We start from the raw sequence: 72089 nt of genomic DNA on the forward strand, positions 1-72089 counted from the left end.
CCTTCCCATAGGCCCAATGTTCAACTACAGTTTCACTGGGGATTAAGGGTTTTGGAGGAACACAATTCAGTCCACAGCAGACAGGAAACCAAACTAAAAGGAATCAAACCAAACAACAACAACAAGACAGTTGCAGAATACCTACTAGAGTGACCAAACTGATTTTATAGAGGAAAACAAAAAGGGAAAGAGCCAGTTTATTTTAGCAGAAGAATGCTAAAGGGAAAAACAGATTAGTTGGGATTCTGAGTGGGTCTGAACTATAAATTTATAACACATTTATAAAGAGAGGTGATATGGTTTACATTGTTTTAGTCACATGGAGTATTAAAATATCTCTTAGTAAGGTCATCAAGGAAGTTAATTAAATGTGTTTTATACAGCATTTTAGAGTTTTTAAGGAGATCTATTACTTAGAGAAAACATTTCCTGAACTGGTTTTACACTAGTTCTGTGATGTGCTTTACACAAAAGGACTCCAAGGTCAAGTAACCCTAAGGGAAAGCTGAATATTTTATCCACCCTCTCACATATTCTCAGTGCTCATTAATATATTAAAAGCTTTCCAAATTCCTGTACTAAAGAAGCTGTTTTAATTCAGCATTTCCCAATGTTATTGGATTATGCAATATTCTTTATTGAAATCCCAGCTATTAAGTTAGTTTTGCACAAAGTACATTTTGGAACACATTATAATGTCTAATGAAGGGCTATCTGATGAAGAGCTCACATAGAGAAGAAAAATAGAAGAGTTTAGTGTGGTTGTAGAGTTCTAATACCTATAGACGTAACTTTCTGGATGATAATCCATTCTGAGAATGTATTTAATTTTGCATCAAAAGTAAATATTTAGAGCTTTCAATCAGAAAACATTATGCAAACAAAGCATAGAGTACCAATTTCTACATCAACAGAATATCCAAGTTCTCAATATTTTATCATGATTTGAACAAAAGTAGGATATTGTGTTCACTACAGTTTGAAATTCACCTAGAGTATGAAGAATAGACTATTGAGAAATTGGAAATTGTAACAGAATTGTGGAATGAATCGAAGAACTTTAGAATAAAAAAGAGATTCAGGTAGGGCAAAACATTCCCGTCTCCAATGATTGAGATGATTGTAACATGAAAAGCGGCAGTGTGCTTGCTCCTTTTCCAGATGCAAAAAAAAAAAATCAGGATGGATAGTACAGGATGGCAGCTTTTAGTTAAATGTATTCATTCATTCAATAGGTATTTGATAAGCATTATTATGTGTCAGCCATTCATGTTATCCTATTAGGGATTATAGTATCTCAAAGGGTATTTTACAGACAAGAAAATTAGCTATTGTATTCCATGCCAAAATTGCTATAATAAGAAATAACTGGGTAGAATTGAAATACATACCAGAGTGACATAATTGGCAAAAGTAGAAGTACTGCACTGAGGGTCGCTAAAATGGAAAGACTATTCCAAGGAGTACAACAATCAACCCAAAGATAAAAAGAACATAAACGGTTCAAGGAACCAGAATATAGCTAGCAAGGGAAGATGTGGTACAAAGTGAAATGAAGAGGCAGTCAGAGGCCAGATGATACAATGTGGAGGCAGCTATGCTAAGGAATTCAGACTTTAACTTAAGGAGTTTAGAATGTATAATACCAGCAACTAGGGCGTCATAGATGGATGTTAATAAAAGTACTAAACATATCATTTGGGTTTTGGTCTGAAGAGTGTATGAAGGGAGACAGACCTGAACCCTGGACATCCACTAGGAGTCTATTGCAACATAGCACTTGAGAGATGATGTAAGATTTATCTAGAAAAATGTTAATGGGAATTAAGAGCAGAAAATAATTAAAAGAGTAGTTAAGATTTAAAAAGTGCATATTATGTACCATGCACAGTTCCAATAATTCTATATTTAATAACCCACAACAATCTTTTGAAGTAAGCACACTTACTGCTGTTAGCTTCATTTTACAGATGACAATGCCAGGAATGGAGAGATGAAGATATTAAGTGAAAGAACCATGATTCAAAGCCAGAAAATCTCTGAGTGAGGATCTCTTAGCACCTATGCTCTATGGCTTCTTAAAACTTCACATGAGAGCTATTTGAAATGTAAAAAACAGCAAGACTATGCAACTGGAAGCAAAAGGAAAGTATTGCGGAAATGGGAGGTACTGAAGATTATGCCCATATTTCTCATTTGAGAAATAGAGACCATGTTGATATTGTTACCTGAGATAGTAGCCACAGGAGAGATGACCTGGTTTATGGTGGAAAATCATGAATTCTCTTATGGACCTGTTGACTTTTAAGAACCTATTGTGCCATTGTGGTGCCAGTGAGATAGGTAGATCTAAAATTAAGAATAACAATAGAGTATATAAATTTAAGAATAGAGTATATAATTTAGAATTTGATGTTGAATCCTGGGAACTGAAGAAATTAATCATGGACTGTGTGTGGATTGAGAAGGGAAGTGGGATTATTATCAGAAAGCTTGATAACAGCAAAAGTGACATCAAAGGAGAATCAAAAAGAATATCCAGAAAATTATTAGGAAAACAAGAATTATAGATATCATTGAAGCAAAGGGAAGAGAGACTTTTCCATCCTTGACAAGTTACAGAAAGACCTGTTTGGACAAGTGGTGAAAACTTGTTACTGGAAGTATTGATGTGAATGTCTGATGTCCAACTTCAGGGAGAGTGTACAAAGCTGTTTGTATTGGTTAGGAATTTGAACTAGATGACACCTTTATTCCTTCTAACGATAAGATCTTATGATTCTGTATACTTTTCCATTATAGGTAAAATGATATACATTCCCAGAGCCCCACATTGTGTGATGACTTTCAATACCTGAAATGAAAAACATATCCTGGAGTTCATTTTCTCTTTTTCAATATCTACCAATTTTTAATTTTGCATGTAGGTATGGTAGGCGGGATAGATACAATAAAATATATATTATTTGTCAAACTTTCCAATCTCTAAATTGAATATTGAATGATTGGAGAACTTTTATGGTACTTATTTTAAATTACCTATGAATTACTCAAGTGTTTTCAAACTTGCCAAGATTCTGGAGCCTGGCATAAATATAGTAGGTAAACAAATATTTGTTAGAAAATGAAGGAGTAAAACAAATACATGGTATAATTTTTCTATGTTTGATATTAATGTAATGATACTGTTTCTGAATATAGATCTTTTTAAAATTTTCTAGGTGCAGAATGCATTCTAATATTTATTCCATGGAAGGTTTTTACCCCAAGGACAATTAAGGACCTTGTTGGAATGAGTTTTTGAGTAGTCTAATAATTTTCACCTTTTAACATTAGATATCTATGTGTGTAACAAGTTCTAAAGCTTGCCTAAGTAATCTTTTCTGGTCATGAAAATTACATTGTCCGACATCTTATTAATATTCACAATCCGCCTCCCCCACAACACACACTGTAAAATGTTGAGAAAGAGTAAAATGAGCTGTGTGGTTTATATAATGGGACTTAAACTAGAACAAGTCCAGAAAAACTATCGTTAAGACTGACTCCATTTTGATGTTTCACTGTTGATGGCTTTGAAGTTTCACCACTCTCTCCTTTCACTTTCTGCCCCACACCTCTGGGTATCTGATAAGAAAGTGTAAGAGCTTCTTCCCTTGGAGCCAGTGGAACTAGTGGGAAGTTCAAACCCTACAAGACCCAGCCTGTGTACAGGAAACCCAGTCTCCAGCCCCAACCTATAACTACCATAAATCCTAAGCTAGTCTCCTTTCTCTGCTCTCTCAGGACCATTTTGAACCAGCCTGGGAGGGCTGCCCTATTCTCTCTAGAAAGCTCCATTATGTAATAAAACTTTTCAGACCTTCTTGCTGCATGTAAGTTGTCATCAGTCTCAACATCCAAGCCAAAGCAAAAACCCAAGCAGAATGAGCACTGTCTGTAGGTTACAAAGACTTCTGGGAACCTCCTGGAGCCTATAAATGATCGAATACTTAACACAAATTTCTACGACTTCAGCACTCAGTAATGACCATGCTCTTTTTTATAGTATATTACATAATCTTTATATTTCTCCTTTCAGAAGAATGATTCTCATCTGTCTCCTCTGTTTTGTTCCTCATTGGGAAGCTTACATATCTGAAATAACATATTTAAGTCTTCTTTTCTCCTGGTAGTTAAAACAAATTAATGGACGTATACATGGACCTGAGAAGCGTATCTTTGCAAGTTTGCAATGTATACAAAGTGGTTTGTATTCGTTGGGAGTTTGAACTAGATGATACCTTGATTCCTTCTAACTATAAAATCTTAACGATTCTGAACATTTTCCCATTAATGGTAAAATTCTATACATTCCCAGAGCCCCAAACTGTCTTATCTCAAGTACCGACTTTTAGCACTTGAGATCAAAAACACACTCTGGAGTTTATGCTCTATCAACTCTATCACCTAACCAAACAAAAGATTCTATGATCTGTGTAGAAATTTATGAAATATTGACTAACTTCTTCATGTATGAAGCCATTTTCCTTTTCAAGTGTGCATTTAAAAAAATACTTTGGTCACTCACCTAGTTCTTTATGTTCCCTAGAGTATTGTGGTAGAGACCACACTATGTGTTCACTGCATCATTTTCATCTCCTATTGAATCCTGAAAGACTACAGTTCCCAGTACTCCCGATGGTTCGATGTGACCCAATAACTGGGTTCTGACCAAGATGAAAGTGAGTGGAAGTGACCTGTTATTTGCAACCTGAGATAATTAAGAACAGGTGGGAATTCTCTTTCTTTCCTGACCATGTAGCTGGTGAAAATACTCTGGCTTTCGAAGGTACATTTAAGGAAAAGCTTCTGAAAACAGCTGGCAGAACACATCTAACAATGCTGGTAACTGGAATCTTGTGGGAAGCCACCAAAATTTCATAGGTTCTGTGACTGCTGCAAAGCTCAACTTACTATGACTAATACCAATACCACACAATACACATCAACAACAATTACTTTATCAAGTAAATACAAGGAGGTCTCTATGACACGGAAATGTCTTTAGCTAATTCCTTTAGTATCATGATGACATGATACTAAATGAGACAAATCCTAAATCTTTGCATCCACTAATGAAGTATTTTTAAATGTTTTTTTAAATTCCTTTAGACTTTCTACCCTCAAATCTCTTGACTGCTCTCACCTATCCCAAAGTCACACTTATTTTTCTCAATTTTCCAATTCTTTTTAAGCTCATTGTCTTTTCTATTTATCTTCCATGTTACCTTTTCAAAGAAAACTGCCTTTTGGAATCTAACTTCTTTTTATGAGTATATCAATAAGGGCAGGGCAGCTCGGATCAAAATGGCGGCGTGAGGTGAGCCTCTGTAAAGCTCTCCTGGAATTTACAACTAATCGGACAACAATAACTCCACAACGGACTCCCTGCACAGCAGACTGGCAAGACGAAGAGGTCCACTACTGAATTCACCTCCAGGTGGGCGAATCGCGCGAGCGGGGGAGGAAGGAAGGGAGAAGTGCGGGGATTGAGCCGCGAGGGTGCAGGACGCAGACCTAGCTCAGTGCTCTGAGCTCGCTGCATCCCGGAACTACTGCAGCTGTGAGAGGGAAGAACTCGGACTGCTAGGGCTCCTCTTACGGCCCACAGGGCTGAGGGGGCAGCATATAACACGGCTGAACCCACCGCTCACGGCAGTGACCTCGTAGCAAAGACTGAGGGAAGAAGGCTGAAAACTGTGGTTTAAGCCCTCACTGCTGAGCGGAGAACGGAAGCCTTAGGCACTGAGACTAGCCGCCCCTCCTTACCCTCCCAGAGCTCACCACGCCCCCACCGGCCTGGTGCTAGAAGCGATAAAGTAGCAGTGTCAGATCAAAAGGACAGGATCTTTGCTGTTCTGAGAACTGTGGACCACAGAAACAGATTCACAGCCCAACTAGTTCCGGCAAAGGGGAGGGAGCTGTGGAAGCAGGACTGGCTGGGGTGGTGGTTGCTGCCATTGCTCTGGGACACCTCTCACAACTCATCCCGCCCCTGGCCCCACCTATCTGGGCGGATCCCTGCAGGAGTAAACAGAACTGCTGAAACATACAGGCTCTGAATTGGGTGCAGAAAGAGTTTTGGAACTTCAAAAGCTCTCCGCACCACCACAGGGATATGGTGCCCTATGACCCAGGTGAACTGTTAACAGAGGAGAGGCCCGTCTCCCAGGGAATCCCCGCATTGTGTGAGAAGCTGGAAAAGTGCAGAGAAAATATAGCACTACTGTGTCAGAGAGAAAAAAAAGGCTGCAGTCAGAGAGAAAATAAAACATTCTTCCAACAAGTATTGGAAAACAAAAGAAAGACCTCTTCCTATCAACCTGTAGCAGAAGCCACTCCTGTAGATGTCTAGGAAGAGAAATAATAAATCAGTAATTGCCATGAATAACCAAGGCAACAAGACAGCTCAGAAAGAAAGTGAAAAGTCTCCAGAAAAGGAACTTAAAGATATGGAAATATGTGACTTAAATGATAGAGAATTCAAGATTGCAGTTCTGAAAAATCTCAAAGAGATGCAAGAAAACACAGAAAGGCAATTTAATGAACTCAGAAACGCAATCAAAGAACAACATGAGCATTTTACGAAAGAGATTGAAATTTTAAAATAGAACCAAATGGAATTTCTGGAGATTAAGAACTCAATAGAAGAAATAAAGAATGAAATAACCAGCTTAGGTAGTAGAGTTGACCACATGGAGGAAAGAATCAGTGACATCAAAGAGAGAAACCTAGAAATTACACAGATGGAAGAAGAAAGAGACTTGAGACTTAAAAGAAATGAAAGAACTCTACAAGAACTTTCTGACTCCATCAGAAAGAACAATATAAGAATAATGGGCATACCAGAAGGAGAAGAAAGAGAGAAGGGAACAGAGGATATACTCAAAGAAATTGTTAATGAGAACTTCCCAAATTTGTGGACAGAACTGGATCCTCGAATCCAAGAAGCAAATAGAACACCTAATTACCTCAATCCCAACAGGCCTTCTCCAAGGCACATTGTATTGAAGCTGTCTAAAATTAACACCAAAGAAAGAATCCTCAAGGCAGCCAGGGAAAAGAAGACAGTAACCTACAAGGAAAGCCCATGACACTATCATCAGATTTTTCAGCAGAAACTCTACAAGCCAGGAGGGAGTAGAACCAAATATTCAAACTATTGAAAGAGAGAAATCATGAGCCAAGAATAATATGTACAGCAAAGATATCCTTTAGATATGAAGGAGGAATAAAGACCTTTCCAGACATACAGAAGCTGAGGGAATTTTCTAATACACGGCCTGCACTACAAGAAATATTAAAGGAGGCTATTCGACCAACATCAACAGGGACAATTTCTGGCAACCGAAACATAAAAAGGGGGAGCGTAAAGGTCTGAACCGGAATATAGGAATGGAGAAAGTAAGCGTGCTGAAGAAAATGAAATACTCTGTAAGTATCAAACTTTCTTTTACATAATCTTAAGGGTAACCACTCAAAAATAAAATCTAGAACTGAAATATATACTGTAATAAAAGAAGAAACAGAGGGAAACATCATAGAATACCACCACACAGAAATAATAGACAACAACAAAAAGGCAAACAAAAAAAAAAAAAATGGAGTCACAGCCTTACCAGAAAACTAAAGATAGAATGACAGGAAATCCTCACGTATCAATAATCACCATAAATGTAAATGGACTGAACTCACCAATAAAAAGGCACAGAGTAGCAGATTGGATCAAAAAACTAAACCCAACCATATGCTGTCTCCAAGAGACACATCTCAGCTACAAAGACAAGCATAGACTCAAAATGAAAGGGTGAAAATTGACACTCCAAGCAAATGGTACCCTGAGAAATCAGGTGTAGCCATAATGTTATCAGATGAAACAGACTTCAGGGTGAAAAAGATAACAAGAGACAAAGATGGACATTTCATAATGGTAAAGGGGACTATACAACAAGAAGACATAACAGTCATCGATATTTATGCCCCCAATCAGGGAGCACCGAAATATACCAAGCAACTACTAACAGAACTAAAGGGAGAAATTGAACAAAACACAATTATACTAGGGGACTTAAACACATCATTGACAGCTATGGATAGATCATCCAAACAGAAAATAAATAACAAAATAGCAGCCATAAATGACACATTAGATGAAATGGACATAATTGACATATATAGAGCACTTCATCCTAAAACATCAGACTATCAGACTATACATTCTTTTCCAGTGAACATGGAACATTCTCAAGGATAGACCATATATTGGGGCATAAAAGCAGCCTCAGGAACTTTAAGAAGATTGAAATCATACCAAGCATATTCTCTGATCACAAGGCTTTGAAATTGGATATCAACTGTGAAAAGAAAGCAGGAAAAATCACAAATACATGGAGATTGAACCACATACTTTTAAAGAACGACTGGGTCAAAGAAGAAATTAGAGGAGAGATCAAAAGATATATAGAAACAAATGACAATGAAAATACATCCTACCAGAATTTTTGGGATGCCGCGAAAGCAGTTTTAAAAGGGAAATTTATATCATTACAGGCTTATCTCATGAAACAAGAAAAATCCCAAATAAATAACCTCATGTTACACCTCAAAGAACTAGAAAAAGAAAAACAAGTGAAACCCAAGGTCAGCACAAGAAAGGAAATAACAAAAATCAGAGCAGAGTTTAATGAAATAGAGAACAAAAAGACAATAGAAAAAATTAATGTGACAAAGAGCTGGTTCTTTGAAAAAATTAATAAAATCGATAAACCCTTGGCTAGACTCACTAAGATAAAAAGAGAGAAGACACTAATTAACAAAATCAGAAGTGAGAAAGGGGAAGTTATCACGGACACCACAGAAATACAAAGGATCATTCAAGAATACTATGAAGGACTATATGCCACCAAATTCAATAACCTAGAAGAAATGGACAAGTTCTTAGAAACATATAGCCTTCCAAGGCTGAACCATGAAGAACTGGAAAATCTAAACAGACCAATCACCAGTAAAGAAATTGAATCAGTCATCTAAAACCTTCCCCAAAACAAAGTCCTGGACCAGATGGCTTCACCAGTGAATTCTACCAAACCTTCAAAGAGGATCTAATAACAATCCTGCTCAAACTCTTCCAAAAAAATTGAAGAAGAGTCAATACTCCCTAACTCATTTTATGAGGCCAACATTACTCTGATACCAAAACCTGGTAAGGACAACACAAAAAAAGAAAACCACAGACCTATAACTCTGATGAATACTGATGCAAAAATCCTAAACAAAATTTTAGCAAATCGAATATAACAATGCATTAAAAAGATTATTCATCATGACCAAGTGGGGTTCATCCCTCGAGCACAAGGATGGTTCAACATCCGCAAATCCATCAATGTGATACATCACATAAACAAAATAAAGCACAAAAATCATATGATTATATCAGTTGATGCAAAAAAAGCATTTGACAAGATACAACATCCATTTATGATTAAAACACTTAATAAAATAGGTATAGAAGGAAAACACCTTAACATAATAAAGGCCATCTACGACAAGCCCTCAGCTAATCTCATAATCAATGGTGAAAAACTGAATCCCTTTGCTCTACGTTCAGGAACACGACAGGGCTGTCCCCTATCACCTCTGCTTTTCAACATAGTGTTGGAAGTCCTTGCCAGAGCCATCAGGCAAGAGAAAGAAATAAAAGGCATCCAAATTGGGAATGAAGAAGTTAAAATATCACTCTTTGCAGATGACATGATGCTATATATAGAAAACCCTAAAGACTCCACCAAAAAGCTGTTAGAAACAATCAATGAATACAGTAAAGTTGCTGGCTACAAAATCAACGTACAAAAGTCCATTGCATTCCTATATACTAACAATGAAACCCCGGAAAAAGAAATACAAAAAACAATTCCCTTTGCAATTGCAGCAAAAAGAATAAAATACCTAGGAATAAACTTAACCAAGGATGTGAAGGATTTATATGCTGAAAACTATAAGACATTTTTGAAAGAAATTGAAGATGACACAAAGAAATGAAAGACATTCTGTGCTCATGGCTTGGAAGAATCAACATAGTTAAAATGACCATATTACCCAAAGCAATATACATATTTAATGCCATCCCTATCAAAATCCCAATGGCATTTTTTAAAGAAATAGAACAAAAAATCATCAGATTTGTTTGGAACCACAAAAGACCTCAAATAGCCAAAGCAATCTTAAGAAAAAGAACAGTGCTGAAGGTATCACACTGCCTGACTTTAGCTTGTACTACAGGGCTACAATAATCAAAACAGCATGGTATTGGCAGAAAAACAGACACATAGACCAATGGAATAGAATTGAGAACCCAGAAATAAAACCACATAAATATGGACAGATAATTTTTGACAAAGAAGCTAAAAACATACAATGGAGGAAAGACAGCCTCTTCAATAAATGGTGCTGGGAGAATTGGATAGCCACGTGCAAAAGAATGAAACTGGACTGTTATCTGTCACCACGTACCAAAATTAATTCAAAATGGATCAAAGACTTAAGCATAAGACCTGACACAATAAACTGCATAGAAGAAAACCTATGTACTAAACTTATGGACCTTGGGTTCAAAGAGCATTTTATGAATTTTACTTCAACAGCAATGAAAGTAAAAGCTAAAATAAACAAATGGGATTATATGAAATTTAAAAGTTTCTGCACAGCAAAAGAAACCATAGACAAAATAAAGAGGCAACCGACTGAATGGGAGAAAATTTTTGCAAACAGTTCCTCTGATAAGGGTCTAATATCCAAAATATACAAGGAACTCATGAAACTCAACAACAAAAAAACAAACAAACCAATTGAAAAATGGGCAGAGGACCTGAAGAGACTTTTCTCCAAAGAGGACTTACAAATGGCAAATAGACATATGAAAAAATGCTCAACATCACTCATCATCAGAGAAATGCAAATAAAAACCACAATGAGATATCACCTCACCTCAGTCAGAATGGCTATCATCAACAAGACAAATAGCAACACGTGTTGGAGAGGCTGTGGAGAAAAAGGAACCCTCATACACTGTTGGTGGGAATGCAGACTGGTGCAGCCGCTATGGAAGGCAGTGTGGAGGGTCCTCAAAAAATTACAAATAGAATTACCATATGACCCAGCAATCCCTCTCATGGGTATTTACCCAAAGAATTTGAAATCATTTATCCATAAAGACATGTATGCTCCAATGTTCATTGCAGCTTTGTTTACGGTGGCCAAGACATGGAAACAACCAAAATGTCCTTCAATAGATGAATGGATAAAGAAGTTGTGGTATATATACACAATGGAATACTATTCGGCGTTAAGGAAAGATGATATAGGAACATTTGTGACAACATGGATGGATCTTGAGAGTATAATGCTAAACGAAATAAGTCAGACAGGAAAAGCAGAGAACCCTGTAATTTCACTGATATATGGTATATAAACCAAAAACAAGACAAACAAATGAGAAACAAAAACTCATAGACACAGACAATAGTTTAGTGGTTACCAGAGGGTAAGGGGGGTGGGGGAAGGAGATGAGGGTAAGGGGGATCAAATATATGGTGATGGAAGGAGAACTGACTCTGGTTGGTGAACGCACAATGGGATTTATAGATGATGTAATACAGAATTGTACACCTGAAATTATGTAATTTCATTAACAATTGTCACCCCAATAAATAAATTTAAAAAAATAAAGAAAGAAAAACAGGGCAGGGCACAGGTAGCCTTGCCGTGGCATTAAAAATTGTCCCAAGAACAATCACAGAACTACAGAACTTGTTTAATAATGTATCTTCAAATGTAAGATAAATTACTTTGCCTGGAGTATGTCTTTAATTTGTATGTGTCTATTCTCAAGATCTTATTACTTATTTCAAAGAGCAAGGTAAATTGCCACATGTATGCTAATGAACTAGCCATTTTCAATTTTTGAAATCAATACTTCTTACAATTAGTGGTGTTAGATCCCTCAGGATTTAAAATTATTTTACTGGCTAAGGCTGGCTTTATCTTACCCTTTCTGTATAAATTTGGGAATTATTGACTAGCTGCTACATGGATGAAGTAATTTTCCTTTTCAAATGTATTTTCTTTTTGAAAATATATTGTTGGGCTTTTATAACCCTTCAACTTCAATCTATTTTTTAATAGATGACAGTAAAAATACATTAAAAATTTGAAATATCAACCCAAATATTAATGTGACTTTTCAGAGTGTGAACGAGTAAATAACGAAATATAATGCTCTGTTAAGTTATATGTGGCAGCTGCTTAAATCGTCTTTAATTTGATCATAAACAGTTACTTTTTAGAAGCTAGAATTATGGACGCTTTGTAAATTGTGGTATTTGTTGAGACAGATACACTTGGGTATTGCAAATCTGGAAATGATTTTTAAAGAGATGACTTTTCCTATGCCTTTTTAGATTGAATCACAAATCAGTGATAGTCGTTCTGTGATCAAGGTTATACTTTATTTAAATTGAGATTCTGAGTACTAAAATAGATTTACATTACATTTTCTTCCTCTAAACGCCTGATACCTGTTTGTACTATTTAGTTGGTACTTAATCAGATAACAATTATAGACCTCTTTTATTGTTGTCTTAAATTTTTATTAATTCTATATTATTATTTAGCATTATTTATTTGTAACATTGATTCCCTAAAGTTTAAACTCTTATAGAACAGGACCTCTATACCATATAAAACCTTTCGCATAGCAAAATGTCCCTAAAATTATCTCATAAAATATATAGCTAGTAATTCCTGTCTATTTTATACAATTCTATAAACCTATGTAGATGCTTGCACTCAGAATGTATGGAACACCTGGAATGCTCCCATGTACATATTGATCATAATTAAGTTGTGATGTCAAGAATATTAACTAAAATCTTAGAGTTTGTTGAACAAAGGCAGGGCACGATGGCAGCATTTAAAACTACCCCTTGTTTCAATTATGCAAACAATATCTAAATATTTAAACATCAATTAATTTAATGGATTTTAAGAATTTTTATAAGTATAGAAGCAGGTCAAATTATCTAAGAGATAGCAATTATTTCAAGAGAACCTAGCCATAGAGGGGAGTAGGCTATCTTATCCTACATTGTTTGGTTCACATTGTCTAAATAAAAGGGATTCAGTAAACTGCAATGGCCCATTAGCTGTCAATTGGCTGGTGAAATGGTAAATGTCATAATGAGAGAAAGACAATTTTCCATGGTATGTATGACAAAGTTGTTCTTTTTGTGCTGTGATTGGTGATTGGCTGACTGATTAGCATTTAGAAAGGACAGCTTTATACATTTTTACATTTGAGATTAAAATAAATTTTATTGATTTTCTTCCAAGTAACAGAGAAGACTTTGAAATGTTATTTTCCTTACTAAGATCTTTCTTGTTTTCTCTTGAAATGACTAGAAAATTTTTTTTTACCAAATACTTACAGACTTTAACTGTGGCTATGATAGAATAATAATAATAATAATAATTATTATTATTATTATATAATAATATATATACATATGTATATATATGTGTGTATATACATATGTGTGTGTATATATATACACACACACGTGAGTATATAATATGGCTCCATAATATACATAATATACATATATGGTTCCATTATATATGTGTGTGTGTATATATATATACATATATATGGTTCTTGTTCCCCATTTTCTAGAACAGACCTTCAAAAACCCTTGACATTTCCAGAATGATTCCTGGCCAGTATGTGTGTGTGGAGGTGGGGCACTAGATAGCTTGATGATGGAGGCTGGTTGCCATAAAAACCAATGACTGTCTTACTTCCTAATAATCTCTGAGGAGGGGAGACGGGGTGGAGATTGAGTTCAATCACCAAGGGCCAATCATCTATCAACCATGCCAAAGTAATAAAGCTTCTATAAAAAGCTCTTAAATATGTTGTTCAGGGAGATTCTCAGTTGTAGAACGCATCAATGCTTCAGGGGGATGGAACACCTAAAAAGGGCATGGAAACTCTCTATCATCCCTATGCACCCTATCCTTTGTCCTATGTACCTCTTCCATTTGGCTGTTCCTGAGTTGTATCCTTTATAATAAAGCTATAGTGGTAACTATAGCACTTTCCTGAATTTTGTGAGTCATTCTAATGAATTCTTGAACCTGAAGGAGAGTTATGGTAATCCCCCAAATTGTAGCTGAGTCTGATAGAAGCATAAGTAACCTGGAGACCCCCATTTGTTGTTAGCATCTAAAGTAGGGGCAGTCTTGTGGGACTGAGTCCTTAACCTGTGGGGTTCATACCAGCTCCAGGAAGTTAGTGTCAGAATTAAATAAATTAAATGGTAGGACACCCAGTTGGTGTCTGAGAATTGGAAAAACAGAGGCATAGTAAGTATGCAGTGCATGACCTATCTTCCTCACATTGTCTCCCTTATTGTTTTGTAATTTCCATTTTCATCCACATTATTTTTTAAGATCCCTCCAAAAGATTAAATAACATACTGTGGAGCAATTATAGTACATTTTAAAAAAATAGTTTCTTTCTAATTATTAGAGCATTATTATTATTGAAATGTAGTCCGTGTGTAAAAAAGAAGAAAATAAGAACAAAAATCTTTATACTATCAATAGTCCAGAAATCAACTATTGCTAAATATTTTCAAGATTTGTATTATACGTATGCATACATATGCATATCTATGTATATATGTATATAAAACTTTGCACATTTTATTGCATAATCATTTGCATACTGACTGGCTTGTTTCTAATATATTATTAATATTTTTCCATGTCAAAAATAATCATCCATAACGTTCTTTTATAGTTCCAGGTCATCACAGGGAGGTTCATACCTCAGTATTCTGATCACTATTTCAAAGATCACACGTCAAGAATGCCCATTTCATAAACTCCACAGATGTTGATGAGAAACCTGGAATCAAAAGAATGTTTTTCTTTTTTTTAGAGGGAGGGGGTTGGCTTGCAATCTATTTCAGATGTAGCCAGATCTAGGTCAAAACAAATGCAGGAGTATTTTTGTTTTTGTTGATATTTGATTTTTATGTAGTTAATTTGACATGGTTTATTGTCTAAGCAATACAATCAACTTCACATTTAATTACATCTGTATTTATTAGGGTTTCATTTTTCTACGTCTAAAATTCATCTAGAACTTTCTTTGGCTTATAACTACATGGTTAAGTGCTTTGGCTCTGCAATCAGGCAGAACCAGACATTTCATGATTTTCTTAGCCTCTATAAATCTCAGTTTCCCCATTTGCAAAACAAGGATGATTATGTCTCAACTTTGCGGATTACTGTGAGGAATAAATGAGATATTGAAGGTATAGGTTTAGAACAGAGCTTAGTAAACATTCAATAAATGTTAGCTATGCTCAATATATATTTTTTCTTCAAAGTGTTAATCAATCATCTTAGGACCCAATATGAAACAATTGATTATTTCTTTACTGATTAAAAACACCACATTTATCAAGTAATGCACTATGCAACATGATAGTATGAAGTCCTGACTAAGTTCTTTTTTGCCCTGGGAGTTTACAAAATATAATAGTGATCATTCTGGAGAAAATCAGCCCACTGAAAAATAAAATGATCAGATTCTCTAAGTCTAAGTTCAAAGCATGTCTGGTTCTTGGCAAATGACTCCCAGGACACCTCAGACACAGTAGACAGCCTTAGTAAAAGTCAAAGGGAGACATGGAGAGAGAAGGGCAGAACCAGAAAGGACATTCTGCGAGCCTGGAAGTTTCATACTGGGTGCTGCTTTTTTATCCTCCATAGCGCTCCCACTCCTCTCCAGGTCAGAGTGATGAAAATCCATGCTGAATGTCTATCCACGGAATGTTGGCTATTCTTAAACATAGAAGTTAGTGCTCTTGAGTGGTCTGAATACTTCTGAAGGCATGAAGCTCCATGGAGTGTCTGCCTGAAGTAGCAACCCCCCTAAGGGCAAAATTGCTGCTTTTTCCTCCATTATTTTATGAGATTTCCAAAAAAGTTTAAGTAAGATTCTGAATTAAGGCGAACAAGAATTATCTCTTCACTTGGACCCTAAGAAAACATCAAAGTGGACCCCAAAACTTACCCTGATATCAGCTAAGAAAACACAACACAGTGGAACCTGGCCCTGCAGGCATGGTGGACTCATACTGTAGCATGTGTGGGGAGGAGTGCCATTCAAAGGAATGAATGTGTGAATATAAAGATGGCTAAGTCCTGCAAAGGGCCACAAATGGCAGCTGAGCACCTTGGAATTCAATTCCCCATTAATAACTTCCCCTCGTGAGGTCTCCATCAATATTTAAAACATATTGCCTTCAAGACAACCATCTAGATCAGAATTATTGCCACCACAAATGTGCAATTGCTCACACCATAGCAATTACAAACAAACAAGAAGCAGTTAGCAGACATTTTCAGCAGTCACAAAAACGTACCCTATTTCCCATCCTATCTAACTCTTAAGAAGCAGACACTAAGAAGCAGGTTGGTGATTGCTGATGGGGAGATGACGTACTCCTCTTCTGATATCCCCTCCCCAATTTCAGCCTGAGGTTGGGGCTGAGAAAGTTGTAGGGGAGATGGGAAACTTTGCATTATATGTGAAATTGAATTTTTTTAGTGGACTGGACTTTCTTTAATAACTATAGTATTGTCATGCAGGGACTCAGCTCCCACTCCCCGCACAAGAACGCAGGATATGGTGAAGCCAAAAAGGAACACCAATGGAGCCATAGATAGGGGAGGCAGATTGTGACTAGCAAGTGGGGTTAGCAAGCATAGATGGCAGATTATGGGTCGTGTGGATCCTACTTCTTGAGTCTCACCGGGCTGCCAGCGAGACTTGGGTACAGGAAAATCCCATGTTGGGGTACTGGCATATGTTTGCTTTTGTGTCTTAACCAGCCGCCATCGAGAATATAGTGGTATGACTCCCCCATCTATGGCTCTCTGATGCACACTCAGGCACAAGAAACTGTTCTAGGCTCTTTGGGCTTGTTTGGAATAGTCTGCTTGTTTGGGCTATTTTCTACTTGTTTATTCATTCACCACCACATTAATGACAAAATCATCTTGTATTGTGCTAGGAGAGGCTAGGTTATGTGGCAATAACCAATAACTTTCAAATATCAGTGGCTTAAAATAGCAGAGGTTTATTTCTTGTTTATGCTTATTTATGCTCATTGAGGAATGGCCGGGGACTCTACTAATCATTAGGTTCTAAGAGACCCAGTATGATGGAACAGACACCATCTCTGGCATTGCTGGTTGTCTTGCCAGAACTGAAATCCAAAACCTTCAGTAACTTCCTAGGATGGAAGGTAATCAGGGAGTCATAAATATGAAGCAGCAGGTCTCCCTGTGAGTAGAACTCTCAGAGCAAATAACGTGCCTGCCTTTCAACTTGGAGTACAGCTCAGAACAACCTTCTGTTCAACGTGTATAAATGTCTATAGAAACCCAATATAGTATTATGCTTCCAAGTCTTGTTTATCACACATTCATCAGCGTGGCATCATGACTCTCAAAAAGAAGTGTTACGACAGATTTACTGCTTTGGGCCCTGAAATTCACATTTAACCATATTTCTAGTTTTGCAGCATGTACATTTATAGACATGCTACTACACAAGGATTAGTAACTAGTGGTCTTTAGATCATCCCTGCCAATATAGATGAAATGGCCAAGACCTGACTATCTATCGAATCCTTAGTAGTCTCAGATCCATTTGGCATCAGCTTCTAATGTGACATAAAACTCTCTGACCCAGGATCAAAGGATGTGGTGGGTATTACATACAACACTTTGACTTTATCTGATACTTCCTCCAAGTGAATAAGTAATCCAAATACACACCACACACACACCAAACTCTCTCTCTCTCTCTCTCTCTCTCACACACACACACACACACACACACACACACACACACGCGCACACACACAAATACTCCAAATATTCTATTGTGGTAGCTGGTCCAAGTTCAATAATTGTCATGTGCAATTATCTTTTGAGTTTCTTGTCTGGACAATGTAGTAAATAAAAATTGCATTTCAGAGACTGCGTTGAGCTGGGGAAATGATGATGAGACCAATAACACACTCGAAGGAAAGGTATATGCTTAAAAGAAAACGTACCCTACATGAACTACTTGTAGATGTTGTGAAGGGCAAATTAGAAAGAAGGAGTGAAGGAAATTATATTCAGATCTTTGATTCCATATTTTGAAATTGAATCTTGAATTGCTTGCATTTTATTTCAAAAAAAATTTAATTTAATAGGAAACTTCATGATAGAGAAGACTTTTTTTTTTTAGCTGAGGGAATTTTCTTTTTTTTTAATTTAAATTTATTTATTGGGGTGACAATTATTAATGAAATTACATAATTTCAGGTGTACAATTCTGTATTACATCAACTATAAATCCCATTGTGTGTTCACCACCCAGAGTCAGTTCTCCTTCCATCACCATATATTTGATCCCCCTTACCCTCATCTCCCTCCCCCCACCCCCCTTACCCTCTGGTAACCACTAAACTATTGTCTGTGTCTATGAGTTTTTGTTTTAGAGAAGACTTTAATACTATGAAATAAATTATCCAAATACTGGATATAAGGTGGAAAATGTGGTTGACACAATCTGTCAATATTACATGGGAGAAAAGCCCACTGAAAATTGATTGAAGCCATGTATATAGTTCTTTTCATTATTTATTAGAGGTTAAAGGCCCAGCCTTAGTGAAGTTAGCTATTAACTTGCAAGTTAATTTGACATTTCTTCCTCAAATTGACTATAAATAACCTGCTTTTTTTGAACTGTCTATAACATTTTGTTAGCTTCCTTATTAATTAATGAGTTAAGTAAGTTATTTTCATGTATTCTTTTGATACTTACTTTAGAATCACAATTTATCTTTTTGAAAAATATGCTGTAACAATATGTAGGAATCTAAAACACATGAAATTCTCAGTGCTTGAAAGTGGGTCTGTTTTTGAAATACTCATAAAACAGAAGACTCTAAAATAGAGTTGTATTCCCATTACACTGAGAAAAAAATAAAAGTTCAGGCCAGTATGTAAGAGACATGCCTGTGAAGGTGAAAGCAGTTTGAATATGGCCTAGGGTAAAGGAAAAAGGAATGGACTGCAGCATAAATGTTCAAACATGTTTGCCTTCTAGCCAAACTATGACTATATTATTCTCTAAGGCTAAAAAAAAAATAATAATTTTTTAGATCCAAGAGATTCAATTTTAATGTAATTCAGAAGGAAGCATGGAAAATATGGACACTAGAGAAAAAGGGATGGATGTCTGAATTGCACATGACAATCAATTTTCCAAACAACTCCAGTTATTTCAATATAACATTCTTGCACAGAGACATTGGAAAAGATGCGTCACAGCTCATTTGAGCCCTCGTACACCAAGCCATCCCCCATGCCCAGGCTGAATTAATAAAACATAAAATACCATCACCCAAGATCAACCAGTCCACTCATTAGCCAAGAATTCATCTGACGTTTCTCTTAAGATCACAGATCACAAACAATCAGTGGTTTGCTTGTGAGCTGTGAGATTATACATGTAGAGGTGAAGGTTGGGCGGAATAATTCCACTATCCCAGGAGATAATTTAACATTGCAAATATTCTTTGGAGGACCAGATCCACTGAGGAGAAAAATCTTAAGTAAAATATGGATAGAGTGGCTAAATTAATTACTCCCTAAGGCCTTAGTTAAGAATTATGCTAAACGGACATCTGATGTATAGTCAGATGATAGTGGAAGAACTGTGACTCTCTTTTGCAGGAGTCCTCTTCCGCACAGATCGATGCTTGGAGAGCACGAATATGTGTGTTCAAATCTGTTAAATATCAAAGTATAGGTGCTGAATTCTTCAGAATAATTATGGCACGGTGGCTAAATGTATAAACTCTACAGCCACATTGCTTAGGTTCAAATCGAGGCTTTATCCCTTAGTAAAACTCTGTGGCCCTACCAACCAAGACTTTGAAGTATCCTTGCTTTCAAAAAGCGCTTAGAGTAGAAACTATACAGAATAAGTGCAAGTCCTTATTATTATTCTCTTCCATACCAGAAGTACAGTGACCATATTGTTTCATTTCCTGGCACTGGTGACCTGAGCAAAAGGTGGTAGGTGCTTGGGGTTACAATGGGGGAGACGACAGAATGACCTCCTATGGGTCACTTTGAATTTCATTTTCTATCTCCTTATATGTTTTTCCTAATTAAATGCCTGATCATATAGATCCATGGTTCTCAAGTGGAATGATTTTGGCCCCCACCATGGAACATTTTTGATTGCCCTACATATTCTATGTAGAGGGTTATTACTGGCTTCTAGTAGGTTGTCAAGAATGCTGCTAAACATAACAAAGCTCATAACAATGCTGCTATACCCCTCCATAACAAAGAACTATTCAGCCCAAAATGTCAGTATTGCCACTGTTGAGAAACTTTAACATATAGTGTTTTGACTTGATCAAACCTGGATGGATTAGTGAGGTCAGTCCATAAACTGACTAAAACTGAAACAAATACTGGGAAACTGCTCTGGGACAGAGATTGAATCAGCGGTAATTCATTCCACGTGGCCACGGAGGTCCGGAGATTCCTATAGCAAATAAACTGAGGGAAGCCGTGAGCTCTCAAAGATAACTGAGTTAGTTTTCAGGGGTCAGTTATCACATCTGACAATAAAGACACTTCATAGAACATCGTTTTCCAAACTTCAGATCATGACCCATTGTCTATGACCCACTAAGGAAACCAGTTATCACACTAAAAAGATGAAATAGGAAAGAGTAGACAATGATAAAAGTGATGTCATGCTATGGGGATTGTTTTTTGAGACTTTTAAGAATATACTTGTATAATTGATCACAATGAACAATATATTTCTTAATGTGGATCATTGCTACAAACGCTCAAAAAAACACTGTTCAAGATTTGCTGGTTTCCTCAGCATTCCCAGTTTATGAATAATATTTTTCTTCAAAGACCTAGTCTTTACAGCCTGCAAGTAAAAATAAAATTTGGTGCCATCTGCAACTTTGTTTAAGAATATATACTGAGAAAAAGCAGAAAGATCACAAGAACATAGGATATCTATCCAAGTAATAATGGTATATATTTCTGATGGCAACATTTGCTTATTTTTATTTTTCTGCACTCTTCAGTTCTATCGAGAATTTGTGTTACTTTTCTAATCAGAAAACATGCACACATACATACATACAAAAATCTTGCTATCATTTAAAATAACTATTTCTGATGGAAGAGTGATGGAAAAGCATGTCTTAGTGGGCTCAAGAATGAATGATGCAATAACAAAGTAAGTTGGTTAAAAGGGAAGGAGATAGCACATGGAGGGAAAACTAGAGAAATTTTTTTATTTGTGTTTTTAAAAAAACTTTATAGTTTATAGACTAAATTCAGAAAAAGTTCAAGTTCATGAGGAAGACAACTGCAAAAGAGATTTCAGAAGTGATTTTTGAAACAGGAACATTTTGGAAATTGATATTCATTTAGTTTGGTAAACTATTCATTATTGTTAAAAATTAGGCATCTCACCATTAATAGTTACATCATCTAAATACTTAGGGGCATAAATATGTACAGGATTATAAATTAAAATTAAAATAAACAAACAAAACCCCACAAAGTCTCATAACTATTCTTCTCAGTCACAGCAAACTACAATAGACAATTTTGGAGCTCAATAGCTCTAAATGAATTTCTAGGAATTCAAATATTTATGGTAAACAGAAGATCATAAGTATGTGATAATGTATGAATCACAAATTATTTATGGGTCATTATATGGGATAAATTGTTTGCAAATATTTAGAAAACTATTCACAAGGCACACTAACCCATTGAAATAACTTAGCATGTAACAGAATACATAAAATTATGACAGGTAACAAATAAATCCCTTGTAAAATATTTACAATGTATCAGTTCCACTAATATTCATTAGTCTACTCATTACTTCAAGTAATTGGTAAGTGATTTACAAGTTCATTGTCATCCAGGCAGATGAGGCTTTATGGTTTGATACAAATATCATGTAAGAGAATATGAGGGAATCCCCTTAGAAGATCTTTCTTCATTTCCCTGTTGAAGATTGAGTACAAGTGTTATACATTTGGACTATAGAAGGATCATTAATTTGTCACAAATAGCTGGTGACAATTTGGTAAATGAACCAAGAGTAAGAAGTCATACGATTTCCAGAAAAGGGGCTGAGTGGCCCAAATCACAGCAGTTTACAACATTACCAGTTTATTTCTAGCCCATGCTGAAGATTCATTGCAGCTTTCAATGCAGGGTTCTTCTTTGCGGAGACCATTTTCCATGGTTCTCTCACATTTATGAATATATCTCCTGAGCAGGTCTGTTGGACTTTGCTCTGGACTATCTTTTCAGACAAGATGTATAGAGAAAAACCTTGGAAGACAGAGACAGTATTCCCTCTGAAGAAAAGGGAGGGCTTGTTTACTGTCCAACCTATTAAAGATAACTTCTCCCTCCAGGGCAAAGGTAGTGCAGGCTTGTTTCAATCCATTGTAAAAGATTTGGGTTCCCTAACTTGACATTCCTGTTCGTGTGTTCTGCAAACTGACCTCCTCCTGTCACTCTCAGGGAAATTGGGTGAACTGACATGAAACATGGTATTTATGCTGCTTGCCTGTGCTGTAATACTTTGTTTTTCTCTGACCTAAGAGTGTCATTGTGCCTTCTCTTCTAAAACAATGGGAGGTTAAAATCATTAGCTTGCAAGTGTAATAAAATCTCAGAGCTTTCCTAATTGTTGGTGGTTACATGTTGTTTTTACTTTAAGAACCAGGTTGATGAATTATTACCCTTTCTTGCCTGCTAAGGGCATGGGAGTGGCCATGGGCAACTTGGATCTATTGTGGGATCTTGATATACAGATCAATGAATAGAACGCAGGAAGTGTGCGTGTGAACTTGGGTAAAAAGTAAACCTTTATGTTCAGTGACTTGGCATTTCCCTTACTTATGAATGGAGGCATTTAACTACAGTAAATTAGCAATACTTATGATTCTTTTTCCCTAATTGACTTTACATATTTTATATCATCATAAAGTTATAATAGCTAACTCAGAATGTCATTTGTTTATCATTACTTTGAAAACACAGGGGTTAGATTGTTGTTATTCAATGTAATCAGAAAGACACACATTAATATATTATAACTTTATTATTTTATGAATTTTAATATAATCAATTTATTTTATAATGTTGTTATATTATCTTATGCAATTATTATTCTGAGACTCCACTCGGTTCAGATTGCCAAAAAGCTTAAGAATTATTAAGCAAAGAGGAAATTTTGTAAGGAACAGACATTGTTTGGGTTTAGAGGGATATATGTGTGTGTTTCACAGTCACTTCTCTGTGTAATTAAATTATAACACCCTACCCCAGAGTAGGAATTGTTTGTAGGAATGTACCTGCCACCCACTCTGCTGACTCCCTCACAGATGAAGGAAGGCATAGGGCCAGTGGTTATATCACAAAGTGAACATGTTTTAGAAACATGTGGATGGTGGATGAGAAATAAATTTTGAAATATATGGAATCAGAGGCTAATCTGTGCAAAATTCTTCTAATCATCAAGATTCGGGTCTCATGGAGCCTAATTGAAATAAGTTTTCTTCTGTCAGAATGTACTTGAAAATGAAGTATCTGTAATTATAGATACACTTTAATTTCTTCTGTATGGGAATTAACCAAAATAAAATTGATCATATATATATAGATATATATAGATATATATATATATATATCTATATATATATACACACAAATCTATGGAGCACATATATATATATATATATATATATATATATATATATATATATATATATATATACAAATCTATGGAGCACAATTATATGGTAGGAACACAAATAGTGAGTGTGTCTGAGTGTGGAGAGGCATATGTTTATATGCAAATGATGGTAGATTACGTCTCTCATGCATCTTTACCTGATGAATGCTAGGGTTCTACCTGTGTAGCAAAAGAGCCAGAAGAAACACTTGTTGCTGTGAGAAATCCCTATGCCCATTCACCAATAAGTCAATACAGTCAATGTGTGCAGTATAAGAGTAATTTGATTACACAATTACATAGCTCAATACAACAGAGTGCCAATTTAAAAATGCATTTGGATCAGTACTGTGCAGGTATGAGTTTTAGACTAATTATAACTATCTTCAGATTCATCAACCATACCAAAATTCATCTACACTGAAAAAGAAGAATCTTAGAGGAAGCTAGATGTGTGAACTAAAAGAACGAAGACTGGCAAAAATTATGATAACAGGAAACCACTAGTGTATTTTCTAGTCACTGAAAAGAATAGCATAGTTGTATAGTAACAGATAGGGATTGTGTATAGTCATATAACCAGTACAATATATCAGGCTAAAGAAAGTGTGAAAATATGCTACAATTTGTTTGACAAAACAATACATGAACAAGTGTGTGTAAATGTGTGGATCATCTCAGATCTGACATACTGTTGTGAGGTAATAGTGTCACCTCTGAGAACAGTGAATGGGTAATGGGAATACAGGGGAAAGAAACAGATTTATTTTTTTCACATACACCATTGTGTAACTTTTGAATTTTGCAATATTCCAAAAGAGTTAGCTATTTAATTAATACGTGTGTAAGTAAATTTTATTAAAATATAATTTCCAAAAAAACATCAGAACACAAAACCCATCTGTAAAGTGATTATGAGGCAATCCATAAAAAATAAATAAATAACCATAAAGGGATTAGCAAAACCATATCAGGTAAACCATATTAGCAAATCAATATTAATGGGCAAGAGAGTAATCTAGGTGAAGAAATTAGATAAAGAGGATTATATTATTTTCATTAAAATTTCACTTCAGAGTGAAGACGTTTTGCCATAAACAGTTAAAAAATTAGATAGATACATAGCATCCAAATGCATGAAAATATTGCCCAAACCCAATTTTAATGGAAAATTTTGACTTAGTTCTGTTAGACTTAACAAATTAAAAAGAGAAAAAGTGTATATGAAAAAAACAGGGGGAAAATCTTATCTTTAATAATAATGTTGCTTTAATAATTTCATATTAAATATTGCATTTAACAGAGAATATATACTGTTTTTAAATGTCCACAAATATATATTTTTAAAGTGAGGTAACAAAGAATATCTTATGGAGGTCACATCATCTCACTTCCACTAGATGATTCCAGAAAGTCGTAATTAAATAAACTAAAATAATCAAACTACTTGAAAACCAAAAGCACTATCTTTAATGACTTTGGGTCAAAGAGAAATGAAAACTGCAATTACAGTCTTTAAAGAAAAAAGATGAAGATTACGAGGCTATATATCAAAGCTTAGGAGATGAAACTAAAGGTAATATCAGATGAAAAATAGTAGCAACAAATACTTTCATCATGAAAAAAGAAGCACTAACTAATGAATTCCACATTTCATTAAATAAGTGAGAAGAAAGAACAAGATCTATATTCCTGAAAACTATAACAGAAAATATAGGAAAAAAGTTTTTAAAATAGGAGGAAGACTAAAAACAAAAATCAACAAACTGGAAAACATAAACAATTAAGAGTTGAAGAAACACGGGCACTGGTTATTTGTAAAAGATAAAAATAATAAGTCACACTTGGCAGTCTTCTGCCAAGGCTAGTCAGAAAACACCAATATACAGGACGAATAATTAAAAATGTTATACAACCAAAGAAAATTGCAACTTGAGATTACATGAAAATTGGATTTTTTTTTTTAAGGTGGGAAAAGCTTGAAAATTTCTAAATTTCAGGGAAAGGGGACAGTAGATAGAAATGTACTGAAGAAATCCAAGAAGGGAGATCAGTAGGGCAAAGCCTCCAACAAGGCAGAAGCACAGGCTGAAAACTCAGCTATAAAAGAGAGACACAACTCTTTTACGGTAACAGTTCGAAAGAAAAAGTCAGTGGGTGTGGATACGAGTAAATTGGTAGGTGGCAAGTGATGAGGTGGGAAGTTAAGGGAATTAAGAATGTAAGAGAGCTTCTCTTTTCTCTGTGAAGTAGATATCAGGCCATTCGCTGAGAGTGAGAGTGGAATTTGCAGGATCTGAGGTTTGAGAAAAGAGGTGGAGGTTATAAATAGCTATTGGGAATAGTTTGGATCAAGGGCTCCTCAGAGAAACACCACCTAATTGCTGGACAGTGACAGGAGAAGCAGATGAAGCAATTCCTGTGTTGTCTAAGAGCCAGACTACTCACTGGACCAGTGTTTTTGCAAGTTTACCCCAGGCAAAGTCCCCTGAGAGTCAGCAGCTCTGCAGAGGCAGCAAGACCAGTTTGATGAGCTCCTCTAATACCTGCTGCCTGGGGAGGGCTGTCCAATTCCCTCCAGGATGACTGGGAAACACTCCTTGGAGTCAGATTATGTAGTACTACCTGGCAAGACTGTTAGGGTGAGGTAAGAGGATGCAACTTATAAAATAACTAGGAATTTATCTGGTAATAAATGTACAAACTTTGTATAAACACTGGTCAACAAATATCTTGCTAGACAGGAGACATGAATAAAAAAAAAAAAGCATTGAGGTTAGTAAGAGGAATTAATAATGTGCCAATTCTCTTACAAACCAGATTGTAAATTTAATATTAATTGTATGTACAATCCCAATGAAATTTTTCTATTTTTTAACATCACACAAGGAGTAAAAATCTGAGAATAGCAATAATATTTAAAAAGCATAATGAACGAAATATTATGTCTTTAGAAATTAAAAATATAGTTAAGCAACAATAGTTTAGAGAAGACTACACTGTTGAAAGAATACAAAAATAGTTCATATGAAACTTAAAAATTCCAGAAAGAGACTAAAGAGAGTATAAGTGTATATAAGTGTATATGTGTGTGCATGTATAATTTATTATAAACTTAGCCTTTTCAAATTGGATATATATATATGTATATCTGTGTCTGTGTGTACATATATATGTGCATACACACACATATATATATTTGGAGAATTATATACATATTGGAGAAATATTTTTCAACTACTTATATTGGGAAATTGCTCTAACAACAAAATAAAATTAGAGTTTTTACTACATGCCTCAAAATAAAACCAAAGTGGAAATATTTAAATGTAAAATTTTAAATAATTTAACAAATGTAAAAACACGCATAAAATGTACAAGAATAATATAGATTAAATGGATGATATTAGAGAAACACTAAAGGCAGGAGCCATTAAAAATGATATATTTAATAAATAAAATATAAAACTTTATAAAAGGAATACCTCATACAAAATTGAAAAGTGAAATGGTTCTTTAAAAGAATTTGCAACATAAAGGAACAATTAAAAGTGTGTAATGTCTTTAATATACAAAGAGTACTAAAAAGATAACAGTGGTTCTATTTATGTAATCTATTTATGTAAAATTATGTAAAATTACTGAAATGGCAAAATTATATGAATGGAGAAAAGATTAGTGGAGTATAGGGGTCAGCAATTTTGGGAAGAGAGAGGTGGGTATAATAGCACAAGAAAAATCTAGGTGGTAATTAAATAGTTCCATACTTTTATTGTAATGAATGATAAAATGATAAAAATGGCATTTAACTATAAACACACCTTGTACCAATGTCATTTTCCTGGTTTTGATATTATTATAATTATGTAAGATATAAATATTGGGAAAACAAAGTGAAGTTTACACAAGACTGCTGAAAATTTTTTTGCAACTTTTCATAAATCTATGACTATCTCAAAATGAAAACTTTAAAAGTAAATTACATAGAAAAATATGAGAAAAATCGTCAAGGTTTTGTAAAACATTTTTTTCATTACATACATTCACATACAAATACACCCTCAAGAAGTAAAAATGCCCAATAATTATGTTTTATCAAAGTGTAATTTATAAGTTAAAATGTCGGAAGCCATAGAAATCCCCAGGCCTTGCCTAGGCAGAACTTCCTGGTCACAAAACCCAAAGCCCGCGCGCGCCAAACCCAGAGCCCGCGCGCACCAAACCCAAAGCCCGCGCGCGCCAAACCCAGAGCCCGCGCGCGCCAAACCCAGAGCCTGCCCATTTCCTTGTACCTCATATGGCATCGCCCTGTCCTAGCCTATCAGCCCGCGATAAATACCTCGCCACCCTATGACATAGCATATCCCACCCCCATCTGACATAGCTATATATATAACCCGCCATCTTAATAAAATTTTGAGGCTTGATCAGATCCCTGTCTTGCCTCCATTCTTCGCGTCTCCTGTCTCCCCTTTTTTTCATCCTCAACAGGTTTCTTCCCCTCGTCCCACGTTGCATTGTCCTGCCGGTCGGGACATTTTGGCGCCCAACGTGGGGCCCGAGGTACGAAGATTCTATGAGGACACCTACTCTGGAAACCGCCGCGGCCCCCCCCTCCCTGAGCCTCCACGGGCTGGCTTCTTTCGAGCCCACGCAGTTTTCACTCGTGGGACAAGACTCGAGGGCCTCCCCGGCGCGAGTGTGGCTTGTTTCGAGCCCGTAAGGGACAAGACTCGACAGCCCCCTCGGCAGTAAAAAGGCTCGTTTGGAGTTCACGAGGTATTCACCCGTAAGAAAAGACTCCAAGTTTGCCCGACGTTGGAGTAGCCGCCCAGCGAAGGACGAGAGATTGGTGAGTAGGTGATTGACATGGGACAGGAGTTGAGTTCACATGAACTCTTCCTTAAGGGTATTAAGGAATCTCTCAAGATGCGGAGAGTTAAGGCTAGAAAAAAAGATTTACGTGAGTTTTTCAGTTTTGTCTCTGATATCTGCCCCTGGTTCCCCCAAGAAGGAACGATTGATCAAAAATATTGGAAGAGAGTTGGAGACTGTTTTAATGATTACTATCGGGTTTTTGGACCCAACAAGGTCCCTGTATCGGCATTCTCATATTGGAATCTGATTAATGATATCCTAAAAATACATTCCTCAGACCCAGATGTTAGAGAGATCTTACAGACAGGGGAAACAGTCCTAAAAGAGAGTTCCCGCCCCCCTTCTGTCTGCCAATCTGTTTCAATAGACATGCCAGAGGAACCTAAAAAACAAGCTGACAATCAGGAAGCCTCTGCCTTAGAGAATCACCCATTAAAAGACCCCCCTAAAATCTACCCTTCCCTTTTGGCCTTTAATAATCAGGACCAGCTCTCCCCAAGAGACCAGATAGATTTAGAGGAACAAGCTGCCCGCTATAATAAAAAAGAAGATCCCTGGGGCCTTGCCGCGCCAACCTTGCGCGCCCCTTCACAAAAAATACATACCCCTCCCCCTTATGTCCCCCCTCAGGAACTCCCAACATTCTATGACCCAGTCTTAAACCCAAACCCACCCCTATTCCCTCAAGACATCCTAGTTCAAAACACCCCATCCTTAACCGATCCCATTAGGCAGGCAAAAATATCTTTAACCCAAGAAATTTCTTCTCTTAGAGAGACACTCCAACAAAAACGCGAACATATGCAACTCCTAAAGGAGCTGCATGCCCTTGAAAAAGAACTTAAAACCTTAATGCCTAACCAAAACCCTGAAAAACCTCAAAAAGGCCCAATACTTAATAAAAAGACCCTAATGACCTTTCCAGTTACCCGCAGCCAAAACCGTGGCCCACCCTCTCAAGGGGATACAATGGAAGAGACTGACAATGAACCCCCCGACTCTCATAATCCCCCCTCGGCCGATGAGGCCTCTGACACAGAAGACCCAGAAGATAACACTCCCAACTCCAATGATCCCACTGGCCAAAAATATCACCGGCTAGGCATCAAACATATTAAAGATTTAAAAGGTGCAGTAAGCTCTTATGGCCCGACAGCGCCCTACACCTTGGCAATTCTTGAAGGTCTCAGTGACCGTTGGCTCACACCCAATGATTGGTTTAAATTAGCTCGTGCCACCCTTTCTGGGGGGGACCACGTCCTCTGGCACACAGAGTTTAAAGAAAACTGCCGAGAGATAGCACAGCGCAATAGTGAAAATAGAACAACAAGATCATGGACTCGGGATAAATTACTAGGAGAAAAACCCTATCATACCAATGAAATCCAGGCAACTTTTCCCCCGGGGCTGTTAGCTCAAATTCAGAACGCTGGTCTCAAGGCGTGGCGCCGCCTACCTCCAAGAGGCTCCGCTACCACCTCCCTGGCAAAGATTCGTCAGGGCCCCGAGGAGCCATATTGTGAGTTTATCAGCAGACTCACCGACGCCGCCGAACGGTTGGTCGGAGAAGGCGAGAACGACAGCGCCTTTGTTAAACATTTAGCCTATGAAAATGCTAACCCCACTTGCCAGGCAACCATTCGCCCCCACCGTGGAGGCAACCTTGCTGACTACATTAAACTATGCTCAGGGGTTGGAGCCTCCCATACCTTGGGACTCGCTATCGGAGCCGCCCTCCGAGACTTTGCCTCAAACAAGCCTCCTAATCAACAATCTAGGTTATGTTTCTCCTGTAAACAACCTGGACACTTTAGTCGAGATTGCCCAATAAAAAATAGAGGTCCACAACCCCAAAATTCATCACAGCCCCCACCGACACCCTCCAGACCAATGCCTTCCACCGTGTGCCCAAGATGTCGACGGGGCAAACATTGGGCCTCTGATTGTTATTCTAAAACAGATATTGAAGGTATCCCCCTTTCCAGGAAACCGGGAAACCCCAGTCGGGGCCAGCCCCTGGCCCCTCCATCGGGACACAACCTAGGGGCTGTCAGGTTTGTTCCCCAACAACCAAGTCCTCAGATCCTCCCAGCTCAAGTGTCGGTTCCCTCCACCGGGCTACCCCCGGAAGCGCAGGACTGGACCTCTGTGCCGCCGCCGACTCGATACTAACCCCAGACCAAGGGGTCCAACTCGTTCCCACCACCACGACGGGACCTATGCCCCCGGAAACATTTGGACTTATATTGGGACGGGGCAGCTCTTCCCTCGCCGGCCTGAATATAATCCCAGGAGTCATAGATAATGATTATACAGGACTCATACAACTCTTAGCCTCGGCCCCTCTGGGCCCTGTATCCATAGTAAAAGGCCAAAGGATAGCACAGCTTGTGCTTCTCCCATTAGACACCTCTAATAAACAATATCTGACACCAAAGAGACGGGAGTCCGCCTTCGGCTCCTCAGATGCCTATTGGATACAACAGGTCACTTTAGAGAGGCCACTTTTAACCCTGTACTTAGATGGAAAAAAATTTCAAGGTTTAATAGACACGGGAGCGGACGCAACAGTCATCTCAGATAGATACTGGCCTTCAACATGGCCCTCTAAAGCCTCATATACCCATCTACAGGGCATAGGACAATCAGCCAATCCCAGACAAAGCTCTAAAATACTCTCATGGGAAGACGAAGAGGGCAATACTGGTAAGGTCCAGCCATATATTATTTCTGGAATTCCCATTAATCTGTGGGGCCGTGATATCCTATCACAACTCAAACTTATCATGTGCAGCCCCAACGAAATAGTTGCTCAACAGATGCTTAACCAAGGCTATCTCCCTGGACAGGGACTGGGAAAAGCTGGTCAAGGGATAAAAAATCCCCTCTCTATAAAGCCCAACCCTAACCGACAAGGATTAGGCAGTCAGGATTTTTCCTAGCGGCCATTGATCCTCCTGCACCCCATGCGGAGAAGATAAAATGGAAAGATAATTCCCCCGTTTGGGTGGACCAATGGCCACTACCTGAGGAAAAGTTGTCCGCAGCTTCTCGGTTAGTGCAGGAACAATTAGCGGCAGGACATATAGAACCAACTACTTCGCCATGGAATACACCCATTTTTGTTATTAAAAAGAAGTCTGGGTCTTGGCGCCTCCTTCAGGATCTCAGAGAAATTAATAAAACCATGTTCTCCATGGGAGCCCTCCAACCAGGCCTCCCTTCCCCGACAGCTATCCCAGCTAACTATCACAAGATTATTATAGACCTTAAAGATTGTTTCTTTACCATTCCTTTACACCCCCTGGACAGAGAGCGTTTCGCATTTAGCCTGCCTGTAACCAACTTCAAGGGTCCTATGCAGCGCTTTCAGTGGAAAGTCCTCCCACAAGGCATGGCCAATAGTCCCACCCTATGCCAAAAATTTGTGGCACAAGCTGTGGATCCTGTTAGAACACAATGGCCCACTATTTATATTATTCATTATATGGACGATATCCTTCTAGCAGGAAAGACCACCACAGAGGTACTCCAATGCTGCCAACACTTAACTCACAATCTTACCACTTATGGACTCCAACTTGCCCCCAATAAGATCCAGCTCAAAGACCCCTACTACTATCTGGGATTTGAGCTACATAATCAGTCCATAACCACCCAAAAAGTCCAACTTAAAACTAGTCATTTATACACTTTACATGACTTTCAAAAATTTTTGGGAGATATTAACTGGCTTCGACCATACTTAAGGCTCACTACAGGAGACCTCAAGCCCCTCTTTGATATTCTTCAGGGAGACTCAGACCCTCTCTCCCCTCGAGAGCTGTCGCCTGAGGCAAAGGGCTCTCTTCAATTACTAGAAAAGGCAATTCAACAACAACAAGTCACCTTTCTATCATACAAACAGCCCTTCTCCCTCATTATTTGTGCAACCCCTCATACACCTACTGGGGTCTTATGGCAAGATAATCCCCTCTTCTGGGTTCATTTACCCTCCTCCCCGTCTAAGGTCCTAGTCACATACCCATCCCTGGTAGTCAAACTTATTAAGATAGGAAGAGAAAAAAGCCGACAACACTTTGGCAGGGACCCTGATCAGCTCATTCTCCCCTACACTAAAGAACAGCTTAATTGGCTAACCCAAAATAACGATGACTGGATCATTTCCCTTACATCATTTCAGGGCAAGATAGATAATCATTATCCCCCTAATAAACTCCTACAGTTCTCCAGACTACATCCCTTTGTTTTTCCAAAGATAACAGCCACTAAACCATTACAAAATGCCGCCTTGGTTTTCACGGATGGGTCTTCTTCTGGCGTAGCAGCATATGTCATTAACTCACAAAGATTTCAGGTGCAGTCTCCATTTCAGTCTGCCCAACTTGTTGAACTTTATGCCGTTATAAAGGTGTTTAAAAAACTACAGGAGTCACCCTTTAACTTGTACACTGATAGTGCCTATATCGCCCTGTCTGTGCCCCAACTAGAAACAGTGCCATATATCAAGCCCTCTACCAGCGCTGCCAAACTTTTTCAACAACTACAACATCTCATACTACAAAGACAGACCCCATTTTTCCTTAGTCATCTTCGGGCTCATACTGACCTCCCTGGACCCCTTTCACAGGGCAATGCTATAGCAGACAATCATACCCGCTTAGTATGTCCCTTAACCTTAGATCCTATAACGCGAGCCACCCAATTCCACAACTTACATCATGTCAATGCCCACACACTTCGCTTGTTATTCAAAATTACCCGAGATCAGGCTAGACACATTGTTAAAAGTTGCTCAGGGTGCATAACCTTTCTGCCTCTTCCTCACCTAGGAGTTAACCCAAGGGGCTTACTCCCTGGACAAATCTGGCAGATGGACATTACACATATTCCTGAATTCGGCCATTTAAAGTATGTACACGTAACTATAGATACCTTCAGCGGCTTCATGGTTGCCACCCTTCATGGGGGCGAGGCTACAAAAAACATCATAGCCCATACCCTCCAATGCCTTACCACACTAGGAAAACCTCAAACTATAAAAACAGACAATGGACCAGGGTATACCTCCCAGGCATTTCAAGCCTTTTGTGCTCAATTCCAAATCAAACACGTCACTGGCATCCCTTACAATCCCCAAGGCCAGGGCATTGTAGAGCGAGCCCACCAGACACTCAAAAACACCATCAACAAGTTAAAAACCACCACTGCCTATCCGACCAAAGGATCTCCTCGTAATGTTCTCAGCCATGCATTATTTACCCTTAATTTCCTACAACTTGACGCTCAGGGAAAATCGGCTGCCGATCGCTTCTGGCACCAAGAAACAAAAAATCAATATGCTACAGTTATGTGGAAAGATCCATTAACCTCCAAATGGAACGGCCCCGATCCAGTCCTCATTTGGGGACGTGGGTCAGCCTGCATTTATGATTCTCAGGAAGGCGGCGCGCGATGGCTGCCAGAGCGTCTCGTTAAGCCTGTCAACACCCCAAATCCAAATAACACATAAAGACTCCAGGGATATCTTCCCTGAGAAAATCTCTCTCTCTTTTCACAGGACATAAAGTTCTTCATGGAGTCCTTCACTTTGACACTCTTCACATTCCTCATCATCCCCGTTTACGGAGGGTTTGGGCCCCCCGTAAGCCGCGAGCAGCTATACAGACAGCTCTATGGCAACCCATGTGACTGCCCGGGAGGCACAGTGCCCAGTGGATACCTCCGTGCCCACACCGAGGAGCCAGCCCCACAAGGACAGGTAGATTTAGCATACTTAGCATCCACTGATTGCGGTAATAAAGTAGCCTACCTCGCCTATAATCCTAATATAAAGGGGGGATTCGGACTAGGAATAGATGAAACACAATGGACCTGTACCAATAAGCCCCGCATTATTCCCCCCATTGCAGGACTACCACCGCCCTGCCCCAGCGAATGCAGCTATTTTGATCAAATGCATTCTTCCTGCTACACAACCACCCAAATTTGTACTGGCTCAGACAACCAAACTTATCTCACAGCCATGTTATTGAGACGTAGGTCCGCCACATTCGGAGGCGATTGGGACTCCACCTCCCTCTCTGACAATAACAAATATAGTCAGGCGGGCTGCAGTGGTACAATTGGAAATAAAGTCTGTTGGCCAACTAAAATGCCTGTCCACATTTCAGATGGCGGAGGGCCAAATGACATATTAAAAGAGACTCTTGTCACTGAGCACATTCAAAAAATACTCCACCACCTATTCCCCCCTTTAACTTACCACCCCTTGGCTCTCCCAAAATCCCGGGATATGGATTTAGACACACAAACCAACAACATTCTCGAATCCACCTTCTGGGCCTTAAATCATTCCAACCCTTCTCTTGCCCAGGACTGCTGGCTTTGCATGACTATAGGAACTCCCATACCTACTGCAATCCCCTCCAATATCACAGTAAACACACAAATCTCTAACTGTTCCCGTCTCTCCCTTCCTCTTAGAGTTCAACCTGTAGGATTTAATACCTCCCCCTGCTATCAGGGACGATTTCAAAACAACACTTTTGATGTAGATCTAGGGTTTGTCACTTTTACTAACTGTTCTGACATCATTCAAGTTAACGGAACCTTGTGTTCTAGCCCTGGACAAGTTTTCATATGTGGGAACAGCCTCGCTTACACCACGTTACCCACCAACTGGACTGGACTTTGTGTCTCAGCTAGTCTCCTCCCTGATATCTCTATTATCCCAGGAGACACACCTGTCCCTCTCCCCAGCCTAGAATTTGCCACCGGGCGCCACAAGCGTGCTATTACAGCCATTCCCTTACTCGTAGGGCTAGGAATTACTGCTGGAATAGCCTCGGGTACCGCGGGAGTAGGTGTTGCAGTCCAGTCCTACAATAAACTATCACGCCAGCTGATAGATGATGTCCAAACACTTTCTGGGACCATCAATGATCTCCAAGATCAGATTGACTCTTTAGCTGAAGTAGTCTTACAAAACCGTCGAGGCCTAGATCTTCTCACTGCAGAACAGGGAGGTATCTGCTTAGCTTTACAGGAACGCTGCTGCTTCTATGCTAACAAGTCTGGGATCGTCCGAGACAAGATCAAAAAACTACAAGAGGACCTAGTAAAAAGACGCAAAGAACTCTTCGAAAACCCACTCTGGACGGGTCTCAACGGACTTCTCCCCTACCTGCTCCCCACCCTTGGCCCCCTCCTATGCATCCTTCTCTTAATAGCCTTCGGGCCATGGGCTTTTAGGCGCATTACTGACCTCATTAAAAACCAAATCGATGCTGTTTTGGCCAAACCAATCCAAATCCATTATCAGCGGCTAGCAACAGGGGACGGCCTCGAAGAAGGCTATCTTGGCTTCCTCCCCACGGGGACGACATAATACTAAGGGTATGTCTACTCCCCCCACGAGTTGGGGAGGGGTATGGGCACCGAGGTGAGTGCAAAGCAAAGCATTTGCAAGGAAAGGGCTCGACTCACAACGGTCGGCTCCCTTTAACTTTCCTGAGAACATACCTGGTTTGCATAGAGGTTGGTATCAAAAAATCTCTACCTCTCCTCCACAAAAGATACCCAAAACCATCCAATAACGAGCTCTGCTCGTTGGAGGAACCAGGCCTCTGTTCCCTCACTCGGTCAAGGCCCACCTCCTTAAAACAAACAAAAAGGGAGGAGATGTCGGAAGCCATAGAAATCCCCAGGCCTTGCCTAGGCAGAACTTCCTGGTCACAAAACCCAAAGCCCGCGCGCGCCAAACCCAGAGCCCGCGCGCGCCAAACCCAGAGCCCGCGCGCGCGCCAAACCCAGAGCCTGCCCATTTCCTTGTACCTCATATGGCATCGCCCTGTCCTAGCCTATCAGCCCGCGATAAATACCTCGCCACCCTATGACATAGCATATCCCACCCCCATCTGACATAGCTATATATATAACCCGCCATCTTAATAAAATTTTGAGGCTTGATCAGATCCCTGTCTTGCCTCCATTCTTCGCGTCTCCTGTCTCCCCTTTTTTTCATCCTCAACAGGTTTCTTCCCCTCGTCCCACGTTGCATTGTCCTGCCGGTCGGGACATTAAAAAATACAAAAAAAATAAAAATTCAATAGAAAATTATTGAAATGACTATTAAACATTTATTAGAGTGATAATGTATAATATAAATGTGTGTATGTATGTATCAGAAAATACATATATCAAAAGTTGTTATTTGGTTATAGACTTATTAGTATTTGTATTTTCTTTATTATATCAATTCTTATCTTGCTTCCAGAATTTGTTAATGGCATATATATATATATATATATATATATGTATATATATGCCATATATATATACATATATATATATATAGTCTTTTCATAATTAGAAAAATAAATAATTTATTTTAGTTTAAAATGTATTTAAAATTTAAAGAAAAAGAACATATCTACATCAAGTGGTTACTGAGAGTTCCTACTTTCAAAATGCATTCATGGCTCCCTGTTCCACAAGCTAAAATAATTTTGCTTACATCCTGTGCATCAACATAATGTGATCAGCACCATACTGATCAATACATGAATGTGACTTTAGAAACTGTCATTTATTTTCGTCTTAAGTATCTGCTCCAAAGTTAGCTCCATTTGTTAGCTTTTTCTTATATAATCTAGCTGAACTGTTGTTTCTTTCTAGGAAGAAAATCAAACCTTGCCTTCCTTCTCCCATTCTGGTCTGAAACAACATCGTCAATCTAGTTAATGGTGAATAAGAATATTAGAGACATGTGTGACAGTTGATGTGGAAAAATTAGGTTCCTGCTGGCAATTACCCATTAAGAGCAGGTTGACTGATTGCCAGAGTTAAAACACATGCAAACTGTCAGCCATCATAATAGGGCAAATATCCCAGAAGCTTGGTGCAGCTTCAGGTAGAAATTCAGTTTTCACTGCTGGGAACCTGCCCTCGATGTCACACATTCATAATCTTCTCCCATCAAGCCAGGTCTACACATTCAGAGACATCCATCAGTCAAATATATGTCCTGTCAGATACATTCAATGGCTCTCATGATAAGTTGGACGAGAAGTGACATGCTACATATGATTGAGTAGAAGGGCATATCATATACAATTCCTGCTGTCATACTTTGTCATTTTCTTTCTATATCTGGGTGAGGGACTTAACCTTGACATTTCCTAAGTTCAAATATTATGGCTAATTAATAGGCAGGACTAATGTAGAAAATATTTTAATAAGTTGCATAAAAAACATGACTGATGATAAAGTAGCTAGGTCAAATCATTAATAAAATTAGTTTGATTTTGAATTTGGAAAACAAGTGTTCAAGTGTTCAAACAACTAATCAAATTAGTTTGATTTTGAATTTGGAAATCAAGATTCAATAAGAAAATCAAAATGGGAAGCTTGGTGACATTCAACTTCAAATTTTTCCTAAATTGCCAAAGGCATCCTTAGGATTGAGCACTGTGCTGATGTGTTCATAGGTATTATCACACTATTCTTCAAAATAAGTTTCATAATCATCTTTGCCATGTTTCAAAAAAAAGCTTGCTTTTTTATTTGAAGAACATTAATTCTTAAATTCTTTTGAAGACATTGCTTTCATGAACTTGTGAACTTTACAGATAAAATCAGTGTATACTTCTTTGTCTAATGGGATTTGTAATAGGGAATCCACAATTCTATGTTCAAATTCTAGTTTCTAACATTCACAGCTCACGACATATACTCACTGTACACAGATCAAATGTTCCTTCTATACATTACCTTATTGTCTAATATCCTAAACAAATGTATATGTTAACAATTGCAGCACTAGGATGCATTGCGAAAACAGATGCTTTTTTTTTCTATCCAGTTCATCGTACTTTTGTCTTTCAGACTAAACATTGGTTGTGTTGTAGTCTCATCCTCCCACAACCCTGCTCCCAACTCCACCTTTCTGTTAACCAACGTCCTACCCAGTGCTATGTAGAATTTCATGTTCCTGCTGGTTTATGGGTAGATAAGAGAAAGCAGGATTAAGACTCTGTGTGTAGAAATAATATTCTGACCCCTTCATCAAAAAAACATCTGGCCATATCAAATAGAGAAGCAGCTGCCTCTTTTTTTTTTTTTTTCTTTTTCTTGATGAGACTGTATCTCTGAGACTGACAGCAGGTGGTGAGGAAGATGACAAATGCCTGTCTCCTCGTTTCATAAAAAGATTCGTTTTATGTCATTCCGGTAAGGATAATCCCAATACAAATTCATCAGTTTTGTAATTCCTGCTACTTTCTTCCCAGAAGTGGAAATGGGGATGCTTGTTAGGCTTAGTCTTTGATATTGCCGCTGACCCTTCTCCCATCTCCATTGGTAATTTCATGAACAGTTAGGGGTGTGGGCAGAAAGAGTCCAGGTTAAGTACCATTTTATGAGACTGACGCGCTACCTACTGCGCTAACGAGGCACGTCAGGTTAAGTACCATTTTAAACCAAAGGCTCATTCCAAGTCTGGTCCTTTTATAGCAAAAGGCAGTTTTATTCCAACCCCCTAACAATTATTAGACACCACCCAAAACTTAACAAACAAAAATTTCTTAATCAGAGTTGTATTTATTTATTTATTTATTTATTTATGCAAATATTAAACCCCTTATACACAGAGAAATAGTTTGCTTCGATGGTTCAAAAACATTTCGATGGTCTTGATTTAATCTTTATAAAATTCTTATTAATCTCTTTTACTTCTTAAAAACAAAATGTTTTCAGTACAAGAAGAAACTTAAAATTAAGAGCACAGAGATTACTATCTGTTTCATGCATTGGGATAATAGCACATTAGTGCTCCAAAACAAACTAACTAATAAGCAGCTCCTATGTTTAATGTTAATCATAAAATGCTTAATATAGTCATTTAGATAAAATGTTATTTAATTAATACAATTTTTCTTTTAAATCTTGCACTTCCTTTTCTTGATCAACAAATGCAAAATTGGGGAAAGGAGGGATAATTTTTTGGTATAGTATGAGTATAGTATACACATGACAGCCTAAATATAACGAACTACTCTTTTTTAAGACTTTTCTGGTAAGTGAATCATAGTCTCATGAATGGTTACAGGAATAAAATGACAGGAAATTTACTTTCGAAATAAGTGTACTTGTCTTGATTTTATTTTTTAAGTATAAAATATTATTTCAATATGTCTACTTCTCTACTGTGACTCACTTATTCCAACAGAAGTTCTCATCAAGTTTTCTAGAAATTTTCTCATAGAACCAGGCCACAGAGAAAGCTCAATCAGAGAGAGATCAAAAAGTGTTTTTGAGAGCTGGAGGCAGCTTTCAATCATTTTATAGATTTTTTTTCTTCTGCTTTTATAGTAAACATGGGACCCCAGGAGAAGCAATAGAGGGATCAGCTAGTCTCTGCAAGATGTGAGAGTGGCATTGATGTCTTTTTCTGTTTAGAAGATCGGAGTATTTCTTAATAACCTAACATTTGCTCCCTAAAAATCATTATTTTATATTTAATCTTTCTAAAGTTTTATTTTTTAGTTTACATCTTTTAAACTACAGATTTTGGGCTTTATTTTTGATGCCATTTGAGAGTTTGTTTAGCATATAAAAATCACGATTCACTAACTAAAGTGAAAAGTGTTAACCGTAAGATCAAGAAAAAGCAAAGCTGTCCTTTCTCACAATTCTATGCTACATGGTACTAGAATTCTTAGATAGTAAAGTAAGACAAGAAAAGGAAATGAAAGGTATACAGATTGGGAAGGAAGAACTATACCTGTCTTTATTCATAGAAGATATGGTTGCTATATAGAAGATCTCAAAGAATCAACAAATAACTTCTAGAACTGATAAGCTAGTACAGCAAAGTTGCAGGATACAAGGTTAATGTACAAAATCAATTGCTTTATTATATGTCAATAATGAACAATTGGGGTTTGTGATTAAAAACAATATCATTTACATTAACACACACAAACACACACAAATTATATATTTAGGTATAAATTTAGCAAAATATGTACAGGATCTACATGTGGAAAACTATAAAATAGTGGTGAAAGAATGCAAAGAGAACCTAAGTAAAAGGAGAGATCTTGCTACGATGCCTATTCTACTCAATTGGATCTTGGATTTACTATAATTGAATCAAAGTCTTAATAAATTATTCTAAAGTGTATTTAGAAAGTCACACAACCTAGAATAACCAACATAATACTGAATACGAACAAAATTGGAGGACACACACAACCCAATGTCAAGACTTTCTTAACTACTAGAAAGCTACAGTAGTTAAGACAGGGTAGTATTGGCAAATATAACACATACAAACCAGAATCATGGGAAAAAATAGACAGCCAGAAATAAATCCACACAAATATAGTCAATTTATCTTTGACAAAGGAGTCAAAGCAAATCAGTGGAAAAAGGATTATCATTTTTCTTAAATGGTGCTGGAAAAATTCCATGTCTATACGAAAAACAAACATAACCTAGAAGCTGATCTTACAAACTTTTTTACAAAAAGTAACTAAAAATGGATCATAGATCTAAATATAACATGCAAAACTACCTATAAAAATTCTAGAAGAAATTATAGAAGAAAATGTAGGTGAACTCAGGGTTTGCAATGAATTAGATTGAACACCAAACATGATCCATAACAAAAAAAGGATTAGTTGGATTTCATTAAAATTAAAACTTCGGTTCTACAAAAGACATGTTTAAGAAGATGAAAAGACAAGTAACATAGTGGGAGAAACTGTTTGTAAAACATACATCTGATGAACATCTGGTATCCAAAATATCCAAAGAACTCTAAAAACTAAACAATAATTAAATGAATAATCTAACTAACAAATGGGCAAGAGATCTCCACAGATACCCTGGCAAAGAACATATATTGATGGTAAATAAGCATATGAAAAATACACTTAACATTTTGTGTATCAGGGAATTGAAAATTAAAACAACAGTGAGATACCACTATACACTTACTAAATGGCTAAAATCCAAAAACCTAAGATACCAGTTTTGGCAAGTATACAGATAAACTCTTACTAATTGCTGGTGAGAATGCAAAATGGTATGTGCACTTTGGAAGACAGTTTCACAGTTTCTAACAAAACTAAATATAGTCTTATCATACAATCCAGTAAATGTGCTCCTAGGTACTTATCCAACTTATATGAAAAGTTATATTCCCCTAAAAACCTTCACGAGAATGTTTATAACAACTTTATTCATAATCACCAAAAACTGAAATCAACAAAGATGTCCTTTAATAGGCAAATGTGTAAACAAACTGGGGCACTCCCATACAATGGAATATTATTCAGTAATAAAAAGAAATGAGTGGTGCAGCTATGAACAAACATGATAAATATTAAATGCATATTGCTAAGTAAAAGAATTCATTCTGAAGGGACAACATCTGTATGAATTCTGAAAAACTCAAAACTATAGACATAGTAAAAATATTTGTGGCAGCCATGAATTTGGGGCACCAGAATAAAATGAAGAATGTATAAAACAATTTTAGTATATTACAAATGTATGAAAAAAAAGTCACTGAAAGGGGTAAGAGGAAAGATGCTGACCTAAGTAACTTTGTAAATCAGTGAAGTCAGTAAGACTAAAGGCAGAAGAAACTGAACATAAGCACTACACTTAGTTGATAAAGTTATTTCCCACAGGGGTATGGGTGACAATTCTAATACTACTGTACATGTATTCTGAATTAAACAATTAAGTAAACCAATGGTTTAGAGTTGGAGACATCAGTATAAATTCATGCTGATCTTAATATAGATTCAGATGGTTACATATAGAAATATATATATATATATATATATATTAGTATACACACAGATGTTCTTGTTTTGCCTGCTGAGAGGGTGTAGAAATGACATCTCAGTTGCAATAAGCACACCTAGCTACCAGATCTTGATTTTTAATAACATTTTCAAATTAAAAGAACTGGGGCTCTTTGGAGAAATGGATTATTTTAGGACTGGGATGGGGAATATACAAAATAAACCTGGGTATCTTGTAGTACCAAAAACTAAGGAAGTGTACGCACACACACTCACACACTCACACAATGATGGAGTATGTCAAAAAATTCAGAAGCCAGCTGAAAGAGCTCCCAAATGTCAAAGTTGGAAAAATCTGAGAAACAAATAGTATTGTATTTAACTCAAAGTATAAAATAAATATTTATAAGTCTATACTGATATAAACAAATTGTTGAGTAAAATATGCATGTGGGAGAGAAGACAAATTTCCTATGTAGAAGAATTCTAAGTAAATTGTGTAGCTACTCCTTTCTCAAGGAAGTGGAACATAACTCCTCCCACTTTATATGTGGCCTAAGCGTACTAACCGCCTTTCAAAGATTATGGTATGAAAAGAGGGAAAAACAGTAACTTTACGATGGGAAACTTCACCAACGCTCCCTCAGCTAGATGGTCAAATCAATATCAACAAGTCATAAATTAGTAATAAGATGTGATAAAAATGACACTTCATTTCTTTGATGTTCCTCCCCCAAACCTATAACTCAGTCTAAGCACAAGAAAAATTTTCATTAGATATATGCCAATTATGGAGCATTTTATAAAATATCTAATCAGTCATCTTCAAAACTATCAAGGTCATTAAAATCAAGGAAAATTGGAGAAATTGCCGTAGCCAAGAGGAGACTTTAAAGACATGATGTCTAAATGTAATGTGCTTTACTGGATGGGACCTTGAAGTAGCAGGACACTAAGTAAAAACAAAGAAAATCTGGATTGCCAGGAAAAAATACGTGTGAGCCCCTGCAAAATCCAACCTAAGTGAAGAGGTGTTCTCCAGGACCATATCCCCACTTAGGTGGACTCTAAATTCCAATTCCTACCTCCCTTGCTACATGAGGTTCTCAAAAGTGATTAGAAGCTGCCAACTCTCTTAACAATCTCCCCGGGTTATCAGCAACTATCTCCAAAGAGAAGAGCTAGCCTATTGGGATCAATTCCCTAAGCTTCTGTCTACCGCTCCTGGATCTGCCTTAAAAATAATCCACCAAATTGTTAGTTTCATGATGTCCTCATGTAGATTTTAAAAATATTTGTATAACTTTATAGTTGTCTTCATCAGAAATTGTGGTAAAAATTATCTATTCTGCCATTAAGTCTCATTCAATATGCCTATAAGCTAAGTACTCTTATTTTCTTCATTTTCAGATGAAGAAACTAAGTGAAAGTTCTTAATAAAGAAAGGAAAATTTGTATGCTGAGGTTGCTAAGATCTATGGTAAAAAAAAAAAATGAATCTTGTGTCCATGAAATTGTCAAGAAGAAAAAAGAAATTTGAACTAGTTTTGCTGTTTCACCTGCAAAAGTTATGGCCACAGTGCGTAATAAATGATTAGTTAAAATGAAAAATGCATTAAATTTGTGGATGGAAGACAGGAACAGAAAACGTGTTCCCATTGACGATGGAAACATGTTGCTCCAGAAGGCATTCAGTCAATATGAATACTTCAGCAAGGGTACCCTGAAATAAGTCACCAAATTCACATAACTATTCATTTTATTAAATTTATTGGGGTGACATTAGTTAATAAAATTATATTGGTTTCAAGTGTACAATTCTATGATACATCATCTATATATTACATTATGTGTTCACTACCCACAGTCAAATCTCCTTCAGTCACCACATATTTGACCTCCTTTAAGCTCTTCTGTCACACTGTCTACCCCCTTACCCTCTGGTTGTCTGTGTCTATGAGTTTTGTTTGTTTGTTTGTCTTGTTCCTTTGTTGCTTTCAGTTTTATATCCCACATATGAGTGAAATCATATGATTCTCTACTTTTTCTGTCTGACTTATTTCATTTAGCATGATAATCTCAAGATCCATCCATGTTGTCACCTAACTTTTATTGCAGTATATTGTTATAATTATTTTATTAGTAGCTATTTTTGTTAATCACTGTGCCTAATTTATAAACTAAACTTTATCATAGGAATGTATGTATAGAAAAAACATAGTATATATGTTTATTATATATATATATATATATATATATATATATATATATATATATATATATATATATATATATATAGTTTGCTGCTATCCACAGGTTCAGAAGTCTACAGGGGGTCTTGGAACGTATCTCCTGAGGATAAGGGAAACGAATGTAGTGGTAGCATAGACCAGACACAAGATGTGGATATAGTTTTGTTATTTAAAATACCTGTAATGGAATATTATCTCCCACACTGGCTGAATAAAATAAGAAAATAGTTCATTCAAATATCTCTAAAACACTTTTCTTCAAATATAATTTTATTTTTATAAAACTATTCGGTGGGCCAAACTTTTAGTTAATTCAGACTGGCTATCACTTTGTATCTACTTCTGTGAAGAAGGAGGGAAGAAAGAAGGACAGGGGCCGGCCCGGTGGTTCAGGCGGTTGGAGCTCCATTCTCCTAACTCCGAACGCTGCCAGTTTGATTCCCATATGGGCCAGTGGGCTCTCAACCACAAGGTTGCCAGATGGATTCCTGGAGTCCCACAAGGAATGGTGGGCAGCGCCCCCTGCAACTAAGATTGAACACGGCACCTTAAGCTGAGCTGCCGCTGAGCTCCCAGATGACTCAGTTGGTTGGAGTGCATCCTCTCAACCACAAAGTTGCTGATTCAACTCCTGCAAGGGATGGTGGGCTGTGCCCCCTGTAACTAGCAACGGGAACTGGACTTGAAGCTGAGCTGCGCCCTCCACAACTAAGACTGAAAGGACAACAACTTGACTTGGAAAAAAGTCCTGGAAATACACACTGTTCCCCAATAAAGTCCTGTCGCCCTTCCCCAATAAAATCTTAAAAAAAAAAAAAAAAAACAGAAAAGAAAGAAAAAACAGGATTTTTTTTGTTGTCTTTTTTTGGTATATGTGTGTGTATGTGTGTATTTATTGTCACTGGTTTTGCTAGTGTGTGTCTTTCAAAGCTTAAAATCAGAAAATTAAAATTAAAGCCAACTCTGTGACTCAATCTATACAGAAGTACTGAAATAAGAGTGACCAAATAGTAAATTCAGAGGACAGAAAGGTGAGAAAAAAATTTTAAAGATGAAAAGAAGAAAGAAAGATAAGGGAGAAATCAAGGGATAACCGAGGGGTAGAGAAAGGGGTAAAGTAGTGAAAGGGGCAGAGAGACAGAATGAGTTAAAATAAGTGTGAGTGGAGCACACAGAGGAAAATTAATGGTTTATGGGCAAAAGGAAAATTGGGATAATGTGTTTCATTTGTTCAAATTAAAAGTTGAAACAAGATCATAGGCAAAGATTAAAGAAAAAAACTATATAAAGGGAAGAGATACAGATACCTTCAAGGCTTTGTGGTATAGGAGAATCCCAAAGACACCTGTGGTCATTGATATTTGATCAAACTCTGAGTATAAGATGATAAGAATGTTTTTTTTTCAAGATTGTTTGTAATATTCATCATAGAATTGGGTGTAGAAGGGCATTGGCCACTGAAATGGATTTGCTTTAAGCAATGTCTTCATGTCTTGCTATAATAAATAACTGAGAAGTACTTAAAACAGAAACTTGGAGGGGATATTTTAAATTTTAATGATTTATAGTATAACTCTTAGAAGGTGTTCAAAGACCGGGTGCAGGGATTGTACTGAATGATCTTTAAAGATTTTCTTCTCTATTCTGTTGTGTGTGTGTGTGTGTGTGTGTGTGTGACTATTGCTATTCTGCTTCTGATTATTTTAAGTATTAACATGGTAGGGTCAAACAAGCAATTAGATAGCCTTTAAATAGCTGGATCAAAATACTGTGATATTCAGTTTGTCTGACTTTGCTCAAGCAGTCATCCCAAAAGAAGCTAAAAAAATAAAAATAAAAAGTAAGACTGGTAGTCTGAATCCATACTACCCAACTGCTATGTTAAAATAATGCTGAAAGCAGTATTATTTTAATTAAAAGGTAAGCACTGGCCTATAATATACTCCACTCTCCACTATACTGATGTTAGCAAATAATGTTTAACTGTCGTTGTCTCAGCCCATTAGCTTCTCCATCTGGTTATCTTATTATAGTGGCTCACTAAATTAGTCAATGTTCTTATAACCTCCAGGAAACCCAGAACAGGTCATGTCTTTTGCTAGATTGACTGTAAATTGCTATCATTAGGTGGCATGTCTGTATTATCTCCAAGAGTTAATGGGCATAACTGTAGAATGCCTCTGGGCCTGCGCCCTGGTTGTTTTTCTCTCTCTGTGTGTAGACCCTGGAGCGATGCAAAGATGTATGACCAAGGCAGGTTTATTCCTGAAAATACTCCATTAGCTTCAATAGTTCTAACTTTATCTTAACACTGAATGACACTTGTCCATTAATACAAAACCTTGATGGCCTTGTTTCTGGGATGCTGTGTGACCTATAAAGGCTGAGCAGAGAGCTTTTAAAAATCTGTATCATTAGGGGCTGCCATGTGACTATGGTGATGTTTCTTGGAACCAGATTACTAATAGCCTTTAAATTAGTCTGTGGCTTTTCTTCTTCATTTCTGAATCAACATCTATTATATTAAGTGTTTGCCAATAACTGCAATAACTGTGATTTTCTATTATATATATATATATATATATATATATATATATATATATATATATATGTATATTTTTTTTTTTACTTTTCATATCCCCTATATGCTAACTCCCTAAAAGCAGAAAATCTAAAATTGCCAGGATATCTTACAGGTTGTGAACTATGTAAGAGACACACTATAGTACATACAAAAATGTAGACATTTTATTTAATAATAAAATGTGTACTTTGTTAGACTTTATATTAATGATAATCTAAATAAAATGCCTAACTCTGGTTAAAACAAACAGAAGCAAGACAAGATAAAGAGACAGTGCAGGAGTATGGGGAAGAGGGGCAGACGTGGCTGTTTAAGAGAAGACATGAACAGATGGTGGAAAGTACCGGTGGCTAAAGAGTTTGGAACTCTTACTTTAATTTGGGAAGTGACAAGAGCACACCAGTGCCTTGGAAAGAATGAGCTGGCAATTTAGAGGGAATAAAGCCCATTGTTTTTTTCTTCTTTGGAATACAGGAATGTAGAATTACATTTGCTACTGAGAGCAGTGAAAGACAGAATTATGTAAACTTCAAATATAATTCATCTTGAAAACAAATTATGAAAGTACTAAGGTTGGTGTCCTTACATGAATATTAATCACATTTAAAATTACAATGTACCTTTTATTTCTCAACTTGGGGTTTATTTACAAAACAAGAACCTCTCAGTAGTGTCTAAATTCTCTTCTAACTCACCTTTTCCCTCCATAATAGCTCTGTCTTTACCTGCAGTGATAAAAAGCTTATCATTTGACAAAACAGCAAATTCTTGTGTGGATATAGCTATTTGAGGAAAAACAAAAAAAACCTGTTGCTTATGTTTGAAATGTTAAACACCCACTCCTAATTCTATTTCTTTCTTTGCAACAGATCTTACAAACTTGAATCCATTTTAACTGTATTCTGTACCAGGAGTGCTTTCCTGTGTTTGAATGGGTTGATATCAGTATACTTGTGAAAATGTTTGAGTGATGTATACATAGATCTTTTACAATATCGACAGAGAGAATAGAAATGGGAACACATAATAGAACAGTCTGTTTAAAAACTGCCAGGTTTCACATCCTGAAACACTGAGAAAGGGAATGGTTTGCTTTGTCTTATCAAATTGTTTCAAGTCGTTTCACTTCTCAAAGGCTGCTACCTCTGGTGCATAGGAGAGAGTAGCAGCAGGCCAATGCACCAAAACAGCATGAGATAAGCGTAGGGTCAGCCAAACCTGGTAACAGTGCCAACAGGGAAAATAATCACCTCAACTCAAGGAGAATTCATTTATCTGTAGCTATAGCTGTTCTATAGGTAATAATTTCTGATTCTGCTGCATTGGAACATTTCCTTTGGGTTTTAGTTTTTGTTCGTTTGTGTGTTTTGTTTTTATCTGCAATACTGGTAAGATCTATTGTGCTTTATCCACATTATCTCATTCAGTTTATCTGTGACTGTGCTGCAAAGTACCTGAGGAAGGCCTGGTGAAACAGACTCCGGTAAGGACTTGAATATCCTGTGAACATACACTTCCATAAGTCCACTGTGCTCTGGAGATGAATGTAGAGTGAAAGCCAGGTCAGTGAGGACAAACTGGGGTGCTCTGCAGTGTGATGAAGTCCTCCTACATTCCCTATGGGTTTTCAGTGTATGCACATACACTCTTAAAGTTCTCCAGTCTTTCCCACTTTGAGGATTTATGAACTCAATCTAACACCATTCATTGAGCAATGGAGAAAGGACAGAGACTATGACCTCTGGTGTTCTCAGATAGAAGACATGCACCTCTGTTCTAGAAGAGTCCGTGAGTTTGCATTTATCATTAGAAATGTACATGCACGTGTAAACAGCATGGATTTTTATACTGGTAATGACAAGTTGATTGTTTTTACTTTTGCTTTACATAACATATACTATTACTACTATTACTACTAATAATAGCTACAGATAATGAATACCGCATAAGTGACAAAGCAGTACTCAGAACTTTGTGCTCATTTCTCATTTAATTTACAAAATAATGATGAGGGCTTTATTCCATTATTCCCGTGTTACAAATGAGTAATGCACAGGAAGAAATGAACTCTCCCAATGTGAAGAAATGGGTAAGAGGAGAAGCAAGTAGAACTTCATGCTTCTTGAAAGGCTCTGTAATACTCTTAAGCTCCAAATTTGAGTTCTAGACAACCATTCTTCCGAGTGATCTTCCATTTTCTTTTATAAAAACATTTCATGCATTTAGTTTTATATATTTATATACATTTATATTAGATATATAGGTATATAAATACCACTATATTTATATGGAAGGTATGTTATATTTATATTAGAATACATTTTGAAATTTTCTTTTCCCTTTAGAGTTTCCTCCAGTTTTTTTTTTTAATTTTCTTTTTGACATTTTTGGCCTCCAAATTTCATGTTAGAAGTTTTGTTTTTTTTGTCTTTTTTTTCATATGCTTGTTGATCCTTGGCTGCTATGTTTCTATCTAGAAAGCTCTTGAAGTGCTATAAATATGGAGTGAGATATGAGTTTCTCTGAAACATCATCTCTCTGGGCTGGTTAGCTGAGGCCTTTCTGACATCAGTTTCCTTAGGTCTTTCTCTGGGGCTAATCAGATTCCTCAGAGAGGTCCTTACAATATTCTGAGAGGAAGGTATTTACTTGCCTGAGAATCCTGTGGACTTGAGAGAGAGAAGAGGGCTGGTTTCACCGTTTGACATATACTCACTTAATTCCTTTCTTTTATTTACATATACCTGCTATCAGCTGCGCTTTCTGTAGTCATGCTCGATACCCAATTCTGCCTGGAGGAGGAAGGGGACATCCCCAGCTGTATAGGACATGGGGGGAATCTTTTGTTATCAGAGAATGCCATATTTATAATAGCCAACTTCTGTTATCTGGCCTAATATCTTGGTTTCCCCTCTCTCCCCCAGTTTTGTTCCAGATTGAGATATTTCTGTTTTTAGCCCCATCTACTCTAATTTCTAGAGGATGTGTTGCTGACAATTTCTGAGGCTTTTTGGTGATTTCTAAGCTTTTGCCACTTTGTCTCTATAAGTCAGACACTACTCATCCCTCTTCTTTTTGCTTCCAAAATGTTGTTACTAATTCCTTTCCTGTTCCTTTATGATATTATGCCTTTAAAGAAAATCCCTTTACTATATGAGGATTCCAGTAAACCTCAAAGTTAATATGAGTGTTTCATCTATCATTTTTATAAACAAGTATAAAAATTCTTCATAATTCTGCAATAATTTTTTCATAATTTTTAATATTCCAGTTTTTATAATGGAATATTAATAGTACTAAATATAATAGGCTATAATATTTTCAGTGATTGTATTTTCAGCTTCACTTGTAATACAATTATCTCTCCCACCAAATACAGTCTTGCATGGCTCCACAAATTAAGAATATATGCAGTGGACTGGTGGGTAAGCCCTACCTTAACAAGTGATAACAACATCTCAATATGCTGATACAGCATTTCCCTTGGGAAATGTACTATATGTCTCTAAGAGGATCTTGCATTGATGAGGATGAGATATTTGCTTTGAGGCTGGAAACATTCCTCTGAGAATTCAAACTGCTATTGCAACTAACTGCATTTCTTGCAGACACAATCTCATATGGACTGCAAGAAATTATAAGATAGAATCTGGTCTGGGCAGGAAGAAAATTTAATTTTAGGATTTGAAACAAACTTATATAGGGTTTCAAATTGCAAGGCAACTGAATCCATTCAAGTAGAGTCCGACGTGCAGAGAAAGTCTTGATGGAGCTAGGGCTTTATTTCCTGTAACAGAGAAGCACTCCCTTGCAGAACTTCACTGTCAGGGTCTGGCTTGGGTCTGGGCACTAGTGAGAAGTACTCTATTTAGAATTCAAAGTTCTTTTTTCTCCTTGGGATGAGTGACTGACATAGTAACCCAGAAAAAAAAAATAGAGAGGTATGTAAGGTAGAAAAGTAAGAGTATAATAATACACTTGTACCATTTTTGAAGTAGCAAATTTCCAAAACCAAGGATAGACATGATTTTTAGAAGAGTACTTGTTAAAGGTCACAGCTTGAGGAAAAACAATCACAAACAGCCCTGTGATACAAAAGTCTCGATGACTATCCCAGGCTAGAATGTGTGGGCAGGGAGGTTGTCTATTCAAATTATTGGGATCTTTGATAATAATAGAATTAAGACTGTTTCCTTTATACAGAGCCCACATCAATCCAGCACTGAAATGTCAAGAAGACAGAACACAAGAGAAAATAAAAGCTCTTAAATAAAAGAGATGAAGAGGTTAATGCATGATAGATTCTCAAGAGACTCCTTAGGAAACTAATCAGAAATTTTATTGTATTTTAGAATATCTGTGAGCACAGGGAGCATGCTCTAATATTTGTATATGATATGTGTCTTATTGGTTCATTGGAACTTCAGAAGTGTGGGTGACATAAATGATTTGGTATTAGAGTGATCACTCATTACTGATGGAGGGACAGTGATTGCATTGGATAGAGACCAAACAAAACTAAGTACAGGCACCCTGGACAGGGGCAATATAAAATTAAATCAAGGTAGGAAGTTAATTTAGACATATATTATCCTTAATTTACCTGTGTAAACAAAAGATTCACTTGATAAAGGCCAATTTGAAACATTTTCTACTGTGTTTATAATAATATTTGGGATTTTTATGTCATCTGCCTCATATCATTTCATGTCATCTGCCTCATATCATAGCTTAGATAATTTAGTCAAGCATTTTTTGAGATGAGAAAAAGAGTTGTGATTTCTTGTCTTTAAATTAATTTTGGATAGTATATCTTAAGTTACATTAAAGACAGAATAACATAGTGTTTATGAGTACATACGCTGATTAATAAAACCTGGGTTTGAATTCCAGCTCTCAGAAAATTAAGTGATTTAAAGTATCTCAACTTCAATTTTCCCATCTATAGAGTGGGAATAACAATCGTATTTAATGGAGATAATATACTTTAAAATATTAACTCATTTATTCTCTTATGAGATAGTTTTCCAAAGTATGTGTGCACTGCAGTGATTTAAAATATTTCCACCTAAATTTTATCATCTGTAAAATAGAAATAACAAGTGTATTTAATGGAAATAATAAACTTTAAAATATTAACTCATTTATTCATATGCAAAATAGTTTTCCAAAGTTTGTGTGTACAAAAATCACTTCTGGACTTTTCTTTTTAAAACTAACAGATTAACCAAATGGTTTTCCTGAGGCATTTTTAAGGCCACACTGGTCCAGGTACTTGTTTTCTGTTAGTGAGCATAGTTCGGAAAGTATTTCATTAATGTTTTTTATACCGTGTTTCACCAAAAATAAGACCTAACTGAAAAATAACCCCTAGCATGATTTTTCAGGATGACATCCCCTGAACATAAGCCCCAATGCGTCTTTTGGAGCAAAAATTAATGTAAAACTTAGTCTTATTTTCAGAGAAACACAGTAGTGGTAAGAAACAAATAAACAAAGGAAAATGCTCCTCATTCAGGATCGCCATATTTAGCCAAAAACAAAATGAAAACAGGAAATTGGATGTCCAATTAAATTTGAATTTCAGATAAACAATAAATATGTTCTATGCAATATTTGAGATATATTTGAGACTACGAAAACATTACTCATTGTTTAGATGAAATACAAATTTACCTGGGAGTCCTATATTTTATTGAACAACGTCCTGCCTCAGTGTAAGAAAAAAGTAACGTTTGAGAAAAAGGGTCCGATGTGTCCACTTGAGTAAGTGGACTGCCACTAGCATTACAGTAAAAGTCGTTGCTGGTTTTCTCTATTCAATGCAGTATGAGTCAAAAAAAGTTTAATAGAGTATCGGTGGAATCTAGCATTCATTTTGGCCCTGATCCTGAACACAGCAAACCAGCCATAGAGGTTTCCATAAACCATTTCAGCAAACGCCAGGTGGCGCTACACAAAAGAACAGCCATCTGAGCAACGGCTTTGTTTGATTTGGTTGAATGGTTGATTGGGTGGGTGGTTGGTTGATTGCTTTACCTCAGTGTCTTACCAAACACATCTCTGTCTAACTTTAACACGAGCCATGCTTGACATGAATGTTACATCCTCAGCTCTCTTTGACTCTCCAATTTGAGAACTTTACCCACTCTTTGTAAGGAAGGATCGTTTTCTGAATTTTCTGAAGGTCATTTTCTGGATTTTCATATTGGGAAGCTTGTGTAATTGTTCCTTCTCTGTAGAGCAGTATGCTTCCCCTGACCCTTAGCACTCTAACCTCATACCTGCCTCGGGAGTGATAACAAAACTAGCAACTTGAGGAGTAAAATATACGCCAGGCAGTATCAGGAGGCTTTTACATTGTCTCATTTGATCTTACAAAGGCTAATAGATGAGTAAACTGAGTCTTGGGAATTTTAAATAATTCCCCCCAGGGCACACAGCCATTGAGTGTCAGAGTCTCAGTGTGATCTCCGCTTTGTCTGAATCGGGGAGTCATAGTGTACACTGCTGTAGTATATTGCCCTTCAGTGGCAAGGAGAAGACCTATTATATTTAGCTGCTGCTTTGGTCCTCTAAGAATATTCCACACACATTTAATGGACGTTGTTCGTATGCTGGGCAACGTGTTAAGCTCTGTGAACACAATTTAAATAAGACTCCATGGATGGAGTATGCCCTCCAGGCCTAGCACAAAGCTAACATGTATTAGGTGTTCATGAAATATTGGTAAAATAAATGAATAAATGCATTTCAATAACAACATTTAATGGATTTGATATTACTGAAATAGTGTATTAGATTTATAAAATTCACATAATCATTTAAACCACAATTATTGAAGATATTACTATAATATAATTAACAGAGATGCTCACTTAATGTGATGAGCTTTTCTTTTTCAATGGTATCTGACTTTGTAATACCATTTTCAAAAGCTGGGCGATAAGCTTCCAGGACTAAGAAATAGTAGTGGGACAAAAAGGACAGGTATGACAAAACTGTTTTTTAGCCATGCTGCTGGGTTAGAAAAAGCAAAAATATCTGAAATTTAAAAAGAATGATGCAGTCTTCAGGCTGTAAAAAAAAAAAAAAAAAGGCATCTGGAAGTGGAGAAAGAAACCAATGGAAAAAGAATGATGGGACACACACTCCTCATAAATTACATATGTGCTGGGTGGGGGTGGAGGGTGGCAGTTTCCACTGAGGTAGAAAGGGGGCTGTGAAGGGTTTTCTCTTTGAAAATCTGAAGGGCAATAGCATGTGTACAGTTCCTATCTTATAACAGAATTGTAAAGAGATGAAAGAGAAAATACTTACTGGAACATCTGCTGTGCAAACCACTTCAAGGAAAATAAGCAGGCAGCAGAATGATCACATCTGCCCAACGTTCAGCATGCGTAGTGAGGTTGTGGGAAGAGATCAACAAAGAAGAGAGCAGCATAATGAGGGAGGGCTTGGAGGTCACGTGCATCCCACAGATTTCCCCAGAGCTTTGGAGGAAGGAATTGAAGAAGGGTTAATCATCCAGAGAGGGCTTCAATATAGGAAGACCTTCTCACTATCTGGCTATTAAATGGAAAGGTGCCTGTGTAGATGAAACACAGCTGCTGAAACAGGAGAACAGATGACAGTCAGTTGATCATCATATGTGCAGAAACCACTGCATTCAACATGGGAGCTGGTGAAGCTCCCAGGCTTCTTTTGCCTAAGAGAGTAAGTGTCTGAAGAACCATGACATGCTCTACCCCATCCAAGTCCACACAACATGGCTGCCATCTTATGTTGCATGGAGAGGCAAACATGGATATGGAATTCTAAATACCAGTGTTTCTCATACTAAGAAATGCACCATTTTAAATATCAATAGATTTGGGGGGAAGGACTTTGTCCAAGAGCAGGATTACCTACAAAATGACCCTGGTATATTACTATAGGTTTCCTGGACAACATGTTATCTGTGACTAAGGCCCCTGCCTTCTCCTGCTGGGGAGACTATAAAATCCCATAAACTCCAAGTTAAAACTCAGTTTCAAAGTGATCTGAAATCCATTCATACTAAGGCCTAATGACAGATTGATCAAGAGATATATGTTTTACCTTTAATAGCTATTTGCAGAATTTCATGCTTATCAATACCCTAATCCCTGAAACCTGTGCATATCCTACTTTACCTGACAAAAAGGACTTTGAAGATATGATTAATTCAAGCATCTCCATACAAAGAGGTTTTCCTGGATTATCCAAGTGTGCCCAGTCTAACCATATGGATCTTTAAAATTGATGAATCCTTCCTGATGGTACTCAGAGAAAGAGCTGTGATGATGAAAGCAGGATCAGAGAGATGCTGTATTGCTGGCTTTGACACTGGAGGAAGGATCCATGAGCCAGAGAATGTGGGTAGCCTGTAGAAACTAGAAAAAGTAAAGAAATAGATTCTTGTCTGGAGTCTCCAGAAAGGAACCTATCCTTCACATCCCCTTGATTTTAACCCATTGAGAGCCATTGGACTTCTGACCTACAGACCTGTAAGATGTTAAATGTGTGTTGTTTAAGCTGTTATGTCTTAACATGTTAACAGTAGTGATAGACAACTAATAAATACAACAGTCTAGCCATTTATTTAGATAAAAAAAACTTTTAAGTGAACAATTACGTTATTCAAGAGCCTTTTTCAACTATCTCATAAACTCACCTATATACCCTACATGGAGATTTTGCCCAATTTATATTAAGTAAAACTTCTACAGGATGGTAAAATATGAATGAAAATAATGAATGAAAAGGACTGCTTACCTAAGTAATTAGTAAAAACTGATAAATTTTCTTCTAGTTAATGTGATTGCAGAAGAAATTTCCCCATAGGTGTATCAAATGTAGCTCTTAAATATTTCCTGGGCATTTTTGGAAAAGTTAATTCTATTAATTTTAACATAAACCACTAAAATAGATAGATAGATATTAATAGATAAAAATGAAAACCCTGCATCAGTGTTCAAGTTAGTTTTATATATATGCCAAACACTAAAAATTTCTGCCAAATGCAGTATAGATGGCATAGGAAATGAAGAGAACTCAGAGTGAACATGAAACTCACCATTCCTAAAATGCATCACGACACAGCACGATTCAATAGAAAATAATATGGGGATGGATTTTTCCCCCCAACTCCTAGTTTAGAGTAGGACTGTAAACAAGACACAGGGACTACAGACAAGAATGGTGACTCATGGTGACGGAGACCCATGGTCAGCATTCCATTTGGAGGACCTCTGCCTTCTGGATGTGAGGAAGTTCAGGCAGTTGGAGACTCACAAAGCTTAAGACTACAGCTAAGGAAATGTCCTGTTTCCCCGAAAATAAGACCTAGTTGGACAGTCAGCTCTAATGCATCTTTTGGAGTAAAAATTAATATAAGACCCAGTTTTATATTATATTAGACCTGGTATTATATTATGTTATGTTATGTTATGTTATGTTATGTTGTGTTATGTTATGTTATGTTATATTATATTATAACGTTACATTGCATTACATTACATTACATTACATTATATTAAGACCCGGTCGTATATTATAGTAAAATAACACCAGGTCTTATATGTTATAAAATTATATTAATTTTAGCTCCAAAAGACGCATTAGAGCTGATGGTCCAACTAGGTCTTATTTTCCGGGAAACACGGTGGGTGAGAGAGGCAAAGCCCAAGTGTGCTTCCTGAGAATGTAAGTCTGTTGCAGCACCAGAAAAGGAGGCAGTCACAATGAGTTTTGTAAATACACAAACTTAATTTTCCAGCTATGAGGTTATACTGATGAATGACCTTTACCCTTTCCCACCATTCTCAAAGTGCTGGCAGATCTGGTAACTAGAAACCAGCCCCATCTTTCCTTCCTTTCAGTGAAGTGCTGAGGGACAGATTCTGAAGAATGAGCTTTTAATTTAGTTTGGTAACAAAAAAAACCCCAGAAGTATGCACACCATAGGGATATTTCCCACTATGTAACCTCTTACTATTATTTGAAGAAGCATAATAGCTAGACTCAACGTCACTGTAAAAGAAGATCCTAAGATTTCCAAAGACAAAGAAATAATGTTCTAACTAGAACTAAGGTAAGATTTAGATCTCTTTATACTAGGATATGTATTATATATGGGTATCATGTTTGTGTGTAAATACATATTTAACTAATATAGTTTTCATTTATAATTTTAGTCACAGTACGTCACACAAATAAGGAGATATGTATTTCCTATTTGATTTTATCACAGGATTTTTAACAAGTATTTAAATCCCTTATTTTTTTGTTTATAATAATTCAACTTATAAATAAATTTTAGTCATACCACAACATAAAATGAAGCAGGCTTTATTTGCTCTAGTTCAATATAATTCCTTTGTTCTACTTAAAAATATATCCTATATTTTCTTTTAAAAAATGTTTTAAAAAACAGATATCTAAAGTCTTTATCACGGAAGGTATGTGTGTGCATGGTATAAAAAAATCAGAGTTGAGGAAGTTGTAAAACACAAAATTTCTACCTCCTCTCTGAGTGCCTTTCCTTAGAGGCAAACATTTAACAATTTGTATCTTTCTGTCTTCAAGCCTCCATTATGATCTTAAATGATGTGATAATTTTATTTGTGTTTTAATTAATTTATTTTCTTTGTTTTACATTTACTTTTATCAAAGTAATATATATATATATATATATATATATATATATATATATATATATATATATATATAATGTCAAATTATAATGAAAAGCAACAGTATGCTGTCTGTCCTTGTTTTCTCCAGAGGTACTGACTTTCAAAACTTTAAAATATTTTATCTGATTTTTCTGGTAATTCATTTCTGAATTTCTAGATAATATGAGTCTATGCTGTTATTTCTTAATGGTCTACCTTTATTCACAATCTATCTATGGACTTCCTTCTGTGCAAAATGAGAACTTTGTTCCCTTCAGCTGTCAAACTGTGGTGTCCTTGTTCCTCCCTCCTTTTTGGTTTGTCCTGATGAATGACAATGAATGGGTTAAGTGAGTGTGCTAGCTTTTTACTTCATATCTCAGAGTATATTAAAAAAAATAAAACCCACTATATGCCGTTCATTTTAAATGAAGTAACTGAGAAAACTTAAAAATCCAGAAACAAAAGACTTGTACCAAAATACAAAACTTTTGGAGGTAATGTATATGTTTGTGCCATAGATTGTGGTGGTGTTTTTATGAATATATCTGCAAACTCATCAAGTTGTGTATATTGAATATATACAGCTTTTTGTAGGTCAATCATACCTCAATAAAATGATTTTTAAAAAATAAAACAAAAGTTACAAAAGGCATATGCAAGCAAAATTAAAGTAGTGAATACAATATTAAAATAAAAAATAGAATTGAAGTTTAAAGTCAATATTTGAAACAGAAAAGATCTCTTATAAGATTTATAATCTTCATGCAACAGATAGAATTCTCATTAAGCTAAATTAAAACAAAACAAACAAACAAAAAAAGATAACATGAAATATAAAACTAAAGCCTTCAAGTGAAGGGATTTGGAAGCAGCTGGTAACCACAAGATGGCCTCAGGGTTTTTTTGAAAATTAATGTGGGGAAGGTATTCAATAATGTTGTAAAGATTTTGTTGGGTATCCGATGGACATGTGTCCTATTTGGGAGACCACCTCAGAGATACTGTGGATACCTGATCATGGCATTGTACACCAGAAGCTAAACATTAATGAATGCCAACTATAATTTTATATATATAATGTGATGGTTCAGTGTGAGGTCGGAGGGATAGTGGATGGGGGGAGGGCGGTTCACAGTGTGAGGGATATAAATGATGAACGTCTAAGTATTACCTTGTCTTGTACACCTGAAACTAATAAATAAAAAAAAAAAAGGAAAAAAAAACCAAAAACTAAAGCCTTCAAGAACCACGTGAAAGAAAACAGACAGAATGTAGGAGACCTAAATGTAACTCTCTAGATCCTTGACAGGACAAAAAACAATATAAAGACATAGATATAAAAATTTAAAGCGTTTCCCTATTCCAAGAATATCAATTTACTAAAATAAATGGGGAAATAAATATTCTATTTTAAAAAATAACCAAAAGGCAATTTATTTGCTAAGATTTACAAAAACAAAAACTTTTTGTACTTATGTGAAGAAAAATTCAAATAGTTACCCACTATTCCAGAAAAAACAACACAACAAGAAAAACCTTACTGAAAGGATATCCAATCATCTTGAACAAGATCCAATATTATAAGTGTGTTACTTCATATATTTAATTTATAAATTTAATGCAATTACATTTAAAATGCCCAAATGATTTGTTCTATTACTTGACAATGTGGTTCTTGAGTTCATCTTGAGGAATACTGTAGTAAACTTTGAAAAAGAGGGTCCAATGTTGCTTTATACTACCTCTTAGCTATTCTAGTCCAAGCTACAGCAATGGCAATTTAAACAAAACAACAGTGGTACCACATAGAACAGAGTGTAAACCTTAAAGTATCCAAAAGGATTACATTCAAGTTAGGCTTTAAAGAGTTAATTATTCAATAATCTGTGCTCATGTATTGAGTTGCATACATTGGAAAAAAATAATACATACAATCTTTACCTCACCACCTATGGCAATCTAATTTCAAAGCATAGTTAAACGTACACAATAAAACCGTGAAAGAACTAGTAGAAGAGAATATAGGAAGTATTTTTGTTTCTAATCTTCCTGAGGAAAGCCATTCTAAGCACAACATCAGAGAGAAACTATAAGAAGTCAGTTAAAAATATGTATCCTGAATGTCAAAAACCATCCTAAGCAATATTCAGACAAAAATAGCAAGCTGAGAATTTTGGGGAGGGGGTGAGAAAGGGGAGCGAAATCCATCACAGAAAATGTACAAAAGTCTTTGTGATGAATATGGCACACTGACCATTCAAATTTTCCACAATTTTGCAGCTAACTTTAAAGCTGGATAGGGGCTGAAATGTCAGAGACCACCTTCATCGACTCCCTTAACGCTTGGGATCCAAGATGCCATAAAAAGATGGAATAGTAAACAGAGTAAAAGAGACCAGTTTAGTTGAAGCCATTCTTTTGTTGTTTTTCTTTTCTGCTTTTGCTGTTCCTGCTGTTTCTGCAGGCAAGTTCATTTGCGGAGGTGATTGGTTTCGTGGCTGCCGTGGTAGTGACGGCCCCAGTGGACAGTCTGTAGCTTTATAGACATTAAAATGCAGCATCCAGGGGATCTGTTATGTGAGTATGTATTGGAACATGAGCAGCACTAGGGAAGCAGCCTTCCTGACTCCCAAGCTTTCCAATTGGTCCATCAGCCTCCATGGAGGGCCAGTTTTGCTATAGGTAGTACTGTTCTCATGGTCATTGTGTTCAGTTAGGATACCTAGCAGCAGAGCCAAGATGGGAATTTTGTGTGAGTGATATATTGATGGAATGCTCTTAGGAAAAAAAGGGACTGAAGGAAGCAGGATGAAGCTGTGAGGGACTTGGCATGGTAGTGGCCTGTGCCTGAGGGTATCTTTACCTTTCGAGGTAAAGATACCTCGAGGGAACTCTGGGGCATTAAATTCACCACCTTAAGGCAAAGCATCTGGCCTTTTGAACCTCATGTCAGTCAGATACTGGCTACTATCTTCTTCTGGGGAGGAAGGTGGCCTAACTTCCAGGATGAGGTGGCTCCCAGTCAGCCAAAGAAAATTCTAGGGAGAAATACGCAGTTGTGAGCCAACTCTCAGTGCAGGTCGGGCAGGGTGCCCTGGATGATGAGAGGAATCTAGTGGGTCAGCAATAGCATCTGCTCTATTATTCATGTTCAGTCTCTAGTCTGTGTTTCCAGATCTTTCAATGATTTTATAAGTATGTAATGACCTGTGTTATATTTCAATTCCTTGAAAGAGCTGTTGTGGTTTCTGTTACGTTCAACTAAATCCTGATTAAGAAGTCATGAACAAGGATTCATGAAATAAGAATTAGAACTTGCTGACAGAATTATTAATAGTTGTATGGCCTCACTGGTAACCCAATAGTGTAAATTAGAGGAAAACTGATGAATGACATTTTCTCTATATAATTACAACAGGTTAGAAAAGATGAAGTTCAGATTTGACAAGGTGTAGAGAACTGAGCATTCTAGTAATTGCTAGGGGTAGTTTAAATTGGTATGGCTTTTCTGGAAGAAAACTTGGTAATACATATCAAAATCTTTAAAAACATGCACATATACTCTCTTTGATCAAACAATCAACTTCTAAGAATTCTAAGGAAACAATTTCAACTATTTAGAAAATGTATTTTAAAAAATTGTATATGTCACAAATTCATCACAGCAGTGTTTGTATCAAAACATTAGAAATAACCCAAGTGAAATACTGAAAGCTATTTGGAATGTAGTAAGAACATTGATTTTATATATATAATGTAGAAACTACCTATACCTATATTTGTCTATATATGACATATGCATATAAACAATATACAGCCATTAAAATTATAGGAGTCTGATGACACTGCAAGCTGTCAACAAATGTACATGGAAAAGCAGCCTATAAAAGAGTGAATAAAAAAATGATGTTATTTTCACAAATATGGTCATATATATATATATATATATATATATATATATATGTGTGTATAAAAAATATCAGGTAGAACTAGCACCAAATATTTATAGTATTGACCTTTAGGTAGTGGAATTATGGACAATTTTTAATATGATTTATTTTTGCTTATCTTTATGTTCTACTTGTCCTACAATAAGCATGTACTACTTGTATAATATAAAAATATATTTAAAAATTGAGGGCCATCTCCTTATTAGAATAGTCCTGGTAGCTGCAGGACTGTGGCTGTTTTGCTAAATCAACCAAAATTTTATGTGGTTTTTGAAATCTTTTTGAGTTTTTTTTTGGTTTCTTTGTTTTTGTTGTTATTTTTCTCTTCCTTGGTTTTCTGAATCTGACGCAAGACACAGAAGGAAGAAATGATTTCTCCAGATAGCCTGTCCACACCTAAAGCTGTAGTGTTTATCTACCCAGTGGACCCAAAGAAACACAGTCAGGAAAATACAGTGTTCAGAATGGGTAAGATATTTCAGGGAATGGGAATCTTTATCATCTATAAATAGTCTGATGGTTCAGAGAGCTAGGTAGCCAGGTTATGATAAAAATTTGAGCTGTAAGTTCTCTCCCTGTGTTGTTTTACTTTCTTTTGAATGAATGCAACAAAAGCTTAATGGAATTAAGCACCTCTTCCCCAAGTCCCACTTCACATTGTAAATTTAACCGTCCTCATTGCATCAGCTATTTCCTGTAGTTGATTCAAAGCAGGAGCAAAATATGGATTCATACTACATAAATTCATCCGCTCAAAACTTATGCAGCTATTCCAGAACCTTCTGTAGGGTTGTCTTTTGTTATGACCTGCTGTAAAACCTGATGGTGTATGTACTGTAAACACAGAAAGGTCTAGCTAACAAATGGGTCTCTAGTTATTTAAAAAAAAAATACTACTTTAAGATATTTCACTTGTGTGTTGGAGCATGCACTTTATTTAGAAGCTCCTTTATTATTATTTTTAGGTTTTTAAAATTATTTTCTTCTCAAATGTCATAGAATGTCTTACCACCCATCTGCTCAAGAGGCATAATTTTGAATCTGACAGTCTTCTTTGACACCTCCACAAAGTGGGAGGAATGAACACATTTTCATTCAGTTTGGGAACTCAGATTTTGGCTTTCTTCTTTATCCTGTAGGAATGAGCCTTTTGCACAGGGTGCATATTACATAAGTATTTACAAGATACTTAAGAAAACAGGGACTCTTTTTAAGGCAATAGCCCAGTTGACATGCTCCACTAGGTACTTAGGCCACTAATGTGAATTGGTAAGTTGTCATTTCTGCCAACAACTGGCTAATTCAAATCAATCATTTAGGCATTTTTTACACATCAGAGTTACCTGCATATGTGCTATTTCAGAGCAATATAGAAAACATGAAAGTATAATATTTTATTAAGCTCTAACAGTAAACAGTAATATTTATAAATAACCTTATAGGACAACACAGTAAACATTATAAGAAGTCATATTTACTTAACAAATATTGAACCGTCATTGGTTCTAATTTATTTTTAAAGAACAATACAAAATTTTCTCTGTTGCAGACTTCATGCTTTTAAGGATATTTATCTTGTTTATTTTTTAAAAAACTTTATTATGACACTTGAGTTATGTGAGCCACTTAAAAGATCACTTTGGAACAATCTTGATGTCTGCTCATGATAAGCCAATTCCTTTCAGTATGGCTTTTGGTCACCTCTGACAAGGTGATAAGTTGGAGTGTTTTTTAGTACCCGTAAATCAGAATTTTTGAGATGGAGTGTAATTTTAGAAACAGCTATTTTTATAAGACTAGACAGATTTCAATTCTGGTAGTAAAAGGTCAGAGTAACACGTTAGCTGTTTGTGAAAAAAAAAGAAAAGAAGATAAGAAAAGAAAAAAAGTAGTTTTTTAAGAGTGTACTGAAAATAAAATAAATAAGACAGAGAAAAATATATAAGGACATGAAAAATTAGTTGGAACTTAAAAACATTACAGTGTTTCAAGAATGTAGCTTATTCTAAAAACTCTAGGCAAGAGGTTAGATCAATCAAAACTTTTTTAAAGTAACGTGATAAGAAGCAAAGAATGGAGAATAAGCCTTGGGGCCCTGACATAAACCATGGGACCAGCTTATAATATAATTAGAAAAAACATAAATATGTGAAAATGTAGGAATTGCATACAGTTAAAGATTATAAACATATGACAGAGGAAGAGGTTGCCAATGGTTCTCTTATCAGTACAGGCTTAACACTTCTTTGATGGCATCATAGGAGGAGTTTATGAAGAAAACAGATGATTACAAGTGTTCCTAAGAGAAACCATGTTCTTCCCACCTAGTCCTCTTATATGATGGTCTTTCAATCTAAATATCTTCTGCCCCAGCTAAAACCTTTAGGGGGTCATTACAATACAAGGATATGAAATGACACTAGCTGGAACGAGAATGATGACAAGCAGATGGGAAGCAGCAATTTAATGAGCACCTACTTTACCAGTCACTACTAATGAATAAATGTTCTCATTTAATTGCCTACCATCATCAGAGAGTAGAGAGTACTGTGCACATTTTTAGAGGACAAAACTAAGGACAATGAGAGAAAGTCATTCACAGAGAGCTTGACTGTGGCAGAATAGTACCCATTGGGTCCTATTGTATCGTCGTGATTCCGTTGATGAAGTATAGTTGTGATAAAAGAATAAATAAGACATAGAATCTGTCTAGATATTATGAATGCTTTAAAATAAGAATAACACATGACCATAAATAAAGTGATGGTAATATTTTCTATCAGTTTTATTTTTGTTTTTAGCAAGGTTTTTTGGGTTTTTTTGGTGTGTTTCTTTTTCTTTTTTAGTTTTTCTTTTTATTAGCTTCAGGTGTACAAAACAACATAATGATTAGACATTAATACCCTTCACAAAGTGATAACCCCCCTCCCAGCCTGCTACCCCTCTGCCACCGTATATCACTGTTACTGTACAATTGACTATATTCCCTATGCTATACTTTATATCCCATGACCATATGTATACTGGGGGGTGCCAAAAAAAAAATGTATGCACATGACTTGTATTCATCTTTTGTTATTGGTATATATTGAGTGTTACAATTTTAATACAGTTTTTTCCTTTCTTAAAATGTGTATGTATTTTCTTGGCACCTTCTTATGTTTAATTATATTTGACATTTTTAATTATATATTTAATTATATTTGTATTTAATTATATATATTATATATAAATATTTATATTTACTTATATATTTAAGTATATTTAGTTATAGTTGACATTCAATATTATTCTACATCAGCTTCAGGTGTACAGTGCAGTGGTCAGGCTTTTGGATTTGGATTGGGGGGAATGCACTGGTTTACAATGGAGCATTCAAACACATGTATCGTATACATTGGGCAGTTAAAATGTGCATATGCATGAATGGGAGTATATGTTGCATGCTCGTAATAAAGTTCTTTATACTGATAGGAACCTAAAAATTAGTTTTAGATTAATCTGCTCTGATGCCAAGAGTTTGAGAATAAACTGTCCTCTTGAATTACCGTGATATATTTAATTCCATAATAATTCATCATGTTCTCATCTCTGTGTGAGCATGAAGGAGATAAAAGAATACGTGGTGTAGCTTAAGTAATTTGATATCAAGGACATAGTAATCTCATCGTAGTACAGTATGGTTGAAAGAGTCAGGATTTAGTACAGATGAAAACAAGTTTTGTTGAACATTAAGGTAGTTAATCCTGGGAAGTATAGGCGCACACAAATCACTGGAAGGGCTGGGAGAGCAGGATTTGGGTTGAGATTCATCGCAGGACACCACATAGAAACGCCATAGAACTTGCACACCAGAAGAAGTGCCAATTCTGCCACAGTCCAGAATCTGAAAAGTAGGGTAGCTGCTGACTCAGCTGTTGGAGTCCTTACCTGGGGGTAGGGAGTTGATATCAGAACTGTTGGCCCCCGAACCCTATTATGCCTACATGATGTGCAACAGTGAAATGAATGTCTCAAAGGTTGTTGCCTGTCTCCCAACATAAATTCAACACCCAGGCATGTGTATTTAAAAAGTGGGTTCTAAATTACATCTGGAACTCCAAATGCAAGAGAGCCTGGGAGATGTAATATTTTGTTGTCCAGCCTCTTCAATAAAGGAAGGTGCCCTTAAAGGAGTTTGGAACAGATGGCGAAGAAGGCAATATAGCATATACACCACAACAAACAAGCATAATACACCAGAGAATTTCTCTAATGCATCTTACTGGGGTAGAAGGGAGAAACTGGTGGGCAATTGACAGCCAGTTTCAGGTATGTAATTATTGAGGAAAGCAATGATTGCTGACCTTTGAGCAGCCTTAGAAACCATTAGCATGATGAGAAAGACATAGATTGGGGACTTTTGTAAAACCTGTAGTGTAAACTTGGAGCCTACATCTTCATCCTTTCCAAGATTCCGTTAGTGAGTTGACTGGTTGACAGAAAAAAAACTGTCTCAGACCAAGGCCAGGACTGTTCTGGACCATAGTCTTTTCTCGTTTGTATAAGTAACGAAGGTGAAGGATAATTAAAAAGATTGCGTGTACTAATCCTAGAACCTCAATGATGAAGTTTATTTCAACTGATCTTTCCAAATCTAATTGTGCTGTATGTTCTCGATGCACTTGGAAAATGATCATTCCATATGATAAATTCATACTGCAAACCCTCGTAGCATGCCAAATGAGCTCTTATGTGACACAGTAACTTTTAAAGCTTGCCAAAATGTTGAAATATTGGAAAAGGTGTTGCTAGCTTTCAACATGTGCTAATTGGGTTTGCCTACCCAGATGGCACGGAAGAAGGGGGAGAAAAGAAAAAGAAAAAGAAATAAAAACCCACAAAAAGTTCTAGCTTCTAAAGTGTTCTAATCAAGAAAAAGAATAGGAATAACCCACACAAGAATACATCATTTAACCTCCCTGCTTACATTGGTGGGTACAATAGGGTGATTTTTAATTTATCATGTTTTAAGGAATTTGTGTGTATGGTTTACTATTTAGGAAAAAATAGAATCACTACATAAATCACAGCATAAAATAAATAATTGAGACTCTGGAAGATTCTGAGCACAGTTTTCAGAATCTCTAACTTAAAGTGAACCATCCGTATTTTACAATTATATAAATGAATCTGTTGTAACTGCTTAGAGTTGCTTCTATGTGAGAAAATTAGTGGAATTTCTTATTTCTCTATATAATTTTCATATTGAGTTTTATACCAATAATCACATCTTCCTTTTTTTTTTCTTTTGGGACTAGAGTTGATACAGTGCTTGAAATGTACTAAACTGAGATACAGCTTTGTCACATACACGTTTGTCACACACGAGGACTAAGAATCCATTATCTGAAGAGAACATGCCATTTTCTGTTTTAAACTTCTGTACTTCTTGATGTTCTTATTGACCCACTATGATTGTTTCACTATGTTGTGTGGACAATTTACATATCATCAGATATTTTTTAAATAATTTATAGCACCCAGATGTTTAAAAATACTTCTCTGCCAAATCAATCACCAGACTAATTAAGTTACTTTAGTTTCATTGGTCCTTCTTTCTGATATTACCTGATATTTGATCCTGATAGAAGACCTAGCAATCTGGCTAAGAACTAACAAACAACTAGGAGATCTGAAATCTTGACTATATATTGAATGACTGATTTGGAAAAACAAATAAGATACTTCATTGAAACCAGTAGTGAAAACCATGATGAAAGTTTAACTCTGAAGTATGTGAAATTACTTTGATGGAAATCAGAACTACACTTTAAAGGATGTTTTGTGTAGACCCAAATATTGAAATATTTTTAAATGTTAAACATCTAATAAAATCAATACAAGAATGCACCTTCCCCATCCTTTATTTGAACTTACTGAAATGACCAAACGAAAAGAGGGATATGGCCTGAGTCATTTTTGGAATCCAGGAAAGAAATAATTTGATTTAGAGTAAATATGATACATAGGGCAATCTTGGAACAAAAATACAGGCAAACAAAAGGAAATACCAAAAGCTGACTCATAACTTTCCTTCTGTGAAAGAAACGCAGCATTGCAGGAAGCTAGTAGAGAAGACTGCTGTAAAGCCACATTAATGCTCTGTGATTTGAAACGTCAAGAACTAGAGATTTGCTGTGGAGTTAATGTTTGCGTCCCCCCACCTGTTCACAAATGCCCATGTTGAAACCCTAACTTTCATGATCGCATTTAGAGATAGGACATTTGGGAAGTAATTAGTTTTAGATGAAGTCACAAGGGTGGAGCTAACTTGATGGTATTAGTGCTCTTATAAGAAAAGGAAGAGACATCATATGTTCCTTGCTCTCCTTTGTGCTATGTGAGGATACAAAGCAAAGATAGCCATCATCAAACCAGTAAGAGGATTCTCAACAGATATGCGATGTGCCAAAACCTTGACCTTGGACTTCCCAGACTCCAGAACTGTGGAAAAGAAATGTTTGTTGTTTAAGCCACCCAGCCTGTGATGTTTTCACTATAGCAGCCTGCATTGACTAAGAGACCAGGTCAAACGATGGCCTAGTATAGAAAATGATTTTGCCACTATGGATTTAGGTTTGGGGTTGCAGTTGTGTGCACAGGCTTAGAACAAATGTTGTACCAGAGAGAAGGCCTTTATCTCGACACCACTTTTTTCTGATATAATGGTCAGAAGAACCAAAGTGAGTTTTAGTTAAAAAATATTTTCCTGATGGATGAAAAAAGTAGATGAAAAATCAAAGAAAAAAACATTAGGAAAGAAAAAAGTGTGAGATTATTAGAGTAAAACATAGGCCATTGTTTATTTTAATTCCTGATGGTGAAGTTTCTTGTATGTGTGGTTTTAAAAATCACACAAAGCAAGGCAGAATTATACAAAATAAAATAGATATGTTGGTATATAGATTAAAATGATTGGTAAGTACACCAAAGGTAAAACTATATTAGTTCCTGTTGGCTAAAAAACACAAAGACTAATTGTTTTTAAAAGTACATATCAGAAATATAGAGTGTATAAACATAGTTAATATTTAAAAAGCTCTTACAAAACAATTTAAAGTGCTCGTAATTATCTTTATAATCTTTAACACTATTTTAGAATTCCCGAGCCTTCATTTGCTTAATTTTAGAAGAAGGTAATAAAACTACGTTTTTCTCTATGTATGACATAAGTTAAGTTATATAAAACTTGTTTTAATAGTTTCTGGTATATAGTAACCATGCAATAAGTCATTTTAAAAGATTATTTTATAACCCGATTAATTATAATCTCCTTACTGTGGTCTATATAGTCCTATATTATCCAGCCCCTATCTAGCCTGTAACACTCCACCCCTGGGGACCCTGCATGAGCTGTCTTTGTTTTCCTCCTAGAGTTTTTCAGAATGTGGTCAGTTGACTTGTGCACATGCCACGCCCATCACCCTCTGAAGATATGATCGAGTCCAAAGCCCCAGTACCTGTGAATGTAACTTTATTTGGAAATAGGATCTTTGCAGATGTAATCAAATTAAAGTGAGGCTATACTGGCATAGGGTGGGCTCTAAAACCAATGACTAATGTGTTTATAAGAGAAAGAAGAGAGGTATTTGGACACAGAGGAATAGAGGATACACACAGAGAAAAGAAGATGGGGGCAGAGATTGGAGTGATGAGGTCACAAGTCAAGGATGCCTGGGGCCACTAGAAGTGGAAGAGGCAAGGAAGGTTTTTCTATTCTAGAGCCTTAGAAAGAGATGGTCCTGTGGATGCCTTGATTTCAATCTTCCAGCCTTCAGAACTGTGACAGAGTAGGTTTCTGTTGTTTGAGCCACCCAGTTTGTGGTAATTTGTTACAGCAGCCCTAGGAAACTGATACACATGGTCTGAAATTCACTTGTTCATTTTTGATGTTTTCCTTATTATCTATCTCCCTTCAGGAGCATGTGAACCACAGAAGAACAGACATTTGTCTTCTTCACCACTGCATTTCCAGGAATTTCAATGATGGTGCCTGCAGCACAGTAAGTACTGAATGAATGAATGAATGAATGACTACAATAAAAAAGTAAATTATAATTCATTACAAGTGACCAATGACTACATTGAATGTTTTTCCACTTACGTATTAATCAATGACTTTCAGTTAAACAAAAATGGGATGAAATCTCTGATTTATTAAATACGTAAGTGTTTAAAAGTCTTCAGATTAGCCACTCTCAGAAATGATAGAGACATAAATAATTTTATCTCACTGCTGGTAGGTATTAAATTGGTATAATGTTTTAGGAAAAATAATTTAAATACATATTCTTTGACTCCTTGCATTAATTTATTCTGAGGAAATCATCATAGAGATTGATATCATTTTTACTATAAATATATTCCTGTTGAGATTGTTTATAATAGTTTAAACACTTGAAATAAACAAAACATGTGGTAATACAGTATTGACTAAATAAATATTGGTACATTATGAATTTTATACTTGTGTATATAACTTTATATAAAATATTTTAATAACAGAGAGATCTGCTTCTGGTTTACTGTGAGGTGAAAAAATATTAGGCTATAAACAAGTAGTATACTACTGTCCCAATTTTGTGACTATATAAATATATTTACATATTTGTATATATGTTTAAAGATTGGATATGTTAATAGTAGTTATCTCTGGGTTGTGGGATTCAAGCAAATTTTGTTTTGTGTGCATGTGCTTTATATCTTCCTACATTTTCTGCACTGAGCAATTATTACATGTATAGTCAGGAAATAATTATAAAAAGAAGAATTGAAGAAATCCTTCTTTCATGGCTCCGCTATAACATGTCCTTGAATAATGATATGGTGCCTTTTATAAATGATAGCCTTGAATTTTTTTGTCAATAATACATTGAAATCTGAAGGCTTTCTATAGATAATGATGTAGCACCAAAAAATAATTAGCCAATTTATAAGTCAGGGCTTATTTATACTTCTCTTGGGAAGCCTAATAATGTTACCTTAACCTGTACATTGATTACACCATAGTTTGATAATATGTGGAGTAGGGGACAGTCCAGCTATAAACACAGCAGTGGGAAGCTCAAACATAATTTCTATTCGATGGAATGGTAATGGCTTTAATGAAGGCTGAACAGTTGATCTAAAATTATTTTCTTAGTGAGGAAAAATGCCCTAATTAATTAATTTGCTAATATTTTTTCTCCAATGGCCATAGTTTTTAAAAATTATGTAGAAAGAAGAAAAAAACCATCATGAGTTTAAGAGCTCAATTTCATGTTGAAATCGGATATTCCTGATTCCATATAAAGATGGATGCTTGGTGAGAGTGGAAATAAGAAATGTAGTTGGGAAAATCTGTGCTCTAAAATGACTGTGAAAATGATGTCTTTGCCATTTACCCCCAGTGGTAAAAAAGGAACGACAGGCTCAGGGAGAGTCTGATCTGATAGAAGGGTGGAGGGTTCAGCAGACTGTAGGGGAGACCACCCTGCTGCCTGCCAATGCTGCCTCTGCCAAGTGCTGGCTCTGCACTCTTGAGCTATTAATTTCTACAGACCATTTTCTTCATTCTTAAAATAATAATATAACAATATTATCAGAAAACATTTTTTAGTGCCTAATATGCTTTGAAAACTGTAGTGATTGCCTTTTCTCAGGGGAGAAGAAGGAATATTTCCATTTGATACCTCCAAAGCTCTTTCATTGCTCTTGTTTAGAAACATATCCATCATGCTTGGAGTTAGTTCACTTAATTCTGATCAGTTTACTTGGTCTCTTCCTATTGCCCTAAGTTGCGAGAAAGCCTGACTTCTCTGTTGATATCTGTCTTCTGAAGGGTGAACCTATACCATATTGACATGTTTCTGCTATAATTACCAACCAAGAAACCCAA

The sequence above is a fragment of the Rhinolophus hipposideros genome, assembly GCF_964194185.1.
Source record: "Rhinolophus hipposideros genome assembly, chromosome: 12".
Taxonomy (NCBI): domain Eukaryota; kingdom Metazoa; phylum Chordata; class Mammalia; order Chiroptera; family Rhinolophidae; genus Rhinolophus; species Rhinolophus hipposideros.